This window comes from Phodopus roborovskii, unplaced genomic scaffold, assembly GCF_943737965.1.
Source record: "Phodopus roborovskii unplaced genomic scaffold, PHOROB, whole genome shotgun sequence".
NCBI lineage: Eukaryota > Metazoa > Chordata > Mammalia > Rodentia > Cricetidae > Phodopus > Phodopus roborovskii.
This window is the reverse complement of record NW_026126448.1, coordinates 8,968,467-9,040,555: the sequence shown is the minus strand read 5'-3', so window position 1 is coordinate 9,040,555 and position 72,089 is coordinate 8,968,467. Positions and strand designations below refer to the sequence as shown.

At 41.7% G+C, this 72,089-nt stretch overlaps 3 protein-coding genes and 4 pseudogenes across 3 annotated transcripts; 6 read left to right on the top strand and 1 right to left on the bottom strand.

The window, feature by feature from the left end:
* Positions 1-810, bottom strand: part of LOC127225076 (60S ribosomal protein L7-like) — a 987-nt pseudogene extending 177 nt beyond the window's left edge.
* A 7,644-nt stretch (positions 811-8,454) lies between these two features.
* LOC127225041 (olfactory receptor 2A12-like) lies at positions 8,455-9,718 on the top strand (annotated as a pseudogene).
* A 4,351-nt stretch (positions 9,719-14,069) lies between these two features.
* Positions 14,070-15,016, top strand: LOC127225075 (cysteine-rich protein 2-like; annotated as a pseudogene).
* A 15,005-nt stretch (positions 15,017-30,021) lies between these two features.
* LOC127225074 (olfactory receptor 2A12-like) lies at positions 30,022-30,886 on the top strand. The gene is given in 2 exon segments (XM_051188336.1): positions 30,022-30,677; positions 30,679-30,886. Coding segments are annotated over 2 exon segments (864 nt in total).
* A 12,550-nt stretch (positions 30,887-43,436) lies between these two features.
* LOC127225073 (olfactory receptor 2D2-like) lies at positions 43,437-44,450 on the top strand. Its single transcript, XM_051188335.1, has one exon. The coding sequence runs from the start codon at positions 43,515-43,517 to the stop codon at positions 44,448-44,450; it is 936 nt and encodes a 311-aa protein (XP_051044292.1). The 5' UTR covers positions 43,437-43,514.
* Positions 44,451-53,944: 9,494 nt separating this feature from the next.
* On the top strand, positions 53,945-54,421 carry LOC127225072 (probable ribosome biogenesis protein RLP24; annotated as a pseudogene).
* A 13,749-nt stretch (positions 54,422-68,170) lies between these two features.
* On the top strand, positions 68,171-69,119 carry LOC127225071 (olfactory receptor 2A12-like). Its single transcript, XM_051188333.1, is given in 2 exon segments — positions 68,171-68,352; positions 68,354-69,119. Coding segments are annotated over 2 exon segments (948 nt in total).
* Positions 69,120-72,089: the final 2,970 nt, after the last annotated feature.

The following is a 72,089-nucleotide window of genomic DNA, read 5'->3' as shown; positions in this document are numbered from 1 at the left end:
GTAGATCTCATGGATCAGATCCTCAATGCAGATTAATGCTGTATTTTTCAAGAGATCGAGCAATCAAGGAATTGTCCGTCAAGGCAATTCTCTTCTTAATCGATTTTGCCATAACCACGCCTGTAGATGAGCTCGATTACTGACTTCATGTTGGGGTACCCCCATGCAATGTATGGTTCCACGATCCTCAGCATGTTAATCGAAGCCTTGTTGAGCTTAACAAAGGTGCCATTGAAGATCTGACAAAGAAGGAGCAGCTGCAACGCCTTGTGGACCTTTGGGCTCACACCATTGATACCTCGGATTCGGATGACGAATGCCATCTTGGGTTCTGCAGGCACGTAGATTCTGGCTTTCCTTGCCATCCTAGCCATGCGAATCTCTGTCCGGTTCATCTGCCTGTATTCCTTGTGATAATGCTTTGCCTTTTCATAGACGAGCTTCCTCTGTGCCTTCCGGTAGGCCGCACCGGAGAAGAAAAAGAAGATTCCTGCTGTGCCAGAAACCCTTAAGAAAAAGCAAAGAGGAATTTCGCGGAGCTGAAGGTGAAGCACTTTTGGAAAAAGTTGGACTCACATTCTTATCTGCATCTAAGAGATCTGAACCATGTTAGTGTTTTCTCATTCCACTGGTATGGAGATGTCACTGCTGAGTAAATGTTGGTATTTAATGTGTGGGATATTTGTACAATGTGAGGAGATATTGATGTGAAAAGCTGAATGGCCAATAGCTAGGCGGGAGCAATAGGTGGGTATCCCAGGCAAAGAGAGGAAGAGAACAATTGAGGTACCCAGGAAACGCCATAGACATGTTTCATTCAGACATGTAGAATGAAAGAAAGGTAAAACGCCACATGGCAAAATGTAGACAATAAGAGGAGGCTAATTTAAGTTAAGAGCACTAGTGAGACAAACCTAAGCTAAGGCTGAGCTCTCATAATTAATAATAAGTCCCTGTGTCATTATTTGTAGGCTAGTGGGTCAAAGATATGATGTTTGATGTGGGGTCATGTATTTCCACGTAGGGCCTGAGGAAAAAAAAGTTACAAACACACAAACACAGAGTCAAACATGTCCTCCCAGTCCCAGACATTGCCTGTGGGCTTTAAGCCAATTAGCACCAAGTGGAGCTGTGCGAGGGTCTTAAGGCTTGGCTCACATGGTCAGAGAAGACTGCAGGTGTGCAGTAAGGCAGCTGAGACTGAGAAAACCTTTAAACAGATGCAGTAAAATCATGGATACAGGCATTAATAGAAAAACTAAACACTTTAAAAATAAGGAGGAGCTAATGGGCCCCCAGACTGATAGCTGGGAATCCAGCATGGGACTGACTCAGACCCCCTGCACATGGGTCTCAGCTAGAAGGCCTGGGCAGTCTAAGGGACCTCGGACAATGGAACCAGGGTGTATCCCTGGTGCACAAAAGGACTTTGGGAGCACATTCCCCATGGAGGGGTACTCCCTCAACCTAGAGACAGGAGAGAAGGCCTAGTCCCTACTCCAAAAGACTTGACAGATTTAGATGACACCTCCTGGAAGGCATCACCCTACATGTGGAATGGAGGGGGGAAGGGAGGGGAGAGTGGTTGGGGATTATGGGAGGGTGGGAGAGAGGGAAAGAGGGAGGGAGAGGTAACTGGGATCGATATGTAAAATAAAAATAATAACTGCCAAACTTTGCCAAGACAGGGTAGGATAGTCCTTAAAAATTCCTGCTTCACAGAAAAGTCTTTCAGATATTCTAGGCCTGTAGGCCAAAGATGGATGCCCCAGCATTGCAGAGGAACCTTGGGGGATTGTCTAGGCAGCCAGCTGCTTCTGTCATTTTTATAGTTAGGAAGTTGTTTGTTCTGCTGTTTCTTATATTTTTGGTTGTGAGCCTAGCCTTTAACGGCTGAGCTATCTCTCCAGCCCTGTTCTGCTCTTTCTGTTTGCTCAGATATTATTATATCCTTCTTGGTCTCTGATGAAGTTGAAGATGACATAGTTACAGTTACATTTTTCCTTGTTAGAAAAAAACTTACAAAAAAGATGTAAAGTTTACAACGTTGAGAAACATAAAACTTAAGTTGTTTATCTAAGATGTTTTAAGATTTAAAGAGATATTTCTTAGGTTTGTAATAAAAGTTATGATAGAAAGTGGTTTAGGTATAAAACTTTGGAGTCACTAAGATAGGATAGATAATATAGCACTTTCTCTGAATTTCCTAAATACAAATGAACTGGATATTGTTATTAGTATTCAGGCATCTGTAATGCCCTGCCCTTGGGGTTCTGACAGGATATGCCCTCAGCTGAAGCTACTAAGAGCACCTCCTGGGCACATTCACTAAGTTCCCCTTTTAAAGGGCTCTGACCTCCTCCCATCTCTATCTCTCTTCCTCTCTTCTTCTCTCCCTTTCTTTCTTTCTCTTCCACCACTCTTGTCCCCAGGGACCGGCCTCTGACTCTCTACCTGCCCCCTTTTCTGCCCCTTCTCTCGATTTTCCAATAAACCTTCTATGTGAGTCCTGTTGTATGGTATGATTTCTCTTTGTAGTATTTTTTGAATTACAATTGTGAATATAATTCTTACCTGATAATTGTTCTTATTGTATAGTTTTACTATGTTATAGTTAAACACTTTCTTTTTATTTAGACAAAAAGGAGAAATGGTATAAGATATTTATACATCATAAAGAGATATTACTGTGATTAGTGTAATAAAAGCTAAATGGCCAACAACTAGGCAGGAGAGATAGGCAGCACATCCAGGTAGAGAAAGGAAGAAGAAAATTGAGGCACTCAGGAGACGCCATAAAAGGCATGGTGAGTTGAACATACAGAATGAGAGAAAAGTAAAAAGCCACATGGTAAACATAGGTTAATATAAGTAGGTTAATTTAAATTAAAAGAGCTAGTGGGATAAGCTTAACTGAAGGCTGGGCTTTCATAGTTAATAATAAGCCTCTGTGTCTTTATTTGTGAGCTGGTGGCTAAAGAGAGACCTACCTACAATGTCATGATTGACACTTCTTTGTTTTTTTGTTTATGCATGTGAATGTTTTGCCTGCACCTATGTGTATATTCCACATGCATGTCTGGTTCCTGGAAAAATCAGAAGAGAGTACTAGATCATTCAGAACTGGAGATATAGATGTTTGTGTGCTGCCATGTTAGTGCTGAGAATCAAACTAGGTCTTCGGCAAGCCCAGCAAGTACTCTTTCTTCATAGTCACCCTCCAGCCCCCGTTGTTGATGACTTTCTATCACCAGAGTGGCTGAGTGACTTGCTCAGATATTACACAGCAGAGAAGGGAGGATTAAGATTGCCCCAAGGTAGTTGAGGAAGAAAGAAGCATGTGACTCAAACATGGTCTCCTTGAGTGTCAGGGCTCAGGGTTTGGGCAGTAAAAGAGGAGTCAGAATGAGAACTTAAGTCCTTGACTGTATCAGGTGACCAGGTCCCACCTCTTCTTCTCTGAGCTGCTCTTACCCCCATTTAGTCTAGGAAAGGGAACACCTGTGGGTTGTTTCCTCCTGCTCTGACCCAAGGGTCTCACTTCAGTGCTCTTGTTGACAGCATCCAGGATTCATCTCAGCATCCCTACTGGGAACAGAACTGGTCCCTTCCCAGCTCTCCTGGGGAGGCTCATAGAGGAGGCAGGATCATAAAATCTCAGTATCTGGTCCCATTGGGAAGAGGTGAAGATGTGTGAGTTTGCTTTTGTTAAGCAGGATTGTATAGGCACCATCTTCAGGATTCAGAGCTGCAGAGAAAGTGAGAGATTTAAATCTACAGCACCTTGGAATTTTTCTGGAGATTGAGCTACCTAAAATCCCATCACTTTAAACTACGTTGCTATAGGGGGTTTTCCTTTAGTCTCTTTCTCATTAGAGAAAGAAACAGCCAGTCAGTGAGACAGTCCTTGGATTTACAAGTGGTAAGAAAGTCAAGGGTGCTTGGCTTGTGGTTGGGGTTCAGTCATCTGTGTGTCTAGAGATAATTAGTTAAGCCATCATCTCCAGGTCCTCTGTGCAAATATCTCAAACTCCCTAGACCTCTTCCTTCATTGCCTGATCTTTTTTTCTTTCTTTCTCAACCCTGTGTCCTCACTTCGTTCCTCCTTCCTCCTTCCTCCTATTACTAATTCAACAAATATTTATAGAATGTTTGTCCATTTCAAATCATTTTCAGAAACAAAGGATATAGAATTCTGAGCTCAAAGATCTCAAGTGAAACAGAAAGCTATATCCATGAAAGAGCAGTGGTGGTCAGTGCCTTTGAAGGAGTGTCCCCACACAGGGAGACACAGCTTGCTACTTGTGGGCAGAGCACTCATGATTGTTTTTTGAGGGGTACGGGTTTTGTGAGTTTGCTGTAGCCTAGCCTGGCATTAAACTCTCTACATAATTGAAATATTCATGGACTCCTCATTCCAAACCTTACAGATGTTGGATTTGTAGGTTGGAGCTACCATGTGTAGCTCTTTCCTGCCTGAAAATCAGCCATGATGATTTCAGCTGTGAGTGTTGGGCTCACAGACTTGGGCCAGCTGTCCTGTTGGGACACTGTAGGCCAAGTCAGAGGCCACTAAGCTAGGAAACCACAAAAGGCAGGGGTTCACTGAATGGTGTCCCCATGCCTTGGAAATCACACATCAAATCCCCTTCCCTTGGATTCTTCTATTTTGAATACATCCCAGGGTCTCCCACATTCAGACAGGAGGGAAATATCAGGAGAGCTGGTCTGTGTCTAGCCATCCATCTCTGTCCTGGGATAACTCTGGATGTGCTGAGTCTCCATAAGCTCAACTAGATGGACAACGTGAAGACTTTGTCTTCCTCACCTCCTTACTTCAGAGCCTGTGAGCCAGAAGCAGGGAAGGTGACTGAGAGCCAAGGTCTGATGTCACATCACCTAAATCTCCTCTTGTCACATGTCCTTAGGTTTTCACCTATAACACACAAGTGAGATTACTTCCCTCAGGGAACTGTTGTCATTTTAAGGTATAGTTAGTGCAACAGCAGCTGGAATGAATAATTTACTCAATAAATGTTAGGTTTTTTTGTTGTTGTTGTTGTTTTTGTTTTTGTTGTTGCAAAGGTTAGGGAATCACTCACACAGACACACTCTATCAGAGACACTTCTTTCTTAGTTGTGTGGGGTTTCAGTTAACAAGAGAGTAACAAAGGGTTTGTCCAAGTTGTTTGGTGTCAAAATTGACCTCTAGAATTCTTCAGATTGTAACAGGCCAATAGCAAGAAATGCAGGATGTCACCAACTGGGTCAGGGTTGGGAGGTGGTAACACAACAGGGATGGCTTCCAGCAGAGCTGAGTACTGTTGTAGCTACAGTGTGGGCAACATGGTGAAGGAGATGGGCCCCCTCCATGATGAGAACACTTGCCTTAAGGAGTGAGAGAGACAGAGGCATGCAGGAGACCGGCAGTGCTTGCGTGGAGATTTGTTCACGGAGAGATTGTAGACAGAGGAGACAGGTGTGCAATGAGTCTGGGTCTTCAGGCAGGCAGGGTAGGAATGATGACCTGTGCATCTGACTCAAATGCCAGGGCTTGGGAGCTCTTGAAAGGATTTTAACGGGGCCCTCATAAGAGCAGTGTGATTTCTTTAAAAACTGTTGTAGCAACCACATGAAGGACTTTTTGATGAAGACAAATTGCAAACAATGAGAATGGGATGTGAACTCAGAAGTCCTGCCCTAAATAAGAAGGTATTTACAGTTGATACCTGCTATGGAAGCTAAAATCTGTTTTGTTTTGTTTTGTTTCCAATAGTGTCACTGTTTGTATCTGTTATACTCCAGGGCATGGCTCATGTCCAGGATTAGCTGGCCAGTAAGAAAGTGACTCCATGGTTTGTTTTTCATTTGGTTTCATTTTGATTTTCTTTCTTTAATTTTTAAAAGATTTTCATTGTTTTGTTTTGAAAGAGAGAGCAGGGGAAAGAACATGAAGGTGGGTGGTGAGGATCTGGGATGAGATCGGAGGGGGAAGAATATGATCTAAGAACATTGACAACATTTAAATTTTTAAAATTGTATAACTATGTTTTTTTTTTTTTTTTTTTTTTTTTTTTTTACATACCAATCCCAGTTTCCCCTCCTACTCTGCTTCCCTTCTTCTGCTCCCCGACCTCTCCCCCACTGCAACTCCCATCCACTCCTTAGACAGGGTGAGGCCTCCCATGGGGAGTCAACAAAGGATTGCACATAATTTTTAATATTAAAATATAAAGACCGTGTTGAAGGAGGAAAATTAAGAAGCAAGGGGCACATGGAGATGCTGATGCAGAAATGCCAGGAGAGATGATGGGCTCCTCAAAAGGGTTAAGACCACACCAGGGAAACCCACAGAAACAGCTGCTTGGAGCAAGTGGGAGCTCACGGATCCCAGGCTGACAGCCGGGGCACCATCATAAGACTGAATCAGGCCCCCTGAATGTGGGTGTTAGTTGTGGGGCTAGGGAAGTCGATGGGGCCTCTGGCAGTGGAACCAGTATTTATCCATAGTGCATGAATGGACTTTGGGAGCCTATTCCCTATGGAGGGATACCCTCTCAGCCTAGATACATGGGGAAGGGCCTAGGTCCTGCCCCAAAATGATGTGACAGAGTTTGATGACCTCCATGGGAGGTCTCACTTCCCTTGGCATCTATGGGGGATGGGATGGGGGGGTTGGTGGGAAAAATGGGAGGACGGGAGGGAGAGGAACTGGGATTGGTGTGTAAAATAAGATTGTTTTTAATTTAAACAAGAATTGATAATAAAGATGATGGGCTCCTGACCTGGGTTGAAAGGAAGGACAGCTGTGAGGATTATGAGCAGTAGACTGGTCAGGAGAGGGAATAGGGACAGGGGAAGTGAAGATTAGGATGTCTAGAAGTCTCTTTCATATTCTACTCCTATCATTAGCAATTCCTACCTTAGCCATTGTCTTGCTGGTTAGCATATGAGTAGTGCCCTAATTCACACTATTTCCAGCAATGTTTAGAAATGTTTTTACATATCTTTCCTGGAGCATGCATTTGTATGTTCCTTTGTGATTATATTGTTTCAGAGATATTGTTGATATTTGTATTGCTGGGAAATGCATTAAATAAGTTCAACTCTGGGGAACACAGCCAGGCACACACTAAAGGGATCATTTTAATTTGCTCTCCCATTGGATCCAGTCGCTCTTGTCAATCCTAGCTATCTGTTATTGCTGTCATGTGGGTAGGTATGTGTTAGTGTGAGATTGAGAAGAGGAGAGGAGCGTGGGCATTGGCACTGTGGGTTCTCCTGCAATGTCCAGATGAGCAATGATGCTGAGAACCTTAGCCTCATCAGTGCTCACAGCTGCCTTGTGAAATGTCCTGTGAATGTTGTTTTATTCTATTGGAGCATTCGTGGTTATGGTATGCTTATTCTAAATTACCATTATATTACCATTATCTTTTTCCTTCCATGGAAAGTGCGGAAGTGCTTTTTTTTTTGCTTCCCCTAAAATTATAGATGTTATCAGGCTTGAATCTAAAAAAATTGGTTGCTTTAGATTCATCACTCAAACCTGCAGGACACCTGGAATTGATTGGATTGTGTGCAGTTGGATCTAGGAGTAAAACAGGAAGAAATAACTTTCCTGCTCCCATATCCACACAATTCATCAGCATTCCCTGGGAAGACTACAGTGTCCCCAGTGCACTGGACACATAACCCATAGGACCCATAAAGTCATCACCCATAGGACTTTATGTGTCTAGGCCCATGTTTCATCTACTTGTTTACTCTTTATCTTGCGTATGTCTCTCTCTCTCTCTCTCTCTCTCTCTCTCTCTCTCTCTCTCTCTGTGTGTGTGTGTGTGTGTGTGTTTGGCTTAGGCAGAGACTGACGTGCGGTTCTTCTTAGTTTTTCCTCCATCTAATTCACTGAGGCAGGGTTTCCCAGGTGAACCCAGTGTTCATCACTTCAAGTAGTGTACCTAGCCATCTTATTCTGGGGAATCCCCTGTCTCTGCCATCTCAGAGCAGGAATGTGTGAGACTGAAAATAACACATCATGTGTTACATGGTGTTTCCAGGAGTTCTGTGAGATGCTTTAGATATTCATCATAATCCTGAGATATGCGTGTCATCAACCTCTTTTGATAGATGAGGAGACTGAGGCGTTGGGAGGTTCAGTAACTTGAGAAGAGCTCACAGAAACTGAACAGTGCTCAGAACCACACCCAGCCTTTCTTTTTTATTTAAAAAGCATTATTTTTTATTTGTGTGTGTGTGTGTATGGGCTTTTGCCTGCATGCATGCTTGTATACCATGTGAGTCTCTGGCCTATGGAGGTGAGAAGAAGGAATCTGGTCTCCTGGAACTGGAGTCACAGACAGCTCTGAGCTGTGTGGTTTCCCGGAACAGCAGTCAGTGCTCTCTGAGCCATCTCACCACCCTGTCTCTGCCCTTTCTGCCTCTATAGCTGCCATGTGACAGGTGACTCATAGATAAATGTGATTCTCTTACAGCCTGCACCATGTGGATGATTCCAGAGCAAAACCAAAGCTGGGTTTCTGAGTTTATCCTGCTTGGCTTCTCCAGTGACCCCACAACCAACAGCATCCTCTTCACCGTGTTCCTTCTCATCTACCTGAGCGCAGTCATGGGCAATGGGCTCATCATCATGCTGGTCTGCATGGACACACAGCTGCACACGCCCATGTACTTCTTCCTCTGCATCCTCTCCCTGTTGGATATGTGCTATGTCACCACTACCATGCCCCAGATGTTGGTGCATCTTCTTGCTCACTCTCAGACCATCCCCTTTGCTGGCTGCTGGCTGCAGATGTATGTGTTTGGAGCCCTGGGTATAACTGAGTGTACCTTCTTTGTTGTCATGGCTTATGACAGATATGTGGCCATTTGCCACCCACTTCGTTATACTGTCATCCTCAACTGGGAACTGTGTATATGGTTGGCAGCCGGGACTTGGATCTGTGGTTTCTTCTTCTCTCTGATACATACTTTCTTTACCATGAGTCTGCCATATTGTGGACCTAACAGGGTTAACCACTACTTCTGTGAAGGACCTTCAGTGCGTAGCCTGGCTTGCATGGATACCCACATCATTGAGATGGTGGACCTGGTCTTGAGTGTTTTTGTGGTTGTTACTCCCATTTCCCTCATAGTGGCCTCCTATGTTCACATTGCAAAGGCAATTCTCAAGATCAAGTCCACCCAGGCCCGCTGCAAGGCTTTCTCTACCTGTGCCTCCCACCTGACTGTGGTCACATTCTTCTATGGTCCAGCCTCTTACATCTACATGAGGCCCAACTCCAGCTACTCCCCTGAGAGAGACAAGCAGATCTCACTCTTTTACAATGCCTTCACTGCCTTGCTCAACCCAATGGTCTACAGTCTAAGGAACAAAGACATCAAGAGGGCATTTCTCAAGGTGATGGGGCATGGTAGGGTGGACTAGTGAACCAGGATCCAGGAGAAGCTGGAGTAGAGTATCCAATGTTTAAGGAATGGGCAGTGTTTTCATTGTATGTAACAGACCTGTGTGTTTGAACTAGGATAGTAATTGATAATTGGGACAAACCACTGTGAAACCATCATGCCCGTTCTGATTGACAGACTACTCTAAGGTATAATTCAAAACACCTAAGTAATCTTACTGTTTAATGCCCGCAGAGAGTTATTCTTTTTAAACATTTTTAAATTAGTTCTTTGGGAATTTCACTTCATGTACCCCAATCCCATGCATTTTCCAGTACCTCCATATATGCCCTCCACCCTTGTATTCCAAAATAAAAAAATTAAAATCAGGAAGATCAACATCTTGCTGACCCCTCTGTGTAACAACCTGCTTCTCTATCAATCACAGCCTCCTCTCATACCTGTCTAAAAAGAGGTTGATATGTGTTTTGTAGTCATGGTCTGATATGTTGGTAACAAGCAATGTGTAACCTAATGTACTTACAATAAAGCAGCAGCATACCTATAAACCACACAAGACATGCCAACTGTGGATAGCATGATAGCAGAGACAGCAGAAGGTTGAGGCACTATATGCCTAGCAGCACAGCATGTATTGCCAAGAGAGAAGTAAGTTGAAAGTCTACAGAAAAGAATCAATACAGCTCAGATAACAAACTTTACACATAATTTAAGTGTGGTCTGTAGGGAAACATGACAATCTCTTCTGTCAAATGATGCAATGTTGGAAGTGAAGGGAGCTAGGGTCTCACCAGAACCTTCCAACATCTGCTCCAATTATTAGACAGCAGCCAAGTGCATATGTAACCCTTGACTGCTAACTACTGGCTCCCTTTCTACCCTTGGATGGTGATTGGCATGGAGTGCCTCTTGTGCTATTATATTGTTTATGGTTTATTAAAGCTTGCCTGAGAATTCAGAAAGCAAAGCCAGCCACAAGCTATAGAGGTGAGGCATTGTTGATACATTCCTTTAACCCTAATAGCCATACTAGCTAGCTAGGCACCTTTAACCCAGGACTCAAAAGGCAGGCAGATGGATCTCGAATTCAAGGCCACCCTGACCTCCACAAGAGTGAAGAGTAACACAGCTCACACCTTTGATCTCAGCACTTGGGATCACATGCCTTTAATCCCAGCGCTAGGGAGATGGAGACAGGAGGATATGGCTGAACAGAGAAAGTAATATAAGGAGGAGGAGACAGGATCAGAGAGCTTTTGTTTCTGAAGATTCATGGATACAGGATTGCCATTTCAGTTTGGTAGAGGTAAGATCTATTGTCTTGGCTGCTTTGCTTTTCTGATCTTCAGCTTGAAGCTTGAACCCCAATAACTGTCTCTGGATTTTTATTTTTCATGTTACATATTGGCACCCAACATTAAGGTACAAATTCATGAAAAAGCCATTTGCCTGTGGGTTTGAGGTCAATAGTCCAGGCCAGAACTACACACAAGGCTCCCCCAGGAGTCCCTGTCCAGTTGGCTAGGTTTACTTTGTTTTACCTCAAATCTTTGAAAGACTGTAGGATATTTTGGTTGTAGCTTTTCTAAACAGTCTTCAGCTGCTACTCAAACTTCGGAAACTTTCAAACTTTTCCTAGAGCTCCCCTCCTCAGGCTGACAGCTTACAGCCACAAGCTAGTTCTTGGATCAAATGAGCTACGCCTCATAGTTCACTGACACTGTCTACAAATTTGTTAAGTCTATCGGGAATTCTTAAAGGAAGGAATTAGTTAAAAAAGAGTTTTTTTTCCCCATGTTAAAAATGGGAAACATAATTGTAATGGTGAGAGTTAGGTCTCTGTTTGATTATGGAATGCATGATTTAAAATGGAACAATTAAATGAATGGATAATCAACTTAACTGGGATTGACATGATGTTAACTATCAAAATGATAATTGTTGATTTATATCTAAAAAGTTGGTTGATATGACTGTCTGGCTAGACTATTGAACAATGGGATAAAGCCAAATGTATGAATATCTCCCAAGATCAAATTCTTGGAGAAGGAAATTATGCTACTTTAGAAAGGCAGTGTCTATATGATCATCTCTTGGGTTTGTGCCATGTAGCAGCTTTGAATGCTTGGGACAGAATTGGAGAAGTAGGAAAGAAAATGGAATCATTTACAAAAATTATACAAGGCCCAAAGGAAGCGTTCACAGATTTCTTACAAAGATTGCCATTAGCAGTAAAATACCAGAATCATAAGCTAGACAGATAATAATTTAAACAATAACTTTTGAAAAATGCTAATGCTCAATGCAAAAAGATAACTAGGCCTTTAAAGAAAAGGTCAGCACCTTTGGAGGATTGGATCCTAGATACAATTAATATTGAAGCTCACATCCATGATAATGATTTATGGATAAGATAGATAATTTTAAGAGGTTTGAAAAAAATGAAGTGTCAAATGTTTTCATTGTGGTAGATAAGGTCATCTTAAAAGGGACTGTAACCAAGGCACTCCTAGAAACAATGCATTTTATAAATAGAATCAAAATAGAACATCCCTCCCTTCTGAATTATGCAAAAGGTGTGGCAAAGCAGGCATTGGACAAAGGAATGTAGGTCAACAAGAGATTATCAAGGCAATACTTTGCCCTTGGGAAATGCCTTGAGGGGACTCTCAAAGACCCCCCCCAATGTCAAATTTGGTTTAGTTATTTCTTGACACCATGGAGGAAACCCCTTCCTTTAAAAAATCTAATTGCATTGGAAGAAAACATACTGCTCTGGATGACAGAAGAGCTTTAGAAGTCAAAACAAAAATTTCAGGAGAAATCATAAATCAAAACTGATAAGGATTAGATTAGGAACCTCCCCATAGGGTTGGGAAAGGATTTTGTTTTTGACTTTCAGGAAAATAAGAACAAACACCTTGAAGAATTTAAAGATCCTTGGACAAATAAACATTCAAAGAAGAAAGGAGAACTGCCTGGGAAAAAATTACCAAGAAATGAAATAATTTTACTTAATGTGGATCTCTGAAATCTTCAAAAAGAAGATTGAATCCAAGGCAGGAAGAGGTCATACATGTGTTTAATCCCACAACTGGGAGGCAAAGGCAGGAGGATCACAAGTTTAAGGCCAGTCTGGTATACAAAATGAGTATCAGGACAGCCAGGACTGTTAACACAAGTTGTCTTGAAAAACAAGACAAAACAAACAAACAAACAAATAAAACAAACAAACAAACAAACTAGATGGGAACTGACAGATGACAATTCCACCAGGATTACAATAACACCATTAAGCTTAAAGATCAGCTTTCGACTACAAAATACTCAGAACAATTTTAAAGAGGCCAGCTGAGATGATCTAGCTTCAGAGACTGCTCAGCACAATTTTGAGGTGGCTAGCTGAGGTGATCTAGCCTTACAGACTACTCTAGCCAAGACAACAAATGATGTAGCTTGAAAATTAACCCATTTTTTTTCTTTTCAGGATCTCCTAAAGATGTCATGTTCCCCCACCCCCCCAGACAGCAGGCAGTAAATTTAAGAACATGATACTCACATTCTCAAAAGGTGAGGTGTGTAGTTTTTAGTCATTCAATGGGTTAGGTATATTTGCTATTGTTTAGGTTGGTTACAAGATATTGTCAATGATCAAAAAAAGGAGGGGGATAGATATGATAAGGAAAAAAGGTAGATCATGAATCTACTTTTAAAAAGCAAAAGCACCTACTACTTTTAAATATTTTACATTGTATTAGAGTTTTGTATATTGTATACAAATTCTATATATTGATACAAATTTGAGATTAACTTTGCTTGTTAAAACATATTGTACATAGTTTGTAATCTTGTTCAAGGTATTGTATTTATATAGCCCATTGAACAATGTAATACAAATTTCTAGTCCTTGAAAGTAATTATTGCTAACTATATAGGATAGTAAGGATATGCAAGTTAGTAATTAGTTACCTATTACAATTGAACTTGTAGTCACATTAGGTAATGTTTACAAGATCAAGCAGAGATATATTTTGGAAAGATAGGTTGTCTTCAATCACTTCAGAGATCTACAGAATATGGCATTTAAGATATTTTCATAGGTTCTGTTTTTATGACAATGAGGCATGCATGCTCCTGACAGTACCAATCTACATCAGAGAAGATGATGGGCATTGAATTTACTTTTTGGTGGCAAAAGTAGACACTGGGTAAGAAAGTGCTCTTGCCTCAATTGCTGGCAGTATTCTGTCCAAATTGGACAAGCAGGGCACAAAATGGGGTGACTGCAAATCTTATCAAGACAAGATAGGACAGTCCTTCAAAAATTGTGCTTTATAGAAGGGTCTGTCAGATCTGCTAGGCCTATAGATGGAAGATGTATGCCTCAACATTGCAGAGGAACTTGGGTGACTGTCCAGGCAGTCAGCTACTTTTGTCATTTCTCACATTTTTGGCAGTCCCTTGCTCATACTTCCTGCTTATACAGTTAATATTATTTCCTTCTTGGGTCTCTGAGGGAGCTGAAGACTAGATAGTATAGTTATAGTTTTCCTTGTGTACCAGACACAGAAAAGAAGCTCACTAAAGAAACACAAAGTATATAAGGTTGAGAGACATAAAAAGATAATTTTGATTTGATAATGCAAATTATAATAGAAAGTAAGAACGGGGTGGAGGGTGTGGACCAACTGAGTGCTCCAACCGTAGCCTCCAAGTGTCCCAAGCATGACAAGACCGTGTACTTCTCTGAGAACGTGAGCTCCCAGGGCAAGGGCTGGCACAAGTTGTCTCAAGTGTGAGAGCTGTAACAAGATGATGATACCCGAGGGCCATGCTGAGCATGATGGGAATCCTTTCTGCCACCAGCTGTTTGGACCCAAAGGCGTGGATATAGGGGGCGCTGGTTCTACTGGCCCCATCGAGGTCCCTGTAGTAGAACCTAGGATCAGAAGACCAGCAAACCCCCAAGGGTCTCAGCAAAGTTTCTAGTGTCACCACATTCACTGGGGAACCCAACATGTGTCCTCCATGCAACAAGAGGGTGGGTGTACTTTGCTGAGAAGGTGACTTCTCTGGGTAAGGACTGGCATTGACCCTGCCTTTGCTATGAGCACTGCTCCACGACACTGACCCCTGGCGGGCATGCTGAGCATGACGGATAACCCTAATGCTTCAAGCCTTGCTATGCAATTCTCTACAAGGACCCTGAAGGCACAGTTCAGCCTTCGGTCTGTAGATGCTGTTTTCAGGGTCTCCTATTTGACTCTGAGGGAAAATGACCTGCTGCCCAGCCCTGCCTCAGTGTCTCTTGCCTGTAAACCCTGGCGCCTGAGTGGTTGAGGAGGAAGCCTGCTGGGTAGTGTCCAGAATAGCCCAGAATTCTAACCCTATTTCATTGTCACCTCGGCATGTCCTGTGTTACTCACTGCCCCCTTTGTATCCGTGCCTCAGTAGCCTCATGTGTCCTGTGTCCCTGTGCCCAGCATTCTGTCTCTGTCCCTGTGTCCCCATGTCCCCATAGCTCTCCGAGGTGGCTGTCCTACAATATCCCTGTTGCCCACAGCAGCAAACCAGTGATGGCCGGTGATGACCATGAGCTTACAGCATGCCCAGGGTGGCAGCACCCCTGCAAACAACTCTTTGCTGATTCCCATACTTCCCCCTACCTGCCCCTCATGTGGTTCACAGCTATGGAGACTTTTGCTGTCAATAAATGGTTTGAGGATTGGGGAAAAAAAAGAATGGAAAGTAAATTAGGTAAAGACTTTGAACTCACCAAGATAGGACAGAAATAGAGTATTTTCTCCGATTTTGTCAAATACAAATGGACTACACCATTTTGGGGGTTCTTTCCTATTCTGCCAGGTCCTACAGTCACTTCAGTCCCAAATAAACACACATTTATATTAATTATAAGCTATTAGCTGATGGCCAGGGCTTCTTATTGGCTAGCTGTCTTAATTATTAACCCATTTCTATTAATCTATGTATTTCCACGTGGTCTTGGCTTATCCAAGAATGTCCAGACCTGTTACTCCTTTGACAACTACATGGAGTCTGTCCCATCTCCTTCCACCTACCTTTCCTAGAATTCTCCTCGTCTCCTAAACCTGTCTATCTTCCTGCATCCATTGGCCAAACAGTGTTTTAACCAATAAGAGAAACATATATACAGAAGGACATCCCCTATCATCTCCTCTTTTCTGTCTAAATAAAAGAAAGATTTTAACTTTAGCATAGTAAAATTATACATAACAAAACAGTTATTGAGTAAGAACTATGGTTAACAATATTTAGTCCATTAACACTTGGCAAACTTTAAAGAAAATATTCTATAATCTACCCTATCGTTGTGAGTCTAAAATCTTATATGTAACTTATCTTTTATCATAACTATGGAAAACAATAACCATAACTGTCTTCAACTCCATCAAAGCCCTAAGAAGGATAATGTATAAACTCTAGAGGTGACAGAGACATTTCACTGCCTAGACAGTCACCCAAATTTCCTCTGTAACGTCGGAGCATCCATCTTCAGTCCATAGGTCATAGTGAATCTGGCAGACTTCTCAGTAAAGTGGGAAATTTGAAACTGTCCCACCTGTAGCAGTTTGTCAGTCATTTTTCTCTGTGACATGCAGAATGTCTGGCAGACTCTTCCATGAATCAGGAACTCTGTAGGACTGTCCCATCTTGTTTTAGTAAGTTCATTAGTCACCTTCCTGTGGGTCCTACATATACTGTTTATACAACATACAGTCAAACAGTCCAAGCAAGAGCAGTTTCTTGCCCAAATGGTTATGTCTGCCATGTTGAAAGCAACTCCATATTGAGTTTCTACAATGCCCATCCTCCTTTCTTATGTAATTGGTGTTGCCAGGAGCAGTTGGGTCTCATAGTCATGAAAAACCCTAAACCATTTTAAGGCTGGGAGTTGATGGCACATGCCTTTAATCCCAGCACTCAGGAGGCAGAGGCAGGCACATTTCTGAGTTTGAGGCCAGCCTTGTCTACAGAGCTAGTTCCAGGACAGGCTCCAAAGCAGTACAGTGAAACCCTGTCTCGAAAAACCAAACCAAACCAAACCAAACCAAACCAAACCAAACCAAACTAAACCAAAACAAAAAACCTCAGAAAACAACAACAACAACAAACCCTAAACAATTTTAAATGCCATATTCTATAGGTCTTTGAAAGGTTTAAAGAATATCTATCCATCTCAAGTATGTTTCTGTATTTCTAGAAAACCTAACTAACATAACTATAAATTTTGACTATTATAGGTGACTATATTTAATTGTCTGTATTTAATTGTACAGATAATTTAATATATCTGTATTTAATTGTACATTACATGTTTAAATGAGCCATATAAACAGAATACCTAAACAGGAGTAGAAATATGCATATAACAAAATTGACCTTGAATTTATATCAATAAACCAAAATCCATACCAATACAAAGTGTACATTTCTATATTATTACAGTGTTGATGTATTTATTGCTTGTATATACTGTACATAGTTACTGTATTTATTGTACATAGTTTTTCTTATGTTAGTTGTAGCCTTCTTTTTGTATTAGATAAAAAAGACAAATTGTGGTGATATATTATTTGTGATTTAGTAAGACTTGCCTTAGAGTTCAGAATGCAAAGCTAGCCACAAGCCATAGAGGTCAGGCAGTGGTGATACACACCTTTAATCCCAGCAGTCATAGTAGCTAGCCATAGAGTCAGTCTATGGTGGCATACACCTTTAATCCCGGAACTTGGGAGACAGAGGCAGATGGATCTCTGTTAGTTCAAGGTCACACAGAGCTACTTAAAAGTGATCCAGTCTAAAAGAGAAGCAGCTCACACAAAGGTGATACCAGCTGTTGGGATCACACACCTTTAATCCCAGAACTCGGGAGATGGAGACGAGAGTGATATGGCTGGTCATAGAAAGGTATATAAAGACGAAATAAGTCAGTCTTGGGCAATGAGTCTTCAGCAATGTTGGGTAGAGGCAGCAGCCTATGATTCTGAGGAGAGCAGTGCAGTTTGGAGATGTAATCAGAGAACACAATCTCCCCTTTGGTCTGAACATTGGTCTGAAATGTCTAATGGCTGGCTGCTTTGCTTTTCTGATTTTCAGCTTGAACCCCAATATCTGTCTGTTGGTTTTTATTTATTCATGTTACACCTTGTTTCTGTTTTAATGGAGACTTATTGTTGAGCATTCATCATCCCACAACCAATTGTAACATCTAAATATGGGAAGTTCTGTCTGTAGATGCTGGTATGTTACGAACTCTACAGTTCAGTTTCCTGAGTTGGAAATCAAGGCTAGCACTACATTTCATATGAATGTTATGGCCATGAGAAATGAGTTGTTTTAAGGTGCCACTTACAAGACTAAGAAACAACATTAGATATTGTTGTAGCTTGAATGTAATTGGCCCCTATAGGCTGTGACACTATTTGGGGTGTGGCCTTGTTGGAGTAGATGTGGTCTTGGAGGTGTTATGCCACTGTAGAGGTGGGTTTGAGGTCTCATACATGCTCAAGATACTGTCCAGTGCTTTAGTCCACTTCCTGTTGCCTTCTGATGAAGATGTAGGGAGCACCATATCTGCTGGCATGCCACCATGATCCATGCCATGATGATAATGGACTGAACCTCTGAATTGTAAGTAAGTTACCACAATTAAATGTTTTCTTTGTAATAGTTGCTGTGTCATGGTGTCTCTTCACAGGAATAGAAACCCTAACTAAGACAGAAGTTGGTACCAGGTACTGGGGTATTGCTGTGTTTGATAGGCCTGACCAAACTTTTTTTTTAAAGGACTATGGATCTTGGGAATGTGGATTAGAAAAGTCGTTGAATACTTTTAAGTGCTGCATAATGGTCCATAGTAGTAGAAGCATGGGAGACAGTGGTGCTGAGTGTGATTTGATGAGCTGTTGGAGCCTGGCTCAAGAGGTTTCAGAGGAGAAGAATTTTAGAATATTGCTTAGAGGTCATTCTTCTGATATTTTGTCGAAGAACGTGGTTGCTTTTTGCCCTTGTCTGAATAGTCTGTCTGGGGCTAAAGTGAAGAGTTTTGAATTGATTCTGTTGGCAGAGGAAATCTCAAAACAGCCTAATATAGACGCTGTCGTGTGGTTATTAGTGTCAACTCTAAAGAAGACTTATGATGAAAAGGAGCGAGCTTATCAAATAGAAATACAAAATGTAGAACAATTTGAGGAGGAAAGGATCACCTGGAAGTGGAATGGAGCTAAGCTCTATGTTCAAGGAGACAGATTAAGAAATGGAATAAGGGGAGTGGTGATCATAGGGCAAGATCCCACCCAGCTAAGTTTCCAACTTGTGTAAAGGAATTAAAGAAAAGCTTAGAGCCAGCTGTAGTGGTGAAGGCCTTTTATCCCAGTACTGGGAAAGCAGAGGCTGGTAGGTCTCTGAGTTTGAGGTCAGTCTGGTCTATAGAGTAAGTTGCAGACAGCCAAGCTTAGGCACTGATGGTAACAAACAAAGCTGGTGAAGATGTAATTGAACAAGGAGGCTGTTTCAGCCTCAGCAAACAGCAGAATTGGCAGCTTTGGCCATTTGGTTCTAGAGTCAAGAATAGAAGTAAGGACTTATGGAATTTCAATCTATGCCCAAAGAAAGTTTCTGAGGCCAGGCATGTGTTGGTGGGTTGTCCCTGAATGGAGGCCTAGAGAGGCGATTGTGTGAAGCTGTGAATTGCCTTGGAGTTGAAGCCTTGATTGCATCGGAGAAGCCTAGATGTTAGAGATACCATAGCTTCCGAGAAAAACTAGTAGCAAGAAGTAGAATCAGCCAAAGAGAAAGAAGTATGTTGCATTCAGCAAAGCTGAAAGGAGTTGGGTATCTGAAGAACCTTTTGATATGAGAAACTGAGATGCTGAGTTTGGATTTTGCCCAATTGGTATTCGGTTTTGTTTGGCCCAGTATTTCCTCACCATGCTCTCTTCTGTACTTTTTGTAATGGGAATTTATATGTAGTTGTAGTTTGGTAGTGACCTTCTAACCTTTCACATCTATCCTGAAGGAGGAACTGTAGCAAGAATTCTAATTGGTCTTAATAAGAAAAGCCTGGAATCAGATATTGGGGTAAATACTGAAAAATCAAAGAGACAAAGAAGCAAGCCACTAGTTCTTACCTCCACCAAATCCTCAGATTGTCCTATGAATCCTCAGACTGAATGCACAATCCTGTTTCTAGGAATCCTCAGGATGAATGCTCAGATTGGATGCTGTTTCTATGAAACATCAGACTGAATGCTCTGAGGTCCTGTCTCCTCCCGCCTTATATTTCTCTCTTGCCTAGCCATTATCACTCCTGTGTGCACCTCCCTAGTGCTGGGATTAAAGGTGTGAGTCATTGCCACTTGCCTCTGTTTCTCTTTTAGACTGGATGAATCTCATGTAGCTCAGGTTGGCCTTGAACTCACAGAGATCCATCTGCCTCTAACTTCCAAGTGCTGGGATTAAAGGTGTGTACACCACTGCATGACATTTATGGCTAACACTCTGATCTTCAGGCAAGCTTTATTTGTTATATCATAAACAAAAATCACCACATCCCCCCTTTTTGTCTAAAATAAAAAGGTTATAACTAATATAAGAAAAAAATATATGCAGTAAGTACAATAACTATATACAATATATAAGGCAATAAATACATCAGCAGTGTCTAGTCAATTTGTATTTGAGAAATTCAGAGAAAATACTCCATTATCTATCTTATCTTGCTGAGTACAAAGTCTTATAACTCATTTACTTTCTTTTTTAATTTTCATTACCATTCTTTTCTGAGCCTGGTATACAAGGAAAACTTTAACTTTTTAGTCTTCAACTCCCTCAGAGACCTGAGAAGGAAATAATATAAACTGAATAAGCAGAAAGTGCAACCGACTTCCAAAATAAAATGTGAGAAATGACAGAAACAGCTGGCTGCCTGGAGAGTCACCTAAAGTCCTTTGCAATGTTGGGGCATCCATCTCTAGCCTAAAGGCCTAGAATATTTGACAGAATTTTCTATGAAGCAGGGTTTTTCAAGGATGATCACACCTTGTCTTTCCTGATTTGTTTGTATCACTATTGAATAGAAGGGTTCCAGATATTTGTGTATCCTGTAAAATGTGAGGAAGGGTCCAATTAGTTCTCATTATAAGTTGAATTATATTGCTTTTGGGATATTTGTTGTTACTCTCTCCCCAAAAAATTACTGTAAGCTCTTTGTCAAGGTTCACTTTCTGCCCATAATTTGTCAGTTTCATCATTAGTAAAAGATACTACAATTTCTGCTGGGTCTATTCTTGATAATTGACAAGCTCTCAATTTTCCCTTTAGAATCAAGTCAGAGATATTTTCTATATAAGTTTTTAATTTTTTCACTGTTTATGTGGTAAAGGGATAATTTCTAAGATAATATCTTCCATATGAATTAATATTCCTTTATGATAATTGTTAAAGTGTAAAAATAACTAGAATGCAATCAAACTGTGGGCCCAATTGATCCACATGTGCATCCTGTAATTTCTTTTACACCAAAGCCAATTCTCCCTCAGCTTCAGCTGATAATTCTCTTGGACTATATATGACCTTGCCACTGTCTACTGCTTTGAACAAATTACTCAGTTCATGATTTTTTTTTATTCCAATAGTGGGCCATAGATTAGAAATGTTTCCTATCAATCTTTGAAAGTCACTAACAGTTTGTAATTAGATCTTTCCTAATAAGCACATTTTGGGGTTTAATTTTTTTTTTGTATACCTATTTTACATCCTAAATAATTAATAGAATTTTCTCTTTGTATTTTTTCAGGAGAAATTTATAATCCCCCACAAGGCAAAATTTTCTTTACTTCTTCAAACATTCTTTTAAAATTATCTATATTTGAATCAGCTAATGAGATGTCATTCATGTAATGGTAGACTATAGATTGAGTAAATTTCTTACGTATCATTTCCAATGGCTGACTTACAAAATATTGTCACAGGATGGAGCTATTTAATATTCCTGGTGGGAGAACCTTCCATTGATATCTCTTAGTAGGCTGAGAATTAGTATAAGTATGCACCTGAAGCCAAATTTTCTCTGTATTTTCTTGTAAAGGTATAGTGAAGAAACAATCTTTTAAAACAATAACTATAAGAGGCCATCCTTTAAGTAACAGAGAAGGCAAATTCCAGACTGCAGAGAACCCATTGGCTGAATCACCTTGTTAACAGCTCTTAGATCTATTACCATTCTCCATTTTCCAGATTTCTTTTTAAAAACAAATACAGGAGAATTCTAAGAACTGGTTGACTCTTCAATATGCTGACCATTTAACTGCTCCTGTACCAACTGTTCTAAGGCCTCCAGTTTCTCTGTTGTTAAAGGCCATTGCTTAACCCATATAGGTTTGTCCATCAACCATTTTAATAGTAGTGCTTTTGATGCCTTTGAAATATCAGCAGCTACTGTGTCCTGTTTTTGTACAATGTGAATGATTGGTGACTGTTCTTTATAATACCTTCTAATATTTTCCCCAGAAACATATGTTAACTTATGGTTTGTTTCTGAGATTGGAGGAATGATAATATGAGTATTCCATTGCTGTAACAAATCATGTCCCCATATGGCTTTAATTTTCCTCTCTGTCCTTCAACCCATTTCTTGATGATTTTTTTTTTTTTTTTTTTTTTTTTTTTACCGATACAATATTTCAATCGCTGGAAGATGAACATTTACCTCCTGAAGAAGCCAATTTGGATGCTAATATTTTGATGCAATTATTGTTACTTCCTCACCTGTGTTTACAAGACCTTCAATTAATATCACTTATTTGTATTTTTAATTTTGTCTTTGTTCAGTTATAGAAGTTTGACAAACTATTTGCTTTAAAGTTTTGCTAATTTTTTTGTTCTCGCTTCTAAAGCTCTTCTATCATCCATAGCTGTAAGTTTCTTACAATAGACATTGGGTTCTTTAATTTCTCTGGGAAGGAGTTTCCTCCACAATGACAGGAAAGGACTGAACTGAATTTGACTTGGGGGCCTCCAAGAGACCTCCAAGGAGTTTCCAGACTGCAAAGGGTTACCTTGACTATCTCTTATTGATCTACATTCATTAGTCCAATGTGTACCTTTGCCACACCTTCTGCATAATTCAGAAGGGAGAGGCATTCTCTTTGGATTATGTTTAGAAAAAACATTGTTTATAGGGGGATTGTTTATATAGGGATTGTTAACAATCCCTTTTTAGGTTATCTTGTTTACAACAATTGAAACATTTAACATTTTAATTTTTCTTCAAACCTCTGGAAATCACCTCTCCTATCCAAAGCATCACACATGATTGTGTGGGAAGCTTTGTTCTCCTTTAAATTACTCTGTATGGGTCTGAATATCTCTATGATCTGTTTTAATAAGTTTTTCTAAGGCCTCTATCTTGGCACTCATGTTAACTAACATTTTCAGAGATAAACCAAGAATTACAAGATGATAATGAAATTATGTCAATCCCCGTTAAGTTGATTATCCCTTCATTAATTGATTTAATTGTTCAAATTTTAAATCATGCATTGCATAATCATACAGATACCTAATTCTGTCCATTGTAATTGTGCTTCCATTTTTTAATGTGGGGGAAAACTCTCTTTTTAACTAATTCTTCCCTTTAAGAATTTCCAATTGTCTCACCAAATCTGCTGCTGAAGATGTGAGGCTCACTGCTACTGAGTAGAACATTAGAAGCCAGAGCAGGTTTCAAGGCAGCTACCTAGTTTGGCAGGATCCTGAGAAGGGGGTCCATTGAAAGCCCCCAACTCACTAGGAGACAAGAAAGAAAAACCTAGCCAGTGGGTGGTGGCTCCAGCCACATGTAGCTATGCCTGTGGTTGCAAAACCACAGGCAAATAGCTTTTTTTTTTTTTTGTGAATTCATGCCCCAAAAGTTGGATTCCAGATGTAGCAGGAATTCTAACTGGTCTTAATAATGAAAACCCAGAGCCAGATATTGGGGTAAATGCTGAAAGATCAGTGAGACAAAGAGGAAAATCACTAGTTCTTACCTCTACTGAATCCTCAGACCAAAGGAGTGATCCTGCTCCTAAGAATCCTCAGACTGAGTGCTATCTCTATTAGATCTCAGGTCTAAATGCTGTGAGCTTCAGTCTCCTTCTGCCTTATATTACCCATCTCCATCAATCTATATCACTCCTGTCTCCACCTCCCTAGTGCTTCGATTAAAGGAGTATGATCCCAAGTGCTGTGATCTAAGGTGTGAGCTTAGATCCTTTTAGACAGGATCAGTCAAGGGTGGCCTTGAATTCACAGAGATCCACCTGCCTCTGTCTCCCAAGTTCTGGGATTAAAGGTGTGTGCCACCACTGCCTGGCCTCTATGGCTAACTAGTGTGGTTAGCTCCACACTCTGATCTTCAGGCAAGCTTTATTTGTTAGGGCACACACAAAATATCTCCACAAGGAATCAACATGTCATCCTATAACAGAAGGAGAGATACAGAAGACAGACTCAGCTTCTCAAGAGTGACCGGTTTCTCTTTCCACACATTTTTTTTTTTTTTTGTCAAAGCAAGTAGTATGGTCCACCCTGAGAGCAGGAGGTGGGAAGATTTTGTCTATAGAGAAGTAATACAAGTTCTTTGATCATGGACTGATATGGTGTTGCCTCTACCTAGAAGGCAGCAAGTAATACACACTGTATAACCTGGTATAGTTCCCAGAACACAATAGTATACCTCTAAACCAACACAAAACTTGCTTGTATGGATTTCATGATAGTAAAGACAGCAGAAGACTGAGAGTCAGAGGCACTACATAGCACAGCATGTGTTTTTGTGACAGAAGTAAGCTGATAGATTGTGGAATAGAACAAATACAGCTCAGAAAACGAACTTCACACATAATTCAGTGTGGTCCATGGGGAAACATGATGAGGTCTTCTGTCAAATGATGCAACTCTGGAAGTGAAGGGAGCTGATTTCTCATCAGAACTTTCTAACTTCTGTTTCAATTTCAAGTAGCATTCAAGGGTACATCCCACCCTTGACTGCTGTTTTCCTATTGAACCTAGAAGAGGAAAGGGTCCCAAAAGCAGGTAACAGAGTTCAGACACAGCACCTGACATCCTAAGTACATAGTCTTCTGATACATAAACCACAAGTCTTCAAATGACCATATGAACTCTGTCTTCCAGTTCTTTCTTTTTATCATCTATCATCTATCTTCCTATCTATCTAGCTGTTACAGATATTATATATTTAAATACACATATAAATATCTTCCCTTTTTGGTTTTTTGATACAGAGTTTAGCTGTGTAACAACCCTAGCTATCCTGGAATTCCCTTTGTAGACCAGGCAAGTCTTGAACTTACAGAGATCTACCTGCCTCTGCCTCCTATTGCTCAGATTAAAGGCATGTGCCATCATGCCTAGCTGTTTTGTTTCCTTTTTCATTGTTTTTGTTTCATTGATGCCCATAATTAACTGGGCACCCATGTACTGGGTCACAAAGATGACATCATCAAATATCTGTTTGCACACACAGATATCTCTAGCAGTCTATGAAAGGGCAAGTAGCCAACATGAGAAAGTGACCCAGGTGATCTACTCTTCCTACTCCACAGCCTGATCCTGTGGTCTCCATAGACAGTTTCCTATGGTAAGTTAAGCAGCAAAATGCCCCACACCAGCATCACTGACTCTTTCATGTTTGGCTATGGCAAAGACTTAATGTCTGTCATCAACCTTCACATCTGTGAAATGGGGACCCTACAGATTAGTCACAAGCCTTCTGTGAGGTCCTAGTAAGGAAACATTTGTGAAAATGCTTTGTAAGCTGTGACTTTTAATGTGATGTCCCAAGGGACCATTTCAAAGCCCTCAGTGATTTACAATAGCACAAGCTCATTATTCCCTTCCTTCTCCAGACAGTAGCTCAGAAACTTCCTGAAGTACTTATCTTACCAAATGAGTCAATTTGCACATGGTCCCTCAACGAGGCATTGTCACCTGGAGGCCAATTAAGGATTCCCTGGTTTGTTAGGACTGGGGAAGCTGCTAACTCCCTCTTCAGATCCCACCGTATTCACTTTGAGTCCTATGAGCCCAGCTGGGTCAAAATGAAACTAGAGTTTTCCATCTCCCTCTTGACCTCTGAGATGGTCCCTTGACCTCCAGAGCAGGAGTAGCTATCATCACCAGCAGAGAACTTGGTTAGAATTCAGGTGCAGCTATGAGCTTAAACAGATGATTAAACATGTGATAGCCATGGCAGAGTCAGCCTCCAACCAGGAGACATGGTGAAGTTCTGGTGCTGGCTATACCATTGACTAGCTGCATGACCCAAATTTGCCAAGTACTTCACATCTCTGAGGTCACTGTTCATTCAACTGTGAAATAGGCAGGTAGGATCATGATTGGCAGGATCTGCTTAGTTCTTCTGCCATATGCCATGTCTGGGTCTGTGGCCTTACCCAGCTAGGATCTGTGTCACTGTTCACAGCTCCTGTTATCACTGAAGGCTAAGTGAATGCCTGGGGTATGGGCTGCCACATGGGGATATGTTAGCATTTGGGGGCCACATAGTCACTGGGATCATGCTGATCTGGGCAATCGGCAATGCCAACAAGGGCCATGAGGAAATCTGGGCCTGGGCTATTGCTAATGACTATGTCAAGGTTTATGGTCCTACCACAGCCTGAGTCAGTCTGTACTGATCCGTCCGTGACCTGTGTTGCCACCAAAGGCCACACTGATAACCAGGATCTGGGCCTCCACCTGTGGCCTTCCTGGTGCCCAAGGAAGTACTGTTGCAGGGCCCATACAGACATGAGTGGCATGTGTTACTTCCCAGGGCTGTGGTATCATCCAGGTCTGGGCTGCTGCCAGGGGTCATGTCTAGGTCCATAGGCCTAGAATGCTGCCAGGGGCTGTCTCTGGGTCTGTGGCCTGACGTCCATGGTCCCTGTTATCACTGAAACAGTGAGGATAAGGCTGTGCAGAGTTGGCCCCACCCTTCGCTCACTGCAGCACAGGCAGAACCAGCCCTGCACTTCACCAACTGAAGCACCAGGAGAGCAGGCCCTGACACACCCCATCCCACCCCCGCCCCGGGCAGCACAGCAACGTTTTCCCTGTTGGCAGAGGTGCAAGTGACCCAGCCCTAAAAATGCAATGGTCTGCTACACGGTGGCATGGGTGAGGAAGAGATACCCTCTTACTTCTTGCCCTTGCCCCTCACCACCTAGCGCAGGCAGGAAAAGCTGATTCTGGCATCATGAGAATGTGAGAGCTGATCCTGCCCCTCATTGGCTGCAGCATTCCAGACAGTGGGCCCAACACCTAGCCTGGGAAGCACATAGAGCTGAGCCCATTGTTGGGGGTGCAGGTGAACTGGCCCCACCCTTCCCCCTCCCCTGCCCTTCATTGCCTGTGTTGGGTGGGAGAGCTGGCCCTGAAGTCATGGGAGTGGGTGAATTGGCATTGCCTCCCACTGGCAGCAGCACTGGGGAGAGCAGGCCCTGCACTTGGCCTGGGCAGCACAACAGAGCTGACAAGTCTGGGGGTGGGGATGAGTTGGCTGAGATGGAATGAGAGCAGGAGCACTGACTCCACCCCCTCATCCCTCATGTGGTGGTCATGACAGGTAGGAGCATGACAACGGAAGAACTGGTCCTACCCCTCACCAGCTGTAGCACATGGGAGAGTGGGCATGGCACCTTGCCTGGGCAGAAAACTAGAGCCACCCAGACCGAGGGACTATAACGTAGCCCATCCCCATATCCTCATCCGTGAACTGCTGGTCTTCATGAAGGGGCCAGGCCTGCAGATCCAAAGCTACAGGATCACCATGACACAAGGCAACAGGAGTCACAGTGAGGGCAATGCCATCCAGGTGGGGTCATGAAAATCTGTCAAGTCATGAAGTAGGGACTAGGGCTTCTCTCCTGTCTCTAGATTAAGGCAGTATCCCTCCATGGGGGATGTATTTGCAAGGTCCTTTTGTGCTTCAGGAATACATCCTGGATCCACTGTCTGAAGTCCCTTAGACTGCTGAGTCCTTCTAGCTGAGACCCATATTCAGGGGGTCTGAGTCAGTCCCATGCTGGATTCCCAGCTATCAGTCTAGGGGCATGTTAGCTCCTCCTTGTGCAGGTCAGCTATCTATGTGTTTCTGTGACCTGGTCTTGTCCTCTCCGTCTGCATCTGGATTCTAGTTTGACTCAGTGTGCCCTACATGTGGAATTGGGGTGGGGGGATGGGAGGGAGGGTGGTCAGGGTGCATATGAGGTGGGAGAGAGGGTAAGAGGAAGGGATGAAGGGAGGGAGAGGGAACTGGGATCGACATATAAAATAATAATAATAATAATAATAATAATAATAATGATGATGATGATGATGATGATGATGATGATGTAACTAATAAAAAACCCCAAAATTTTTCAAAAAGAAAAAGATTTACAATTATGTTGTTGTTACCTACTGAGTGCTAGGATTTCATGTCTGAGCAGTGAAGCGTGGAAGGACACTGTCCACGAAGACAGAGGCTATTTGGTGTGATAAAGCATAAAATACTTCAGTTAGTCAATGTTGTCAAACCTATTGCCATGGGAACAGTATTTGAAAGAGGAGAAAGAGAGGTATGGGGGGATTTTTAAAAAGTTTATTATGTTCCAGAATGTTCAAAATTTCTAATTTCTCCTTCATTTGGTTCCCTTTGAATGCAAGTACAGCCTGTGGCCTCCCACATTCGGACAGGAGGGGAATCTCATCAGGAGTGCCAGTCTGTGTCTAGCCATCCACCTCTGGATGTGCTGAGTCTCCATAAGATCAACTACATGGACAATATGAAGACTTTTCTTCTTCACCTCCTCCCTTCAGAGCCTGTGTGCCAGAAGTAGGGAAGGTGACTAAGCATGGAGTGGCTCACATGAATGCAGGTAGAAATGATGGGCTCTGACCTGGGATGCTGGCACTCAACGTTATGAGGTGGTAGAATGGCCATGTGAGAGGATGGCAACAGGAAAATGAAGACAGAGGAACACTTGAAGTCTCTTTGGTATTTCTGTCCTGTCTCAAGAATAAAACCCTGCTTTATCCATTGTACTGGTGATTGGCATTTGACTGGTCCCCTATTTCAATAGGCCATTTTGAGCAGTGTTTTGTAATCTCTGTTGTGTATCCCTTTTGGAGCATCTGCATGGACATGCATGAGTATATTGGTGGAAATCCACCAGTTCATAACTGACTTCTTGGGTAACGAACTCTGTTCAGTTGCAGGGGATATGTATCTGATGCAACACTTATCGAAAGGATCATTTGAGTTTACTCTTTTCTCATTGGTCCCAGATGCTATCATCACCAGTAAGCATATTTTATTGTAGTCATTCTGGTGGGTGTGAGGTGATGAGAGCTTTAGCAATTAGGGGAGTAGGGGTGGGCATTTACACTGTGAGTAACAGTGATGAGTGCTTTGATGCTTAATCAGTGCTCATGTAGATAGACTCCTTTGTGAAATGTTCTAACTCTCTTTTCCATTATTCTGTTGAGGAGGCTGCTTTCATGTTTATGTACAGACTTTATTTTTCTAATTTGCATAAAGAGTTTGAGTACTTGCTTTTAATTCATTCTGATCTACCATTCTTTTCTCTGTGGTAAGTATTTTTCCATATATATATATATATATATATATTTTAATTTTTAAAAATACTTTTTATTTTACATATTAATCCCAGTTCCCTCTCCCTCCCATCCTCCTATTCCCCCTCCAACCACCCCCACTGTCCCATTCCTCCACCCATTCCCCAGGGAGGGTGAGGCCTTCCAGGAGGGGTCATCAAAATCTGTCAAGTCATTTGGAGTAGGGCCTAGGCCCCCCCCCCACGTCTCTAGGCTAAGGGAGTATCCCTCCATGGGGAATATGCTCCTGAAGTCCTTTTGCACACCAGGGCACCAAGGATACATCCTGGTTCCACTGTCAGAGGTTCCATAACTGAGGCCCTCTAACTGAGACCCATGTTCGGGGAGTCTGGGTTGGTCCTATGCTGGTTTCCCAGATATCATTCTGGAGGTTCATGAGCTCCCCCTTGTTCAGGTCAGCTGTCTCTGTGGGTTTCTGTAGCCTGGTCTTGATCCCTTTGCTCATCACTCCTCCCTCTCTGCAACTGGATTCAAGGAGTTTGGCTCAGTGTTTAGCCATACAGAAGGACATCCCCCATCAGTAGCTAGCCTTCTTGTTCTGGGGTCCCCTGTCTCTGCCTTCTCAGAGCTGAAATGAAAGAGTGAGATTTCATACAGCATGTGATGTTGCGTGATATTTCTAGGAGTGTTGTGGATATTAACGATGATACCAAGATATGAGTGCCATTAGCCTTGTTTTATAGATGAAGACACCGAAGCATTGGAATACATAACTTGGGTAACTTGGGAAGAGTGCACAGAAACTGAGTAGTATGCTCAGAACCAACACTTCAGCCTTCTTGCCTCTGTAGATGCCATCTTGCTGGGTTACCATGTATCATATGACAAACATTTGAATGCGATTCTCTTACAGGTCCAGTGATTTGGATGATTCCAAGGCAGAACCAAAGTTGGGTTTCTGAGTTTATTCTGCTTGGCTTCTCCAGTGACCCCATGACCAACAGCGCTCTCTTCATTGTGTTCCTTCTTACCTACCTGAGCACAGTCATGGGTAATGGGCTCATCATCATGCTGATCTGCATGGACACACAGCTGCACATGCCCATGTACTTCTTCCTGTGTATACTCACCATGCTGGATGTTGCCTATGTCACTACCACCATGCCCCAGCTGTTGGTGCATCTTCTTACTAAATTTCAGACCATCTCCTTTGCTGGCTGCTGGCTCCAGATGTGTGTGTTTGGTGCATTGGTCCTCACTGAGTGCATCCTCTTTGTTGTCATGGCTTATGACCGGTATGTGGCAATTTGTTATCCACTAAGTTATACTGTTATTCTCAACTGGGACTTGTGCATACAGTTGGCAGCTGGGACCTGGATCTGTGGATTCTTCTTCTCTCTGATACACACCTTCTTAACCATGAGGCTTCCATACTGTGGCCTTAACAAGGTTAACCATTACTTCTGTGAAGGACCCTCAGTACATAGCTTGGCTAGCATGGACACTCATCTCATTGAAATCGTGGATCTAGTCATGAGTGTCTTCCTAATTGTTGCCCCAATCTCCCTCATTGTGGCCTCCTATTGCCATGGTAATTCTCAAAATAAAGTCTACACAGGCCCGCTGTAAGGCTTTCTCTACCTGTGCCTCCCACCTAACTGTGGCCACATTCTTCTCTGGTTCAGCCTCTTACATCTACAACATACCTCCTGTTACTTACTTCTCTATACTGGAACTATACATGCTTTCATTGACAAAAGCATGTGTGCAAAGAGGCCCATCATTATCCTGATAGTTGCTGGAAGCTACTGCTAGAAACTGCTGCTGTCATTTCACCTGGCTATCACTCCTTGCTCCTGGACCTGAGGCTGAGAGCTCCCTCTGACACTGCTCCCAGGTCTGGGGCTTGGGTCTCCCTTAATGCTGCTCAGAGCCTGAAGCTTGAACCTCCCTCTGACGCTGCTTCTGGGCTGGGATTCAGGCCTCTCACTGACACTGCTGCTTGGGACCTGAAGCTCAAACCTCCCTCTGATGCTGCTACTCTGGGCCTGAAGCCCTGGCCTTCCTCTGACACTGCTTCCCATCACTATTGAGAAGCTGAGTCATCATGACTTTTATCCACTATGCCTTACTTTCTGATATAAAACGCACTGGATACTGAACTCCACCTTTAGGATTGATCTGAGACTAACTACACAAAGTCACTCACAATCTAAAACTAACAAATATGAGCAAGAAGTGAGTCTTTGCACTTATAATCACAAAGATTACAAAGGTGCTTTCAGTTGAACTGTAGTGTAATCTATTTATAAGAGAGCCATCTCTGTTTCAAGAATATTATCACTAGTTGTTAAGTAGTTACACTGGATCAAATGCTCAATGTTATTTATATACTATAAAGACATTGTCTCTGTCTTCAACAGTGAGCATTTTTCTTACCCAAGGTTTCATCATCCTGATTCATTAATCCACCTACCATGCCCCATCACCCTGAGAAATGCCTTCCTGATGTCTTTTTTCCTCAGACTGTAGACCACGGGGTCAAGAAAGGCAGTGAAGGCATTGTAAAAGAGAGAGATCTGCTTGTCTCTCTCGGGGGAGTAGCTGGAGTTGTAAATCAGCAAGAAACATACTGTTAGTGACCTTATAATAGAAAGAGTAGAGGCTGAAGTGCTATAGGGTGAGTCGTACAACACAGATTGTCGTTATTAAAGTTAAAGCAACAGTGTGTGGAACAGAAGCAGTACAGGCCAGAGACCAAACTTAATACATAAATTCAATGTGCTCTATGGGTACACATGAACTATGCATTGTGTGGTCAAATAACACAAAATTAGAAATCAAGTGTTCTGGATTTCATTGCAACATTTCCAACCCCTGCTGCAAATGGCATTCAGTGTCTGAGGACATGTACTGTCTTTACCTGCAGACTGCCAGCCCCTTTTGTATACTTAGGTCATCATTTGCCTGTCAGCTCCAGAGTACTGCTTGCCTGGCTGATTGGCAAATTCCTCTGTGATTCACGGTCTTCCAATAATGTCTTGTCCATTTTCTCCCTAGTAATGCTCATCTAATTTTCTTCAGCCATTTTTTTTGGGGGGGACACTAAATAAATCCATTCATAGTTAGGACTTATTATTATTGTTTATTTGGGGGTTTATTTTAAGAGAAGGTTTTATATATCCTATTCTGGCTTGGAATTTTTAATGTACCTAAAAGCAATCTTGAACTTCTGATCTTCCTGTCTCTACCTCCCAAGTACTATGATTATAGGCTTGTGACATAACATCTGGCTGATGTTTCTGGATGATATCCTTTGTATCATAAAAATTTCACTTTGGTAAAATCCAACTCATCTACTTTTATCTGATTTTCTTGGATATATCCAAAAATCATTTCCTGATGTAAGATCATGAAAATTTCTCCTAGGTTTTAAAAGATTCATTTACATTTTGATCTATTTTGCAGTAATTTTGTGAATGGTATGTGGCAAGGGTCCAATTTTACTCTTTTGTGTGTAGATATCTATTGTCTCATCCTTATCTTTGGTATTTATGTCCTTGGCTGATATTGGTTGAGAATACACTTTAGTGCTAATGTTGAAATGACTAAGGTAACACTATCTGTTCTGACTCCGTGTACTTGCCTAGACAATTTTCACTCCTCCAACTCTCTCCCCTGCAACAATCACATTTTCTTCACCAACACATTTGAGATCTCATAGCCTTCAAATGACCATGTGAACTCAATCACCTCCCACAAATATATGGGATATATATTTAGATACATACATAAATTATATTTTTAGGGATATGTTTTATCATTCTTTTATCCTATTGGTGCCCATAATTAAATTAGCATCCATGTAGTGGGTCCAAAGCTGGCATCATCAGATATCAGTGTGCACCCACAGATATCTCTAGTAGTCAATGAAGGCAGAAGTAGCTACATGAGCAAGTGGCCCAACTGCTATATTCCTGATACATCCCTTCCCCAGGATGTAGGGCCTGTGTTCCCCTGGGAAGTTCCCTATAGTGAATTGAGAAGAACTTATTCTAGTTACACATGGTTTTAAATGACTTGCTTGCCCCACCTGAAAGTGGACATCAGAGCACCGTGTTCTGTTTCTGGATATCTCTGAAGACAGTGTCAGGAGAAACCCTTCCAGGGGACAGAATGATGTCCATGGAATTTGGTTGTTCCTTTGGTTTGGAAGAAGAAATGGCTTCCAGGGAAGAGTCTATATTGATAGTGCATTGTGGTCCATGGGTTGGTTACATGGTCATGAATATCCATGGAATATAATTGTAAAACTGGATAGAGTGAGTGTGGAGAGATCTGTGGGTAGCCTTCTTAGAAGTAGGAAAGAGTGTTAAGATGTTTCTGTCTCAGGCAAATCCCCATCAAAGGTATTCTCAACAGTGGTAAAGAATGTTAAGATGTTTCTGTCTCATGTGAGCTCCCATCAAATGTATCCTCAAGAGGACAAGATGTGAAGAATTAAGTGCATAGGATAAAATTCTCTGCAGACACCTGTCTGCCCCTTTCCCTGGCCATCCTCTCACTGATTGTCATGGTCACCTTCACTTCCTTCTCCAGATACAAAACCAGAAAACTTTTTTAAGTACTCACCTTACCAAATGAGCCAATTCTCACATGGTCCATTAATGACACACTGTCAGCTGGGGGCCAATTAAGGAGTCCCTGGTTGTAGGAGCTGTAGATGCTGCCTTCTTTCTCCAATCTCAACATCTCCTCAGAACTGTGGGTCCTCCTAGTACAGAATGAAAGCTCTAGAATTTGACTTTACTTCATGCTGACCTCTGAAGTGGTCACATGCCACTATGGAGTAGGCCAGGCTCTGAGCAGCAGGGGCGTTTTTGATAGACCCCAGATACAGCCATTAGCTTGAACCCATACAATTAAGCATGCGATAGACATGGCAGATTCAGCCTCACCCATGAGGCAAGTGACCAGGCCCTGGAGTTGGTTCTACCATTCCCTAGCTGGGTGACTTTGCCAAATCACTCATGTCTTCTGTGTCATTGTTCAATATCCATGCAATGGACCTTTAGGACCATGGTTGATCTCTTGGGCCTGCAGTCATTTAGAATGCCAGGGTGTGCATTCCCTAGGAGCAGCCATGAAGATCTGTTATATCTGCCTACCTCTTTGAGTCCTCACCCAGAAAGTTATAACAATTTCCCTATCAGAAACTTTGAAAGTCCAGCTTTTAAAATTTCTGCTCAGGGTTAAAAAAAAAAAGAACTACAAATAAGTGAGGGATCTACAATCTGAGGGAAAAAAAGAATTCACACATACACACTTGCTCCTCGCATGTCCTTTCTTCTTCTCTCTTTGCTTCTCTATATCTTGTCTTCCTCTCCCTAACTCTCTTTTCTGTTTCTTTTATCTTTCAAGTTCTTGTCTTCCCCCAGTTCTTGGGGGGTACATTTATATATACATTTGCAACAGTAATTCTTTTTACAACACAATGTGAGGCTTGAGTTTCTCAGGGTCAGTAAGGCAGATAAGATTTGCACACAGAGCAATAAACTAAAACTGCTAGGAGAAACTTTTAGCATGAATTACTTAGGACTGTAGATCAAAGAGAGCATCTAAGTTTGATTTTCACAAGAAACAAAACCTCAGACAATGGAACCAGAATGTATCCCTGGTGCACAAAAGGACCTTGCAAACACATCCCCCATGGAAGGATACTGCCTTAATTTAGAGACAGGAGAGAAGTCCTAGTCCCTACTTCAAATGACTGGACAGATCTACATGACTCTACCTGGTTGGCATTGCCCTACATGTGGAATTGGGGTGGGGGGATGGGAGGGGAGGGTGGTCAGGGTGCATGTGAGGGGGCAGAGAGGGTAAAAGGGAGGGAGAGAGGGAGAGAGGGAGAGGGAACTGGGATCGACATGTAAAATAATAAATTAAAAAAGGAAGGAAGAAAGAAAGAAAGGAAGGAAGAAAGAAAACCTGGCACCTTCCAGTGCTTTGGCCTCAGTGGCAGCACAGGCCTTCAGGAAAGTTTGCTTTTCCCTGAGGATGAGCAAATGGGCTGATTCCCTATGTCTTTATCTTCTCAGGGGAAACAGGAGGGAGCAGTAAATCTCTGAGTTAAAATCTTGGCTTAGTAAAACAAGCCGTTTGGGAATCTTTTAGTGCAGAGTTAGTTTAGGTTATCACTTTATCTGTCAGTGAGGTAAAGGTAAGGATATGCTTATATTTTCTATCCATCTATGCAGCTATGAACCAACAATTTTGGAAGTGTAGTAATTCTATGTTCTTGGATATCTGGGAATGTCTTAGATGGAATGCTTTTGCCTGGGCCCTAAACACTGACAAAATGCCTGTCAATAAAGATAATTGCAATAAAGGCAGATCTCTGCAATTGCAATGGAGAGGGAAACAAGGACCTGATAGTGGGAAACAGGTCTTATACATAGCTGAGGAATATAATCAGTAAACTAGGACCTGTTAATGAAGAACAGGAATTTACACACAGCTAGCAAATGTAATCAATAAAACTCCAAATGCATGAGAGAAATTTGTTCCCAGTAAATTATCAGATGGTGCTGAACTGTGGGAAGTAAATCCTAGGTTTGTTACAGAAAGGAATAAGCTATAGGAAGAATCCACAGCAAGACACAGCCAATCCGTATTAATGCCAGGTACAGCTTTTGTAACTGGTTTCATCCTTCAGAAAATTCCTTAATTCTTCTAAGTTATTCATGATGCTGATGAGGACCAACAACAGGAGTGAGAAGAGTTGGGGTCAGAGCTGTGGACAAGATTTAACAACAGTACTACAGGGACCAAGGTGCTTCTGATTAGTGCTGATGGCCAATTACTAAGATGTAAACACACCCATCATGGCCAATGCCATGGTGGCAACACATGCCACTGAACAGCAGTTGAAATTTCATGCCATTATATAGTGTTTCATCCAGCAAATTTACCACACTACACAACTGCTAAACACAGAGCCCAGGAAAATGGAGTTGTTCATCAGGATGTGCAGAGTTCAGAGCTTTGTTGCCTTCACTTGTTTTTAAATCTGTGATTCAAACCCTGCCTCTAGCATTCTATTTACTCAGGTGCTATACAGCTGAGCCACATTCCTGGGCATTCTGTTTTTGTTTCCAATATAATGTCATTTTATGATTAACCTTTACTATTGGCTATGTTTAAGGAGCAGCTTACAGGAATTCTAATACCTTATCAATTGATCACTCTAACTAGAAAGATTTTATAGTCCAATTTTCTCCTCCTGAATCCTTAGGAAACAGAACTCAGGCGTGCAGATTGGAGGTCAGGGAAGGACTAGAACTTGCGGCAGGGTGCTGATGTGATCACATTTTATTCTTCTAGACCATCTAGAAGGGAAGTGGTTGCTATTAGAATTCTATAGAGAAGGCACCTGAGGCAAAATGACTGCAAACTCAAGAGAACATGTTCCAGGGCTTGATATATTTGGATCCGAATTCTAATTTGCATCCAAGAGACAGGAGCCCCATGAAGAGTTTTCTCACTCCACTGTCATGGGGATGTCACTGCTGACTTCCATGTTGCTATGTAGGGGTTGACTTGTTTTGTTTGTTTATATGTATCAGTATTTTGCATATTCATTATATATACACACACATATGTATGTACACCACATGCATGCCTGATCCCTGGGGAAGGGGGAACCATATCTTCCAGAACTGGATATACAGATGGTTGTGAGCTACCCTGTATGTACTAGGAACCTAACTTTCTGTTCTGCAAGAGCAGCAAATCCTTTTTTGTCATAGCCACCCTCCAGATGCCATCAGTGTTATCTCTTCATTAACACCAGAGTGGCTGGTGAACTTGTTCAGATATTACATAGCAGAGAAGGGAAGACAGTGATTTGCCCCAAGGTAGTTGAGGAAGGAAGAGGGGTATGGCTCAAACATGGTCTCATCAGTGTCAGGGATCAGAATTAGGGCAGTAAAAGAGAAATAAGAAGGAGACGTTAATTCCTTGACTGTGTATCAGGTGACCAGGCCCCACCTCCTCTTCTCTGAGCTGCTCTTACCCCCAATTAGTCTAGAAAAGGGAACAGGTCACCATTCCTCCCCCTGTGGGTTATTTCCTCCTGCTCTGCCCCCAAGGGTCTCACTTCAGTGCTCATGTTGACAGCATCCAGGGATCATCTCAGCATCCTACTGGGAACAGAACTGGTCCTTTCCCAGCTCTCCTGGGAGGTTCAGAGAGGAGACAGGGTCATTAAACAGTATCTGGTCCCACTGGCAAGAAGTGAAGATGTGTAAGCTTGCCTTTGTTAAGGAGGATTTTGTAGGGGCCACCTTCAGGATCCGGGGCTGGTCCACTTGCAGGGGAAGTGAAAGGTTCAGCCCCTCTAACTCTACAGCACCTTGGAATTTTTCTGAAGATTGAGCTGCCTAGAATCCCCTCTCTCAGGACTCAGTTGCCTTAGGAGGCTTCTTCATAAAAGTCATTCAGTGAGCCATTCCCTTTATTTACCATGGTGAGAAGGTCTTTGGGTGTTTGACTTGTGGGAGTGGTTCAGGCATCTGTGTGTCTAGAGATAATAATTAGTCAGGCCATCCATCTCCAGGTCCTCTGTGCAAACATCTCAAACTCCCCAGATCTCTTCCCTCCTTGTCTGTTCTTCTTTCTTCTTTTATCAATGTTTTGTCCTTATTTCCTTCTCCTTTCCTCAAATTATTAATTTAGTAAATACTTACAGATTTTCTGTTTCAAATCATGTTGATAGATAAAGAATATGGAGTCTAAAGCCTCAAAGATCCCAAGTGAAGCAGAAAGCCTTATCCTTGAGAGGTTAGTGATGGTCAATGTTATCGCGGTAAATAAGGATCAGGATAAACAAATAGGCCGAATAGATGTTTATTCAGGGAGAAATAACTTACAACCTAGACAGATGAACACCAGGAAATTCAACCCGATCCTCTCCTGTCCGAGTCACGCCAGAGAGAGCCTTTCCTCTTTGTCTATTTAAAACCATTTTATTTTTCTCTCCCAAGCCTATGTATTTTTTTTTTTAAAACACACTGTAAACTTTTAGCACCTTTTCTTAATGTGAATCTGTCTCTACTATAAATCTTTATCTTTTTCTGTTAAACAACAACATTGTTAAAATGAAAGTCTTTGTTTCTGCCGCGGTTTACTAAAGATGGTGGCGGGTACTTTTACCGCCAGCACTGAGAGCTGTGCTCACCGCCTTGGTCTGCGCTGCCACCCAGAAAGCATGCTGCCGGCTTGGAGATGTGGTCACTGCCATTGCCACTGCCATCTCTCATACACACCAATAAATTGTTAGCATTGTTTTTTTAAAGCCATGCGGTTTTTTGCCGCTGATGCTGAGTCAGGAATCCTCCCTTTAAGGAGCCGCGCAAATATCTGCTTGTCTCTCACAAAACAGAGTCCAACCGAGAAAAATGCTGTTACCAAGAAACCTTGCTTATCTCTGTTCTTTTGTTTCTAAAACCCATTTTTAACCTTTTGTTAAATTTTAAGTGGAAGTTCTTACTAGCCACGTGGGTGCCATTTGTAAGGCGTATCAAAAAAAAAAAATACATAGGCATATTAAAAAAAAAAAAGATGAAAAGCTCAGAGACAATCTGGTTACTGTATGCTATTGTGTTGTCTCTACATTGTTTGACTGCTGAGAAAATAACAACAACTGATAAAGGAAATGCTGCTGGATTAATTCAATTTATATATTTTAAAAATGCTTTGACTCCAACATTTAAGTTCAAGGACAAGTTACTGGGGAAAAGGATTTCTATTTTTGTTTCCACAGAAAATGAAAAGCTGTGGATTCCTTGCAGACTAATGTGGTTTGAGCAAGCCAGACCCCCTGAAACAGAGTTCCTGATGATCCAACATTCAAAACAGCTTGAACAAGGCAGACTTGCAGACTACAGCCAGGATTTCTGCATCTTCTTAGGATCCCCATGACAGCGCCCCCTATCAGCAGGAAGTAGTTTGGAAAGAACGACGCCCAAATTCCCAAATATTGTTTATAAATGTTTGGTTTCATTTAAATGGACTTGGTTATAAATGGGTAATGATCGCAGCCAATTATTTTTAAAGGTAAAAAGGGAATTATGGTATTGATATGATTACTTTGTTTTGGAATGGATTTTCATTTATTGATACAATTTAAAGTCAATTTGGTGAAATGTATATTTCTCCTCTTGTTTATGTATTGTGTTTCAGTTAGAAATGTAATGTATAAGGTAGTACAGATTATAGATAGTTACCTATGATAGTCAGAACTTATAGTTAAGTTAGTTAGGATTTCTAGATATACAGACATGTATTTAAGATAGATAGGAATTCTTCAAACCTTTCAAAGACCTACAGAATATGGCATTTAAAATAATTTAGGGTTTTACTTGACAATGAGACATAAATGCTCCTGGTAACACCACCTGCGTCAAAAAGGAAGATGGACATTAAAGAAACACGTTTTGGAGTTTACTTCCAATATGGCAAGACTAGCCATTTGGACAAGATACTCCTCTTGTCTGGACTGTTTGACTTTGTGATGTATAAACTGGACATGCAGGACCCACAGGAAAGTGACTTCTGAGTCAAGATGGAGAGTCTGAAGAAAGCAGTATGCCGCCGGCTCCCTGGTAAGAGAAATACATAGATCAGCAGAAATGGGTTAATAATTAAAGGCAGAGCTAGCCGATAAGAAACTAGTACCTGGCCAATAGTATAATATCTAATATAGAGTCTCTGTGTGTTAATTGGGGCTGGCGCGACAGCAGGACAAGACCAGGCGGCGGCAGGCGGAAAAACCCGTACTCGTTACACAATGTCTTTGAAGGAGCCTTTCTACACCACACAGACAGCTGGAAACTTTGTGTGCAGAGCAATCATGATTTTTTTTTTGAGGGTGGGGGTTGTGACTTTGCTGTACCCTAGCCTCAAACTGTCTATAGAGTCAAGTATTTCCTTGTAATTCTGACTCTAAATCTTGGAAATGCTGGCTCTGTATGTTGGGACTGCACACACAGCTTTTTCCTACCTGGAACTTAATTCTGATGTCTTCATTTGTGACTGTTGGGCTCATAAACTTGGGCCAGCAATCCTGGTGGAACACCGTAAGCAAAGTCATAGACCACTGGCCTAGGAAAACATAACAGACCATGGATCACTAACTGGTGTCCTGATTCCATAGAAACCACACCCAGATGCTCTTTCCTTGGACTCTTCTACTTTCAGTACATCCCAGGGTCTCCCATATTCAGACAGGAGGGAAATCTCATCAGGAGAGCTGGTCTGTGTCTAGCGATCCAACTCTGTCCTAGGAGGGCTCTAGATGTGCTGAGTCTCCGTAAGCTCAACTAGATGGATGATGTGGAGATTTTGTTTTCCTCATCCCTCCACTTCAAAGCCTGTGTGCCAGAAGCAGGGAAGGTGAATGAGAGCCAGGCCCTCATCTCCTGTGCTGAGCTTGCAATCTTAAAGTCAGGCCTCCAGGCCTTACGTTTTCACCTGTAACACAAGGTGCAATCACTTCCTTCAGTGAGCTGTTGTGATGCTAAACTAAAGTTAGTGGGATATTGGCTGGCATATACAAATATCCAAAATAAGTATTAGTTGGTTGTATTAGAAAGGCTAGGAAATCACACATACTACCATATTCTGTCATAGATAATTCTTTCTTAGATATCTGTGGATTTAGTGACAGCAGAGGAAGAAAAGTTTGTCCAAATTATTTGTTGTCAAAATGGATTAGCAGATCCCTCTAGGAGACTTCAGTTTGTAATTGGCCAATGAATGAAAGAATTCAGGATATATTGTACCTGAGCTAGGGGTGAGAGGTGGTAACAACTGAGAAATGCTTTCCTGGCCAAGCTGTGACCTGCTGTGGCTACAGCGTGGGCAATACAGTGCAGGTGGTGGTCTGTGCTCCACGATGAGAAGCTGGGCATCTTAAGGTATGAGAGAGGCAGAGGATGCAGAGTACCACGAGTGTTTTCATGGGGGTTTGTGAATGGAGGGACAGGAGGTAGAGGAGTCAGTTGTGTGCTGAGGTTTAGTCTTCACAAAGAAGGAAGTTTAGGAAAGACCAGCGCACGTGCTAAAATGACAGGGCACTGGAGCTTGTAAAGGCTCTCAACAGGGGCCAAATAGGAGCAACATGAAGACTTTGAAACACCACTTCAGCAGTCACACAAAGAACATGCAGAGGAAGGCCAATGCCCAGCACTGAGAAAGGGAAGTGGACACAAAGTTGTGCCCCAAACAAGAACTTACTTGCAACAGGTACCTATTGGAAAGGGGAAAGTCCGTTTTCTTCATTAGAGTCTTTGTGCTTATCAGTTACTCTGTGGTTGGCCACTAGGAGACTGACTTCATGGTTTTGTTTTTTGTTTGGTGTTCTTTTGTTTTTGGTTCTCTTTCTTCTAGGTTTTCTTTTAATATCTGTAGTTTTTGTTTTGTTTTGTTTTGTTTTGTCTTGTCTTGTCTTGAAAGGAGAAATGGGAGGAAAATGAACGTGAAGTTGGGTGAACATGGTCTGGGAGAAGTTGGGGGAGATGAGAGACATGATCAAAGTATATTATATGAAAAAAATTTAAAAATTAAAGACAAAGGTAAGACTGTATTGAGGAGGAAATGTAGAGGCAAGGGTCTCATGGAAACACTGACACAGAAATGCCAGGAGAGATGCTAGGCTCCTGACCTGGGCTGAAGAAGGACAGCTGTGAGGGTTATGAGCAGTAGATTGGTCAGGAGAGGGGATGGGAACAGGGAAAGTGAAGACAGGACTTTTAGAAGTCTCATATTTCTGCTCCCATGAAAAACAATTCCCAGCTTAACCTTTGTATTGCAGGTTAGCATATGAGTAGTGTCCAAGTTAAGACTACTGGAGCAGTGTTTGGAAATTTTCTTTACATGTCTTTGTTTGAGCATATGTTTGTATGTGCCTATGTGTTTACATATTATTTCAGAAAAATAGTTGGTATTTGTATTGCCGGGCAATGGAATAAATGTGTATAAATGTGTTCAACTTTAGAGAACACAGCCAGACACACACTAAAGAGATCAATTCAATTTACTCTCCCATTGGATTCGGTTACTCTTCTCTCTCTCTCTCTCTCTCTCTCTTTCTCGCTCACACACACACTATTATTATTATTATTATAACCATGCTGGTAGGTGTGTGGTGGTGTGAATTGAGAAAAGGAAGGTGAGTGTTGGCACTGTGGTGTTCTCCAGCAATGTCCAGATGAGCAATGGTGCTGAGAACCTTAGCCTCATCAGTGCTCACAGCTGCCTTTGTGAAATGTCCTGTGAATATGGTTCACTGTTCTATTGGAGTGTCTGTTGCTATGTGTGTGCTCTTCTAGATCTTTCTATAAGTATGTTGAGTACTCTCTTTTCTTATTCTAGCTTACCATTATTTTTTCCTTCAAAGAAATCTTACCTTTGCTTCCCCTAAAAGGATAATATATTTATTGGGTTTGATTCTAAAAAATTGGTTGCTTTAGATTTACCACTTAAACCTGTGGCACACTTGGACTTGATTGTGTACAGAGGGAGACATGAGTAAAAAAGGAAGAAAGAACTTTTCTCCTCACATGACCCATCAACATTCCGTGCACACATGACCCTCTGTCATTACTCATAGGACTTCATGTGGGTGGGGGTGGGCCTGTGCTGAACTGGTGTTTTCTGTCTTCTTCATCTACATTTTTACCCTCTTTTTTTTTTTTGCATATGTCTGTGGTATGTGTGTGTGTGTGTGTGTGTGTGTGTGTGTGTGTGTGTGTGTGTGTGTGTGTGTTTCATTGGGGCAGAGTCTCCCAGGTGAACTCAGTGTTTATCATTTCAAGTAGTGCAGCTAGCCCTCTTATACTGGGGCTCGTCTGTGTCTGCCTTCCCAGCGCTAGCATGAGAGTGTGAGACTGCAAATGGCATGTCATGTGTTACATGGTGCGTCCAGGAGTTATATGAGACCCTTTAGACAGTCATCAGAATCCTGAGACATGCGTGTCATCAACCTCACTTGATAGATGAGGAGACTGAGACATTGGGAGGTTCAGTAACTTGAGAAGAGCTCACAGAAACTGACCAGTGCTCAGAACCGCACTTCAACCTTTCTTTTATAATTAGTTTTGCTTTTTATTTTTTGTGTATGGGCTTTTGCCTGCATGCATGCTTGTACACCATGTGAGTCTCTGGCCTATGGAGGTGAGAAGAAGGAATCTGGTCTCCTGGAACTGGAGTCACAGACAACTCTGAGCTGTGTGGTTTCCCGGAACAGCAGTCAGTGCTCTCTGAGCCATCTCACCACCCTGTCTCTGCCCTTTCTGCCTCTATAGCTGCCATGTGACAGGTGACTCATAGATAAATGTGATTCTCTTACAGCCTGCACCATGTGGATGATTCCAGGACAGAACCAAAGCTGGGTTTCTGAGTTTATCCTGCTTGGCTTCTCCAGTGACCCCACAACCAACAGCATCCTCTTCACCGTGTTCCTTCTCATCTACCTGAGCGCAGTCATGGGCAATGGGCTCATCATCATGCTGGTCTGCATGGACACACAGCTGCACATGCCCATGTACTTCTTCCTCTGCATCCTCTCCCTGTTGGATATGTGCTATGTCACCACCACCATGCCCCAGATGTTGGTGCATCTTCTTGCTGACTCTCAGACCATCCCCTTTGCTGGCTGCTGGCTGCAGATGTATGTGTTTGAAGCCCTGGGTATAACTGAGTGTACCTTCTTTGTTGTCATGGCTTATGACAGATATGTGGCCATTTGCCACCCACTTCATTATACTGTCATCCTCAACTGGGAACTGTGTATATGGTTGGCATCTGGGTCTTGTGTCTGTGGCTTCCTCTCTGCTTTGTTAAATACTTTCTTTACCATGAGACTGCCATATTGTGGACCTAACAAGGTCAACCACCACTTCTGTGAAGGCCCTGCAGTGCGTAGCCTGGCTTGCATGGATACCCACCTCATCGAGATGGTGGACCAGATCTTGAGTGTGCTTATGGTTCTTACTCCAATTTCTCTCATTGTGGCCTCCTATGTTCACATTGCAAAGGCAATTCTCAAGATCAAGTCCACCCAGGCCCGCTGCAAGGCTTTCTCTACCTGTGCCTCCCACCTGACTGTGGTCACATTCTTCTATGGTCCAGCCTCTTACATCTACATGAGGCCCAACTCCAGCTACTCCCCTGAGAGAGACAAGAAGATCTCACTCTTCACTGCCTTGCTCAACCCCATGGTCTACAGTCTGAGGAACAAAGACATCAAGAGAGCATTTCTCAAGGTGATAGGGCAGGGCAAGGTGGATTGCTGAACCCGGATTTAGCAGAACCTGGAGTGAATCATTCACTAATTAAGAAAGGGACAGTGTCTTTATTATATGTAACTGACCAGTGCATTTGAACCAACATTATATTTGGTAACAAGGACAAACCACTCTGAAACCTGGGTGGCTGTCTTGATTGAGAGGCTACACTAGGGTATAATTATAAACACCTTAGTAAATTTACCAGATTATAGCTTTGAAGATTCATCTGTTACTCATGTTTGCAGCTGTAGGCGTATAGTGACCTTCTGTCCTCTCACATCTAATCTGAAGGAGGAACCTTATATCCAACATGTCACCCTAGAAGGAAAGGAATGGTGGACAAACTCACAATGGCTCAGCTTCTCAAGAATGATCTGCTTCTCTTTCCACAGGATTTTTTGACAAAAGTAATTAGCATGTTATTGTGGAATATTATTTTAACTATGTAAAGGTATGTTACATTTGTTTATGCTGCATTTGTAATGGTGTAAGGATGTGATACATTTGTTTGTGCTGCATTTGTTTAATTATGTAATGATGTGTTGCATTTGTTTCTACTTGCCTGCCTAAGGTACTTGATTGCTCTCTTAAAAAGCTGAAAGGCCAATAGCACGTGGGAGAAGGATAGATAGCAAGGATGGCAGGCAGAGAGAATAAGTGGGAGGGAAAATGTAAGAATGAGAGATACAAGCAAGCAGAGGTGTGTCTCCTTTAAGAGATGGCTTCCTGTTCCTGACTCAGTGCTAGCAGCAAAACCCATGAGGCTCTCCTAAAAGGCTCTGCTACCAACCACTTAAATGGGGGTTTATGAGCAGCAAGTGGCATGCTACTAGGAGGCAGCATAGACTCAGGAACTTCCCAGAGTTGGGGTGGTAAACATGGCTCTAGTCAGGACCTTGGCCATGAGAGTAGGCTCCCAGGGAACAAAGGAGTGAAGCAGAGACAGCTGCCAAAGCCGTGGCTTTAGTCCTGGCCACACAATTTAAAGGCTCATGAGGTCAGAAAAAGATGGAGATCTGCAGTAAAGACAGATTCAGATGGAAGAAATTTCTAAATGGTTTACAGTCTGTTAAAAAAAAATATGAATGATTGGGAGAGAAAAGAAAAAGGATTGGGAGGATGGGAGGGAGAGGGAAGTGGGACAGATATGTAAAATAAGAAAAAAAATAAAAATGAAAAGAAAAAAAAGAAAGAAAAATCAGGTTGATTGAGGAAGACTTCCCCTGAAAAATCTCCAGTGGGAACCAATGGCCCAAGTGACCCAGCATCCAGAACAGCTTCCAGGCTTCTGACTGAGATGATGCAGCCTCACAAAAATACTCCAATTAGGACTTGACCATTCTAAACTTCCTCAGGGTCCCACAAAGATTACCAGTTCCCCCCAATCATCAGGAAGTAGTCCTGAGAACTACACCCACATTCCCAAAATATTGATTATAAATGTTTGCTATTAGGAAGTAGTTTGGAAAGAATGACGCCCAAATTCCCAAATATTGTGTATAAATGTTTGTTTTCATTTAATTGGACTTTGTTATATAAAATTAAATAAAAAAATATAAAAAAAATAAATGTTTGCTATTATTTAAGGGGTGGTTGGTTAAAAATAAATGAGTTAAATTCAGAGACCTCTTTCTAAAGGGGGATATGATATAGAAATGATGGTGGGAAAGGGTAAATTATTGAATCTACCTTAATCCAAAAACAACTGTTAATCTAAAAATATTTTATATTGGTATGAATTTTAACTTATTGATACAAGATTTAAGTTATTTCTGTTTATTGTATGTATATGTCTACTCTTGTTTATGGTATTATGTTTATGCAGCTCATTTAAAATGTAAATATAATGAGAAATAGAGATTAATAATAATCCCAGTGGGGGGAAAAAACAATGGAATCTTGAAATTCATAGGCAAATGGATGGAACTTGAGGAAACCATCCTGAATGAGGTAACCCAGTCACAAAAAGAGGACCATGGTATGTACTCACTCATATATGGATTTTAGACATAGAACAAAGGGTCACCAGCCTATAATTAATTAGGATACAAGGAGGAACCTAAGAGATTCATACAAGGTCCCTCACAGAAGGGGAAAGGAACAAGCATATTGGGAGTGGGGGGGCAGTGAGTGGACAGAGAGCTAGGAGAAAGAGAAGGGGAGGAGAGAAAAACATGTGGGACTAGGAAGATTGAGTCAGGGGAGGAATAGATGAGAGAGAGAGATACCATAAAAGAAAGAGCCATTATAGGTTAAAGAGAAAACTGACTCTAGAGAAATATCCAGAGACCTACAAGGCTGACCCCAACTAACAATCTGAGCAGAATTGGAAAGGCTACCTTAAATGCCCTTCCCTGATAGTGAGATTGATGAATAGATGTAGGGAGCCGTCCCTACATTCTCCATTACAAGATGGCACTGGCATCCGGCTGACGGTTGGCATAAATAAGCCTGTGCGCGCGTGCAAGGGGATTTCTCCCGCGCCTCTCCCGTGGCGTCATTCGGCCTGATGAGTGAGCAACCAGTCAGGGAGTGACACGTCCTAAGCGAGGCTGAGTTTCTATATAAGGGTGTGGATTTTTGCTCTCGGGGTCTTCGCTCTACAGTTGGTGTAAGCTTATGCTCTGCCTCTCAAGAAGCATTAAAGCTATTATCGCAGAAGGATCCTATCTGTGTGCCGCGTCGTTCTTGCTGGCGAGACGGTAGCGCGGGACAAATAACTTATCCACCATCTTAGAGTCCTCATCTAGTAGTTGATGGAAACAGAAGCAGACACCCACAGCTAAACACTGAGCCAAACTCTTGGAATCCAGATGCAGAGAGGGAGGAATGATAAGAAAACGGGGACAAGGTCAGGCCACAGAAACCCACAAAGACAGCTGACCTGAACAAGGGGGAGCTAATGAACCCCCAGACCAATAGCAGGGAAACCAGCATTGGACCGACTCAGACCCCCTGAACATGGGTCTCAGAAGGCCTGGAGAGTCTATGGGACCTTTGACAGTGGAATCAGGATGTATCCCTGGTGCATAAAAGGACTCTAGGAACACATTCCTCATGGAGGGATACTCCCTTAACCTAAAGGCAGGAGGGAGGGCCTAGTTTCTACTCCAAATGACTTGACAGATTTTGTTGATACCTCCTGGAAGGCATCATCCTCCCAGTGGAGTGGGGGGGAGGAATGGGATAGGAGAGTGGTCAGGGGGTATGGGAGGGAGGGAGAGACAGAGGGAGGAATGGAGGGAAAGGGAACTGGGATCAATATGTAAAATAAGGAAAAGATAAAAAAACAAAAATAAAAATAATAAAAAACAAAAATAATAAAACATAATAATCTATAATAGCAAACTCACAGTCATGTTAGTGAGGGCTTCAAGGTCATATAGAGATGTAGTTCAGATAGGCAACCTTCAAACACTTCAAAGACCTACAGAATATGGCATTTAAAATGTTTTAATAACTTATGCTTTTTACGATAGTGATACATGTCTGCTCCTGACAGCACCAATCTACTTCAGAGACGATGATGGGCATTGAAGAAACTCCACATGGCATTAATTTTTTTAAGCAAAAGCTAGCCAAATGGGCAAAGAAACTGCCCTTGCCTCATTGCTGACAGTTACTGTCCAAACTGGACCAGTAGGATACAAAAAGCAACTGACAAACTTTGCCAAGACAAGGTAGGACAGTTCTTTAAAATTCCCTGCTTCACAGGAAAGTCTGTCAGATATGCTAGGCTGTTATGAGTATGTTCACAACCCCCCCACGGGTCTGGTCCCAGTGCTGTGCCAGTCCCAATTAACACAGAGAGACACTGTATTTGATATAATTCTGCTGGCCTGTTACTGGTTTCTTATCAGCTAGCTCTGTCTTAAATATTAACCCATTTCTATTAATCTAAGTATTTCCACGTGGTCTCATCTTATCGGAGAGAGGGTCCGGCGTTCTGCTCTTTCCAGTCTCTCCATGCTGACTCCTCCCTACTCTTCCTCGAATCCTCCTTGTTTCCTAGTTCTGCCTATCTTGCTTTCCTATTGGCCAACAGTGCTTTATTCATTAACCAATAAGAGAAACATTTACATTATGACATCTCCAGTCACTAGGCCAGAGTTGGATGCCCGAATGTTACAGAGAACGTTGGGTAAATGTCTAGGCAGCCTGGTATCCCCGTCATTAGGTAACATTTCACCCTTCTTAGTTCTTTTTTTTTTTTCACTTTAGAAAAGGTTTTATTTATGTACAAATAAAAGGCAACATTCTGTCCATAAATTCTACTTTCCAAAACCGAAGAGTTTTTAGTTGGCTTTTTGTTTTGTTTTTTTTTCCTTTTTTTTTAAAATTTATTTTATTTTATATAACAAAGTCCATTTGGATGAAAACAAACATTTATAGACAATATTTGGGAATTTGGGCATCGTTCTTTCCAAACTACTTCCTGCTGGTAAGGGGCGCTGTCATGGGGGAATTCTAAGAAGATGCAGAAATCCTGGCTGTAGTCTATAAGGCTGCTTTGTCCAGCTGTTTTGAATGTAGGATCACCTTGTACTCTGTTTCAGGCGGTCTGGCGTGATCAAACCACATTAGTCTGGAAGGAATCCACATCTTTTCATTTTCTGTGGAAACAAAAATAGAAATCCCTTTCCCCAGTTGCCCTCCAACTTAAATTTTGGAGTCAAAGCATTTTTTTTTTAATTGATCCCAGTTCCTTCTTCCTCCCTCCCTCCCTTCTTCCATCCCTCCCTCCCTCCTTCCCTCCCTTTTACCCTCTCTGCCCTCTCACATGCACTCTAACCACCCTCCCATCCCATCCCCCCACCCCAATTCCATATGTAGGGGAATGCCATCCAGTTGGGGTCATGTAGAACTGACAGGTCATGTGAAGTAGGGACTAGGGCTTCTCTCCTGTCTCTAGATTAAGGCAGTTATCCCTCCATGGGGGATATGTTCGCAAAGTCCTTTTGTGCACCAGGGATACAGCCTGGCTCCACTGTCTGAGGTCTCTTAGACTGCTCAGTCCTTCTGGCGGAGACCCATTTTCAGGGGGGCCTGAGTCAGTCCCATGCTGGCTTCCCAGCTATCAGTCTAGTGCCCTTAGCTCCTCCTTGTTCAGGTAAGCTGTCTGTATATGTTTCTGCCTGATGGTCTTGTCCTCTCCATCTGCATCTGGGTTCTAGTTCGACTCAGTGTTTATGTATGGGTGTTTGATCCTGTTTTCAACAGGCATTAGTTGAGGGCTCCATGGAGAAGTTAGTAGTTGATCTCACTCTCCAGGAAGGGCATTTATGATAGCCTTTCCATGGAAGCTCAAATTGTTAGTTGGGAGCAGTCTTGTAGTTCTCTCGACCTTTCTTTGTGTTCAATTTTATCTTCAAACCAATATTGGCTCCCTCTTTTATGTTCTCTCTCTCTGTCTCTCTCTCTCTCTCTGTCTCTCTGTCTCTCTCTCTCTCTCTCTCTCTCTCTCTCTCTCTCTCTCTCTCTCTCTCTCTCTTTCCTATCTTCTATTCCTAACCAGGCTCAATCTTCCTGGTTGCACATGTTTTCCTTTCCTCCCCTTCATTTTCTCCTACTTCTCTCTCCATTTGCTGCCCCCCCCACTTCACCTGAGCTCTGGGGGACTTGTCCCTTCCCAGTTCTGTGAGGGACTTTATATGAATCTCTTAGAATACACCTTGTATCCTAGTTCCTCTGGTGATGTGAATTATAGGCTGGTGATCCTTTGCTCTAGGTCTAAAATCCATATATGAGTGAGTACACACTGTGTTCCTCTTTTTGTGACTGGGTTACCTCATTCAGGATGGTTTCTTCAAGTGCCATCCACTTGCCTGCAAATTTCAAGATACCATTATTTTTTTCTGCAGAGTAGTATTCCATTGTGTAGATGTGCCACATCTTCATTAACCATTCTTCAATTGAGGGGCATCTAGGTTGCTTCCAGGTTCTTGCTATTACAAATAGTGCTGCTATGAACATAGTTGAACAGATGTCTTTGTTGCATGGATGTGAATCCTTTGGGTATATGCCTAAGAGGGGGATTGCCGGGTCCTGTGGTAAACTAATTCCCATTTTCCTGAGGAACCGCCATACTGATCTCCAAAATGGCTGTATGAGTTTGCACTCCCACCAGCAGTGGAGGAGTGTTCCACTTTCTCCACATCCTCTCCAACATAAGTCATCACTGGTGTTTCTAATTTTAGCCATTCTGGCAGGAGTAAGATGGTATCTCAAAGTTGTTTTGATTTGCATTTCCCTGATAGCTAAGGATGTAGAACATTTTCTTAAGTGTCTTTCAGCCTTTTTGATTTCCTCTATTGAGAATTCTTTCTTCAGTTCTATACCCCATTTTTAAATAGGGTTATTTGGTGTTTTGTTGACTAGTTTCCCGAGTTCTTTGTATATTTTGGAGATCAGCCCTTTGTCGGATATAGGATTGGTGAAAATCTTTTCCCAGTCTGTGGGCTGCCGTTTGGTCTTGTCCACTGTGTCCTTTGCCTTACAGAAGCTTCTAAGTTTGAAGAGGTCCCATTTATTAATTGTTTCTTTCAGTGTCTGTGCCCCTGGAGTTATGTTCAAGAAGCGGTCTCCTATACCAATTTGTTCAAGGGTACCTCCTACTTTCTCTTCTAAGAGGTTCAATGTGGCTGGATTGATGTGAGTCTTCTACACACTCTCATCCAATTGTGCCAGCACCATTTGTTGAAGATGCTGTCTTTGCCCCATTGTATAATTTTAGCTGTTTTGTCGAAAATCAGGTGTTCATAGGTGCGTGGATTAATATCAGGATTTTCAATTCGATTCCATTGGTCTACCTGTCTATTTTTATGCCAATACCAGGCTGTTTTCAGAACTATAGCTCTGTAGTAGAGCTTAAAGTCAGGAATGGTGATGCCTCCTGAAGTTCTTTTATTGTATAGGGTTGTTTTGGCTATCCTGGGTCTTTTGTTTTTCCATATAAAGTTGATTATTATCCTTTCAAGGTCGGTGAAGAATTGTGGTGGGATTTTAATGGGGATTGCATTGAGTCTGTAGATTGCTTTTGGCAAGATTGCCATTTTTACTATGTTTATCCTACCTATCCAAGAGCATGGGCGATCTTTCCATTTTCTGGTATCTTCTTTAATTTCTTTCTTTAGAGTCACAAAGTTCTTATTATATAGGTCTTTTACTTATTTGGTAAGTGTTACACCAAGGTACTTTATGTTGCTTGTGGCTATTGTAAAGGGTGATGTTTCTCTGATTTCTTTCTCTGTCTCTTTGTCGTCTGAAAAAAGTAGGGCTACTGATTTTTTTTGAGTTTATCTTGTATCCTGCTAGTTTGCTGAAGGTGTTTATCAGCTGTAGGAGTTCCCTGGTAGAGTTTATTGGGTCGCTTAATAGAAAAACTTCTGAGAGACACTGGATTATAGAAAAAACCGCTAAATTAAGCCCACTTATATATTTTAAGGATGTCTTAACTTTATAATGTAAGTCAGAAAATGTTTTGCACTGGGAGAGAGGTTATGCTTTGTTTCTACTGGAAATAAAAAATAAACCTATGGATTCCTTAAAAAATATTAAAGAACAGACTTGATTGGGGGACATGTCCTGGAAATGTTGGCTGCAGACAAGAAGTAAGGAACAAAGAAAAACAATAACACCAGTAATGTATAGCTGATCCCTTGACATGGGAACACCTCCAAATGGATGAGACATGATAACGCTTGTTGGCAGAAGAGTCCACATGACTTATTATTACATGGCATTCTTTCAAATGATGTGGATAGAGATTTATATTACAGTTTTGCTATACAGTCCAAACAGACATTTAAAGTTGACAGATGTCTTTTACCTGCTCAAACATAGAACAAAATAATTACCTTTACCCAGGTCGAGGTAGCTCACACCTTTAATCCCAGGACTTGGGAGGCAGAGGCTGGCAAATCTCTGTGAGTTCAAAGCCATCATGGTCTACATAGCATATTCTAGGACAGGCTCCAAAGCTACACAGAGAAATCCTGTCTTGAAAAACCAAACCCCCCCACCAAAAAAAAAAAAAAACACATCATCTGTAAATGGAGTTCTTAAATGGAGTCAGATATAGAGGAAAATGCTGAGATATCAGAGAGAAGGAGCAAGCCACTGCCACACATTACCTCCTCCGCATCTCAGCAGACAAGAGAGGGAATTCCTGTTCCTCCCTGCTTATATCCTGTTTCTACCCAGCTAGTTCACTTCCTATCTGCCTGTACAGACCTCCAGACCTCTATGGTTAGCTAGTGGCAAGTTTCATTCTCTGACCTTCAGACAGGCTTTATTTGTACAAGCAAGATATCAGCACAATAATCTTTAGCTGATTTGTGCACACCATACTTTCCATTCTTGTGTTAATGCAGATATATATGTTACCTTTAAAAGATTCTGTGTTTTCAGAACAAAAGGACTAGACACCAATGAAGAAGACAAGTAGCTCAGGTGATCCAACTTCTCACAATGCCTCTATTGCAGTTATTTCAAGAATCTGCACCCAGAATAACTTCAAAGCTGCTAACTGAGATGGTCCAGCCTCACAGAATACTCCAGCCAGGACTTCAGCTCACCTCTACACTTTCCCATCACACAGAGACTGAACAACAAATAATACAGCTAGCACTACCAGGATTTGACAATTATCTTAAATTTTCAGAGTCCCCTAAAGAAGTTGTGACCCCCCAGACAACAGGAAGCAGTCTAGAGAATATGTTGTCCACATTCCCAAGAGTGAGGTTGGTAATTTTTGGTAATTTTATTGGGTTATGGATATATAAGATTGCTTGGGGGGGTTGTTTGCAAGTTGTTATTGGTTATAGTCAGGGTAAAAACTACTCTTATTATTTAAAGGATTTGTAAGGAACATTTCCTGTCCTGCAGCCACTCTCAAATAATCACTCAGAGGCTTAATATGAATTGTAAATGCTCAGCCAATAGCTCAGGCTTATGACTAACTAGCTCTTATATTTTAAGTTAGCCCATGTTCGTTGTTTTCGTTCTGCCATGTTGCAGTACATTTATTAGCATGGCACATGCATCTCCTGCTCCCTCTGTGTCTGGCTGCTGGCTCCTCACTCCTTATTCTTCTCATCATCCTTTGCTTGGTTGCCCCACCTGTACTTCCTGATTGGCTACTGACCAATCAGCATTTTATTAAGTCAATTCAAATTAGAAATCTTTACAGTATAAAAGAGGGTTATTCCACAGAATTTCCTCTCTTCTGTCTAATTAAAAAGGAAGGTTTTAACTTTAATATAGTAAGATTATATACAAAACAAAAACAAAAACAGTTGTCAAGTATGAATTACAATCACAATATCCAGATTATTTGTATTTGGCAAAATTAGATTAAATATTCAATCATCTATTCTGTCTGGTGAATCTAAAGTTTCACATCTAATTTATCTTTTATCATAACTAAGAAAAACTATCACTATGATTTTCTAATCTTCAACTCTATCAAAGAACTAAGAAGGGCCCACGTGGAGTCAAACATGAGGATTGAGAAGTGTTATTTCTGTTCCGGGCCGATCTACCCTGGCCACAGCATGATGTTCATCTGCAACGACTGCGAGATGTTCTGATTCTGCAAATCCAAGTGTCATAAAAACTTTAAGAAGAAGAGGAACCCACACAAGGTCAGGTGGACTAAAGCCTTCCAGAAAGCAACTGGCAAGGAGCTCATGGTGGACAACTCATTTGAATTTGAAAAACGAAGAAATGAACCTGTGAAATACCAGCGAGAGTTATGGAGTAAAACTATTGATGCAATGAAGAGAGTTTAAGAGATCAAACAGAAACGCCAGGCTAAGTTTATAATGAACAGGTTGAAGAAAAACAAAGAGCTGCAGAAGGTCCAGGACATCAAAGAAGTCAAGCAGAACATCCATCTTATCCGGGCTCCTCTTGCAGGCAAGGGAAAGCAGCTGGAGGAAAAAATGGTACAGCAGTTACAGAAGGATGCTTCCTAATGGTGCCGCCTGGAACCAGCCCTGTGCCCACTGGAAACTGGAGGAGGCTGTTGGTTCCTAAGATATTGATTGGTTACATAATGTCCTTCAGACAAAGGTGATGCACATGTTCCCCTCTTACACTGTAGCCTGTAAAAGCATCCATCCTGGGAGTTAGGTCTCAGCTCAGTGTTTGCTTCACAGTGTTATGCTCATAAAATATGAAAGTTTGTGTGTAGATGAAGGCATGAACTCTGGGCATAACATGGTTGAGCCATTGCTTAATGGCACCAAGCAACATTACTGTACTGACTGTCTTGCTAGTGTGAAATTTGTAATAGTGTGATATTTTCCTTGTACTAGGATTGTCTATTTATTAGGGTTGTTGAAGCAGAGGTCACATCAAGGAACTAACCATTCTCATGACAACCTCAGTCTGTTTTGTTTTGGTTTAGTCTGTTTAGTAGCTCCTTCCTTGAAGTCGCACGCATACTGGCTGCATACGATGTTACAGTGCAGCTGAATTATGCTGGGCTGTTTGTCCTGCCTCACCATTTTAATGTGCAGCTTGTGGATATTGGGGGGTGGAGCGGGTTGAATAAACTTTGCCGGAATGGTACTTTATTACTGCTTTGGAGAATGCTCAATTCCAAGTTGTGTCTTCTGGCCCAAAAACAACCCCCCCCCAGCCCAGCAGTGGTCTAGAAGCAGAAGAATCTTGGTGCCTTTTAAATTTTTTTATGTGGTTTTATTTTTTTGGATGTTTGAGGCAATGTCTATTATGTAGCAGCTCTAGCTGTCCTGGAAGTCTGTGGACCAGGCTGCCTTGAACTCACAGACATCTACCTGCATCTGTCTCCCAAGTGCTGGGATTAAAGGTGTGTGCCATCACACCAGCATTTTTTTTTTATTTTATATAACCAAGTCCATTTGGATGAAAGCAAACATTTATAGACAATATTTGGGAATTTGGGCATCGTTCTTTCCAAACTACTTCCTGCTGGTAAGGGGCGCTGTCATGGGGGAATTCTAAGAAGATGCAGAAATCCTGGCTGTAGTCTATAAGGCTGCTTTGTCCAGCTGTTTTGAATGTAGGATCACCTTGTACTCTGTTTCAGGCGGTCTGGCGTGATCAAACCACATTAGTCTGGAAGGAATCCACGTCTTTTCATTTTCTGTAGAAACAAAAAATAGAAATCCTTTTCTCCAGTAACTTGCCCTCCAATTTAAATTTTGGAGTCAAAGCATTTTTTTAAATTTAATTTATTATTTTACATGTCGATCCCAGTTCCCTCTCCCTCCCTCCTTCCCTCCTTCCCTGCTTCTCTCCCTCCCTCCTTTCCTCCCTTTTACCCTCTCTGCCCTCTCACATGCACTCTAACCACCCTCCCCTCCCATCCCCGCACCCCAGTTCCATATGTAGGGGAATGCCATCCAGTTGGGGTCATGTAGATCTGACAGGTCATGTGGAAGGAAGAAGTCAAACTGTCTCTATTTGCAGATGATACGATAGTTTACATAAGCAACCCAATAAACTCTACCAGGGAACTCCTACAGCTGATAAACACCTTCAGCAAACTAGCAGGATACAAGATAAACTCAAAAAAAATCAGTAGCCCTACTTTTTTCAGACGACAAAGAGACAGAGAAAGAAATCAGAGAAACATCACCCTTTACAATAGCCACAAGCAACATAAAGTACCTTGGTGTAACACTTACCAAATAAGTAAAAGACCTATATAATAAGAACTTTGTGACTCTAAAGAAAGAAATTAAAGAAGATACCAGAAAATGGAAAGATCGCCCATGCTCTTGGATAGGTAGGATAAACATAGTAAAAATGGCAATCTTGCCAAAAGCAATCTACAGACTCAATGCAATCCCCATTAAAATCCCACCACAATTCTTCACCGACCTTGAAAGGATAATAATCAACTTTATATGGAAAAACAAAAGACCCAGGATAGCCAAAACAACCCTATACAATAAAAGAACTTCAGGAGGCATCACCATTCCTGACTTTAAGCTCTACTACAGAGCTATAGTTCTGAAAACAGCCTGGTATTGGCATAAAAATAGACAGGTAGACCAATGGAATCGAATTGAAAATCCTGATATTAATCCACGCACCTATGAACACCTGATTTTCGACAAAACAGCTAAAATTATACAATGGGGCAAAGACAGCATCTTCAACAAATGGTGCTGGCACAATTGGATGAGAGTGTGTAGAAGACTCACATCAATCCAGCCACATTGAACCTCTTAGAAGAGAAAGTAGGAGGTACCCTTGAACAAATTGGTATAGGAGACCGCTTCTTGAACATAACTCCAGGGGCACAGACACTGAAAGAAACAATTAATAAATGGGACCTCTTCAAACTTAGAAGCTTCTGTAAGGCAAAGGACACAGTGGACAAGACCAAACGGCAGCCCACAGACTGGGAAAAGATTTTCACCAATCCTATATCCGACAAAGGGCTGATCTCCAAAATATACAAAGAACTCGGGAAACTAGTCAACAAAACACCAAATAACCCTATTTAAAAATGGGGTATAGAACTGAAGAAAGAATTCTCAATAGAGGAAATCAAAAAGGCTGAAAGACACTTAAGAAAATGTTCTACATCCTTAGCTATCAGGGAAATGCAAATCAAAACAACTTTGAGATACCATCTTACTCCTGCCAGAATGGCTAAAATTAGAAACACCAGTGATGACTTATGTTGGAGAGGATGTGGAGAAAGTGGAACACTCCTCCACTGCTGGTGGGAGTGCAAACTCATACAGCCATTTTGGAGATCAGTATGGCGGTTCCTCAGGAAAATGGGAATTAGTTTACCACAGGACCCGGCAATCCCCCTCTTAGGCATATACCCAAAGGATTCACATCCATGCAACAAAGACATCTGTTCAACTATGTTCATAGCAGCACTATTTGTAATAGCAAGAACCTGGAAGCAACCTAGATGCCCCTCAATTGAAGAATGGTTAATGAAGATGTGGCACATCTACACAATGGAATACTACTCTGCAGAAAAAAATAATGGTATCTTGAAATTTGCAGGCAAGTGGATGGCACTTGAAGAAACCATCCTGAATGAGGTAACCCAGTCACAAAAAGAGGAACACAGTGTGTACTCACTCATATATGGATTTTAGACCTAGAGCAAAGGATCACCAGCCTATAATTCACATCACCAGAGGAACTAGGATACAAGGTGTATTCTAAGAGATTCATATAAAGTCCCTCACAGAACTGGGAAGGGACAAGTCCCCCAGAGCTCAGGTGAAGTGGGGGAGGACAGCGAATGGAGAGAGAAGTAGGAGAAAATGAGGGGGAGGAGAGGAAGGCATGTGCGACCAGGAGGATTGAGCCTGGTTAGGAATAGAAGATAGGAAAGAGAGAGAGAGAGAGAGAGAGAGAGAGAGAGAGAGAGAGAGAGAGAGAGAGAGAGAGAGAGAGAGAGACAGAGAGAGACAGAGAGAGAACATAAAAGAGGGAGCCAATATTGGTTTGAAGATAAAATTGAACACAAAGAAAGGTCTAGAGAACTACAAGACTGCTCCCAACTAACAATCTCAGCTTCTGTGGAAAGGCTATCATAAATGCCCTTCCCGGAGAGTGAGATCAACAACTAACTTCTCCATGGAGCCCTCAACTAATGCCTGTTGAAAATAGGAGCAAACACCCATACATAAACACTGAGTCGAACTAGAACCCAGAAGCAGATGGAGAGGACAAGACCATGCGGCAGAAGCACATAGAGATAGCTTACCTGAACAAGGAGGAGCTAAGGGCCACTATACTGATAGCTGGGAAGCCAGCAGGGGACTGCCTCGGGCCCCCCTGAAAATGGGTCTCAGCCAGAAGGTCTGAGCAGTCTGAGAGACCTCAGACAGTGGAGCCAGGATGTATCCCTGGTGCACAAAAGGACTTTGCAAACATATCCCCCATGGAGGGATAACTGCCTTATTCTAGAGACAGGAGAGAAGCCCTAGTCCCTACTTCACAGGACCTGTCATATCTACATGACCCCAACTGGATGGCATTCCCCTACATATGGAATTGTGGTGGGGGATGGGATGGGAGGGTGGTTAGAGTGCATGTGAGAGGGCAGAGAGGGTAAAAGGGAGGGAAGGGGGGAGGGAGAGGGAACTGGGATTGACATGTAAAATAATAAATTTTTTAAAAAATGCTTTGACTCCAGAATTTAACTTGAAGAACAAGTTACTGGGGAAAAGGATTTCTATTTTTGTTTCCACAGAAAATGAAAAGATGTGGATTCCTACCAGACTAATGTGGTTTGATCACGCCAGACCACCTGAAACAGAGTACAAGCTGATCCTACATTCAAAACAGCTGGACAAAACAGCCCTACAGACTACAGCTAGGATATCTGAATCTTCTTCGAATCCCCCAAGACAGCGTCCCTTACCAGCAGGAAGTAGTTTGGAAAGAACGACACCCAAATTCCCAAATATTGTGTATAAATGTTTGTTTTCATTTAATTGGACTTTGTTATATAAAATTAAATTAAAAAAAAAGAAAATCCAAAACCAACAAAACACCAAACAGGATCCAGACATGTTGTGTATTCCCCCCTCCTTACATGGATTATTCTTTTTACACTATTTTACTCTCTCTTTAAAGACTTTATTATTTTCAAACTATTAGTTTCAATGTGGCAAGACTAACCATTTGGACAAGAAACTGCTCAAGCCTCAATTGCTCATAGTATGCTGACCAAATTGGATGAGCAGGACACAAAAGAACTTTGCCAAGACAAAGTAGGGCAGTTCTTCCAAAATTCCTGCTTCATAGAAAAGTCTGTCCAATATTCTGGGCCCATAGGCCAAACACAGATGCGCCAACAATGCAGGGGAACCTTGGGTGACTGTCCAGGCAGACAGGTCTCCCTGTCATTTTTGTAGTTTTGAAAGTTGCTTTCTCTGCACTTCTTGTTTACTCAGGTAATATTATGTCCTTCTTGGGTATCTGATGGGGCTGAAGAATTATAGATGTTACAATTTTACAGTTTTCCTTGTTATCAAATTCAGAAAAGAAACTTACATAAGAGATGTAAAGTTTATGAGGTTGAGAAACATAAAAGCTTAAATTGTTTACCTAAGAAAACATTTTAATGTCTACAAAGATATCCATTTGAATCACTCACATTTTCAGAAAATATTATTTCTCCCACTGAATGATCTTTATGTCTTTAATTTTCATCCAGTACATTTCAGTGCTTGTGTCTGGAGTGGCAATCCTAGTCTATTAAATTCTGTCAATCCCAGCCTGGTGTCATCTTTTTTTTTTTTTTTTTTTTTTTTTTTGCTTCCTGTGGCTTTGTGGATGGTTTCAAAAGTAGAAAACACGAGTTCTTGCATTTGTCCTTTTACACAATTGTTTGACATTGTCTTAGTCACTGGTTTATTGCTCTGATGAGACACCATGGCCACAGCAACTCTTATAAAGGAAAACAGATGACTGGGGTTGCTTATAGTTCAGAGGTTAAGTTCATTATCATCATGGCAGGGTATGGAAACACTCATGGCAATGGAGAAGTAGCTGAGAGCTAAATCCTGATCCACTGGACTTGGCATGGGTTTTTGAAACCTCAAAGCCCACCTTCAGTGACACACTTCCTCCTACTTTGTCTTACAAAGTTTGGCAGTCACTTTCTTTTGCATCCTATTGGTCCAGTTTGGACAGTACACTGTCAACAGTTGAGGCAAGGGCATTTTTTTTTCTCCAAATGACTAGCCTTTGTCATAAAGAAAGCAAATTCCATATGGAGGGTCATCAATGCTCATCATGTTATTTTGAAGTAAGGTGGTGCTGTCAAAGTCAGATGTGTCTCACTGCTATGAAGAGCCTTAGATTATTAAACACTTTAAATACCATAATCTATGGGTCTTTGAAGTGTTTGAAGACCGTCTACTTATCTAAATATGTCTGTTTAACCTTGAAAACATACCTAATATGACTATAAGTTTGATTATTATAGATGATTATTATAGATGATTATTATCCTGTATTTCTTAATTATATAGTACATATTTAAACGAGCTATATAGGCAAATACTCAAAATAAGAGTATACATACATATGCTATAAAAATTAAATCTGTATCAATAAGCCACAATCCATACCAACATAAAGTATTTTGTAATTAATAGTTGTTTTTTATTAAAGTAGATTCAATAATTTACTCTTTCTTTTTAAATTTAATTTTACATTCCAACCTCAGTTCTTTCTCACACACCTCTTCCCACTCCTCCTTGCCCCCTCCCACCCCTACCCCTGCCTCCCTGCTAAGCCCCCCCCTTAGTCCACTCCTCCTCATGAGTAAGGGCTCCCATGAGGAGTCAACATAATCTGGCACAGTATGTTGGGGCAGGGGCAGGTGCCTCTCCCATGCACTGAGGCTGAGCATGGCATCCCACCATAGGGAGTGGACTTCAACAAGCTAGCTCGTGCACCAGGTTTGCATCATCTTTACTGAGCATCTGTGTTGTTTTCCGATCAGGAGTCAAATCTTAAACTGCCATGTCAGACACTGGCACTGCTCACCTTAGTGCATGGTGGTAGTGCATGGCAGCTGGTAACTGGTTTCATCCCATAGACAGATGCCAGGTGACTTGTCTCTGCACTGTAGCTGGCATGAGACTGTGAGGGGAAGAATTCATATGTGGCTCTGTTCTTGAGTGTTGAAATGTTTTCTTAAGCTTTCTCAGGCTTTATGTGGATACGTGCGTTGCCCGACGGTATGCGCCATGTGTAGGCATACTTTTTCATCAGGACTGCCAGTCAGCTCTCTCCTGCCAGCCCACTCCCAAATAACCACACAAAGACTTATTATTAATTATAAACACTCAGCCAATATCATAGGCTTGTTACTAACTAGCTCTTACACCTTAAATTAACCCACATTTTTACTTATGTCCTACCATAGGTACATTATCTTGGTATATCTTGGTACAGCATGTTCACCTTGTGTTTCCTCTGCATCTCCAGGAGTTTGGCTCAGTGCTTAGGTGTGCATCTCTGCTTCTGCTTCTATCAGCTACTGGATTAAGGCTCTAGGATGGCATATAAGGTAGTCATCAATCTCATTATAGGGGAAGGGCATTTAAGGTAGCCTCTCCAGTATTGCTTAGATTGTTAGTTGGGGTCATCCTTGTGGATCTCCAAATATTTCCCTAGTGCCAGATTTCTCTGTAAATCTTTAATGTCTCCCTCTATTAGAGTATCTCTTTTCATGTTCTCCCTCTCCCCTCCTCCATGCTCCCTATTTGCTCAGAATATCCTATCCCTTTCCCGTTCTCCAGGGAACCATGTTTGTCTCTCTTAGGGTCTTCCTTGTTTCCAAGCTTCTCTAAGGTTGTGGATTGTAGACTGGTAATCCTTTGCTCTATGTCTAATATCCACCTATGAGTGAGTACATACCATGTTTGTCTTTCTGTGACTGGGTTACCTCACTCAGGATAGTTTCTTCTAGTTCCATCTATTTGCCTGTGAATTTCAAGATTTCATTGTTTTTTTTTTCCACTGAGTAGTACTCCATTGTGTAGATGTACCACATTTTCTTTATCTGTTTTTCAGTTGAGGGACATCTAGCTTGCTTCCATTTTCTGGCTATTACAAATAAAGATGCTATGAATATAGTTGAACAAATGTCCTTGTTGTATGAATGTGCATCCTTTGGGTATATGCCTAAGAGTGGAACTGCTGGATCTTGAGGTAGACTAATTCCCATTTTTCTGAGAAACTGCCATACTGATTTCCAAAGTGTCTGTACAAGTTTGCACTCCCACCAGCAGAGGAGGAATATTCCCCTTCCTCTACATCCTCTCCAGCATAAACTGTCCTTGGTGTTTTTGATTTTAGCCATTCTGATAGGTGTAAGATGGTATCTCAGAGTTATTTTGATTTGCATTTCCCTGATGGCTACGGATGTTGAGCAATTTCTTATGTGTCTTTCAGTCATTTTGGATTTCTCTATTGAGAATTCTCTATTTAGATCTGTACCTCACTTTTTAATTGAATTGTTTGATGTTTTGGTGATTAGGTTCTTTGTATATTTTGGAAATCAGTCCTCTGTCAGATGTGGGGTTGGTGAAGATCTTTTCCCATTCTGTGGGCTGCTGTTTTGTCTCATTGACTGTGTCCTTTGCCTTACAGAAGCTTCTCAGTTTCAGGAGGTCCTATTTATTAATTATCTATCTCAGTGTCTGTGCCACTGGCATTATGTTTAGGAACAGGTCTCCTGTACCATTTTGTCCAATGGTATCTCCCACTTTCTCCTCTAAGAGGTTCAATGTGAAAACCCTAAAATTAATCCACACAACTACGAACACTTGACTTTTGACAAAGAAGATAAAATTATACAATGGAAAAAAGAAAGCATCTTCAACAAATGATGCTGGCATAACTGGATGCTAACATGTAGAAAACTGCAGATAGATCCATATCTATGGCCATGCACAAAACTTAAGTTCTTATTGATTGGCATTTTATAATTAATTTTTACTATTAATTGTGTTCAAGGAGCAGCTCACAGGAATTATAACTCCTTATCAATAAATCACTCTAACCAGGAAGTCTTTATACTCCAGTCTTCTCCTTCTGAACTCTTAGGAAACCAAGACACAGACAGAAGGCAGGGGTGGAGATGCAAGGTCATGGAACACTAGCCAGGACTGTTGGCAGGGTGCTGACATCACATTTATAGTCTAACCAATCTAAAAGGGAAGAGGTTACTATTGGAATTCTATAGAAGAGGCAACTAAGTCAAAATAACAGCAAGTTCAAGGGAACATGCTCCAGGTTTATATATTTGGACCCAAATTCTAATTTGCATTTAAGAGACAGGAGTGCTGCAGAGTTTTTTCATTCCACTCTCATGAGGATGTCACTGCTGACTTCCATGTCAAGGTAGGTAGGTAGATGCATAGATAGATAGATAGATAGATAGATAGATAGATAGATAGATGTACAACTCATGCATTCCTGGTCCCTGGGGATAACAGATGAGGACACCAGATCCTCTAGAACTGGAAATATAAATGGTTGTGAGCTGCCCCATATGTTGTGGGAAACAAACTTAAGTTCTATAAATGCAAGCAAATCCTTTTTATCATAGCCACCCTCCAGCCCCCATTGTTGCTGACTCTTCCTTAGCACCAGAATGTCTGAGTAACTTGCTCAGATATTGCACAGCAGAGATGAGAAGATTTTAATTTACCCTAAGGTAGTTGAGGAAGGAAGAGGAATGTGTCTCAGCCATGCTCTCATTGACTGTCTGGGCTCAGGGTTTGGGCAGTAAACGAGGAATCAGAATGAGAACTTAATTCCTTGACTGTGTATCAGGTGACCAGGTCCCACTTCCTCTTCTCTGAGCTGCTCTTACCCCCAATTAGTTTAGAAAAGGGAACAGGTCACCACTCCTCCCCCTGTGGGTTGTTTCCTCTTGCTCTGACCCAAGGGTCTCACTTCAGTGCTCATGCTGACAGCATCCAGGGATCATCTCAGCATCCCTACTGGGAACATAAATGGTCCTTTCCCAGCTCCCCTGTGAGGCTCAGATAGGAAGCAGGGTCATAAAATCTCAGCATCTGGTTCCCCTAGGAAGAGCTGAAGATGTGTGAGTTTGCCTTTGTTAAGCAGGATCGTATAGGGGCCATCTTCAGGAGCCAGGGCTGGTCTACTTGCAGAGGAAGTAAGATACTCAACCCTCCAATTCTATAGCACCTTGGAATTTTTCTGGAGATTGAGCTGCCTAGAATCCCTTCTCTCTGGACTCACTTACTTTAGGAGGCTCAGAAGAAGAAACAGCTACTCAGTGACACAGTCCTTGGATTTACAAGTGGTAAGATGGATGGCTTGTGGGTGGGTCTAAGGCATCTTTGGTACTGGAAATGAGAAATAGCCAAGCCACCCATCTCCAGGATCTTGTGCATACATCTCAAAGTCCCCTGACATTTTCCCCTTGCCTGCTTGTCTTTGCTCTCATTCTCAAACTTGTGTCTTTACCTCCATTTTCATTCCTCCTTTTTATTAATTTAATACATACTTACAGAGACGTTTTCTGTTTCAAATCATGTTGACAGAGAAAGAATATCAGGTCCTAAGCTCAAAGATCCCAAATGAAGCAGAAAGCTACATCTCTGAGAGAGCAGTGGTGGCCAATGTCTTTGAAGCAGCCCCTTCCCACACAGAAACCCAGCTTGATGTGCCTCATGGGCAGAGCAATCATGATTTTTTTTTTTTTGGTTTTGGTTTGTTTTATGTTGGGAGATAGTCTGCTGAGTTAGTCTGCTGTAGTCTACTTTGGTGTCAAACTTTATATATAGTCAAGTATATCCTAGCACTCCTGATCCTAAACCCTCCAGATTCAGGTTCAGGCTTTGTAGGTTGATGCTAACATATGTGGCCTTTTTTGGCCTGGAAATTAATCCTGACATCTTTATCTGTGCTGGGCTCATAGAATTGGGCCACTGTCTTGCTGGGACACTGTAAGAGAATTCATATACCAATGACCTGGGAAGCCATAATAGGCTGTGGATCACTAAATGATGTCCCAATGCCATAGACATCACACCTTAAATATTGTTTCCTTGGATCCTTCTTCTTTGAATACATTCCAGGGTCTGTCACATTCAGACAGAAGGGGAATCTCATCAGGAGAGCTGGTCTGTGTCTAGCCATAAGCTTTGTCCTAGGATGGCTCTGGATGTGCTGAGTCTTCATAAGCTCAACTAGATGGACACCGTAAAGACTGTCTTCTTCACCTCCCCACTTCAGAGCCTGTGTGCCAGAAGCAGGAAAGGTGGCTGAGAGCCAGGATCTGATGTCACACCACATAAACTGAACAAAGTCCCATCTCCAGGCCTTAGGTTTTCACCTGTAACACAAGGGTAAAAATACTCCCTTTGATGACTTATTATATTATTAAGTTAAAGTTAGTGGAAATTGTCAGGGCTATATACATTATTCAAAATAAATACAGTGTTTTTATTATTTAAAAGGGTAGGAAGTCATCCATATAGGCACACACTATCAGAGATAATTCTTTCTTAGTTTTAGTTAACAAGAGAGTAACAAAGGGTTTGTCCAGGTTGTTTGGTGTCAAATTGAGATCAGACTCCACAAAGGATTCTTCAGATTGCACATTTCCAAAGAACAAGAAATGCAGGATGTGTCCTCCTGGGTTAGGGGTGGGAGGTGATAGCATAACAGGGAAGGCTTCCTTGGAAGAGCTGAGTCCTGCTCTTGCCACAGTATGGGCAACATGGTGCAGGTGGTGGTCCTCACTCCATGATGAGAATCTAAGCACATGCCTTAAGGTGTGAGAGAGGCAAGGCATGTAGGATACAGGGCACACTTGCTGGGGGGTTTGTGAATGGAGAGAGAGAAGAGGTAGAGGAGACAGTTGTGTGCTGAGGCTTAGTCTTCACAGAGCAGGAGGTTTTGGAATGTCCTGTGCATCCAGCTCAAATGTCAGCGCTTGGGAGCCTTTAAAATGCTTTCAACAGGAGCCAGATAGGAGCAATATGAAAACTTTGAAAAACCACTGCAACAGTCACAAGAAGAACATGTTGAGGAAGGCAAATGCCTAGCCCTGAAAAAGGGAAGTGGAAACTATGTTCTGCCCCTAAATGAGAACTTATTTGCAACTGGTGCCTATCAGAAAGGGAAAATTGGGTTTCTTCCATAGTGTCACTGCACATATCAGTGACTCTACTCCTGCCACATGCTCACGAGTAGTTGGCCAACAGGAGACTAACTCATGGATTCTGCGTGTTGTTTTGCTTGCTTTGATTTTCTTTACTTTTTTTTTCTAGTTTCTGTAGTTTTGTTGTGTCTTGAAAGAAAGTATGAGAGGGAAAAGAATGTGAAGTCAGGTGGAGAGAGTCTGGAAGTAGTTGGTGGAGGAGAAGGATATGATCAAAGTCTATTGTAAGAAAATAATTTTTAAAAATTAAAAAAGAAAAGATGGTACTGTAGGAGGAAAATTTGGAGGTAATGGGCACATGGAGAAGATGGTGTAGAAATGCAGGAGAGATGATGGATTCCTGACCTGGGTTGATAGGAAAGGCAGTTGTGAGGGTTATGAGCAGTAGAATGCTCAGGAGAGGGGATGGGACAGGAGGATTGGAGACTGACAGTGTCTAAAAGTCTCTTTCATATTCTGCTCCCATCAAAGCCAATTCCTACTTTAACCATTTGCTTGCTTATTAGCATGAGTGGTGCCCTAGTTCAGACTATTGTGAGTAGTGGCAGGAAATGAAATTTCATTTACATGTCTTTCCGTGTGTGTGTGTGTGTGTGTGTGTGTGTGTGTGTGTGTGTGTGTTCCTGTGTGTTTACATATTGTTTTAGAAATATAATTGATACTTGTATTGCTGAGCAGTGCAGTGTGTTCAACATTAGGGAACACAGCCAGGCACACACTAAAGGGATCAATTAATTTGCTCTCCCATTGGATCCAGTCACTCTTGTTAATATTAGCTATCTGTTATTGCTGCCATGCTGGTAGGTGTGTAGCGTTGTGAGATTGAGGAGAGTGGATGTTGGCACTTTTGGGTTCTCCTGCAATTTCCAGATGCACAATGGTGCTGAGAACCTTAGCCTCATCAGTGCTCACAGCTGCCTTGTGAAATGACATTTAAATATGGTTTACTGTTTTATTTGAACAGCTGTTGTTATGTTTGTGTTTCTCTAAATCATTGTCTAAGCACTTTGAGTACTTTTTTTTCTTATTCTAGGTTATCCTTATTTTTGCTTTCAAGGAAAAGGCTCTTTTAAAAGAAATCTTATCTTTGCTTCCCCTAAAATGATAGACGTATTTATCAGGTTTGAATTTAAAACATTGGTTGCTTTATATTTACTATTTAAAGCTCCATTGCACCTGGAATTGATTGTCTGCAAAAGGATGTAGGAGAAAAACAGGAAAAAGTAACTTTCCTGCTCTCATATACACATGATCCATCAGCATTCCCTGGGAAGGCTACAATGTCTCAAGTACATTGTACACATGACCTTCTGTCATTACTCAAATGTCTATGTGCGTCTAGACCTCTGTTTACTCTCTATTTTGCATATGTCTGTGATGTGTGGTCAGAGACTGACATGGGGTTCATCCTCAATCTCTTTGAGGATATTCCTTGAGGATATTCTCTTAGTTGAACACAGCATTCATCATTTCAGCTAGTGTAGCTAGCCCTCTTATTCCGGAGTTCCTCTGTGTCTGCCTTCCCAGAGTGGGAGTGACAGTGTAAGGCTGCATATGCTATGTGATGTGTTATCTGCTGTTTCGAGGAGTTATGTGCGATTAGATATTCATCATAATCCCGAGGTAGGAGTGTCACCAGCCTCATTTGATAAATGAACAGACTGAGGCACTGGGAGATTCAGCAACTTGAGAAGAGTGCAGAAAATGACCAGTGTGTTCAGAGCACACAATCCAGCCTTTCTTTTCTTAAGCAAAGAGTATTACGTTTATTTATTTTTTGTATATTGATTTTTGCCTACATGCATGGTTGTGCACCACATGTGTGTGTCTTCCCTGTGGAGGTCAGAGCAGGGAGTCAGTCATGCTGGACCTGGAATCTCTGACAGCTCTAAGTTGTATTCTCCCTGGAGCAAGTCAGGTATCTCAGCCTTTGAGACATGTCACCAGCCTGTATCTCCCCTTTCTGCCTGTACAGCTGCCATGTGCCAGGTGACTCATAGATGAATGTGATTCTCTTACAGCCTGCACCATGTGGATGATTCCAGGACAGAACCAAAGCTGGGTTTCTGAGTTTATCCTGCTTGGCTTCTCCAGTGACCCCACAACCAACAGCATCCTCTTCACTGTGTTCCTTCTCATCTACCTGAGCGCAGTCATGGGCAATGGGCTCATCATCGTCCTGATCTGCATGGACACACAGCTGCACACGCCCATGTAAACTTGCCATGTTGGATATGTGCTATGTCACCACCACCATGCCCCAGATGTTGGTGCATCTTCTTGCTCACTCTCAGACCATCTCCTTTGCTGGCTGCTGGCTACAAATGTATGTGTTTGGTGCCGTGGCTGCTACTGAGAGCACCTTATTTGTCATCATGGCTTATGACAGATATGTGGCCATTTGCTACCCATTGCATTATACTGTCATCCTCAACTGGGGACTGTGTAGACAGTTGACAGCTGGGTCTTGTGTCTGTAGTTTCCTCTCTGCTTTGTTACATACTTTCTTCACCATGAGTCTGCCATATTGTGGACCCAATAAAGTCAAGCACTACTTTTGTGAAGGTCCCTCAGTGCGTAGTCTGGCTTGCACAGATATTCACCTCATTGAGATGGTGGACCTGGTCTTGAGTGTTTTTATGTGTCTTATTCCAGTTTCTCTCATTGTGGTCTCATACATTCATATTGGGATGGCAATTTTCAAGATTAGGTCCACCCAAACTCACTGCAAGGCTTTCTCTACCTGTGCCTCCCATCTGACTGTGGTCACATTCTTCTATGGTCCAGCCTCTTACATCTATATGAGGCCCAACTCCAGCTACTCCTCTGAGAGAGACAAGCAGATCTCACTCTTTTACAATGCCTTCACTGCCTTGCTCAACCCCGTGGTCTACAGTCTGAGGAACAAAGACCTCAAGAGGGCATTTCTCAAGGTGATGGGGCATGGTAGGGTGGACTTGAGAATACTAGGATACTAGAGAAACTGCATTGAAGTATTCTCTTTTTTCGAAAGGTACAATGTCTTTGCATTTGAATCAACATATTACGTGGTAATTGGAACATACCACTGTGACACCAAGATGGCTGTCTTGATGAACAAAAGACACCAAGGTGCCATTCCTAAAAACTCAGTAATCGTGCTGGATTGTAGCAGGATTAATTTGTTGCTCAGGTTTAGAGCTGTAGGTTGAGAGTGATCTTCTGTTCTTTTCCATCTATCTTGGAAGAGGAAACCTTTATATCCAACATGTCACCCTTGAACAGAATCAAAGGGACAGTGGACAATCTCACAATGCATCAGCTTCTCAAGAATGACCTGCTTCTCTTTCCACACACTCTTTTTGCAAAAGCAAGCAGTATTGTCCATTCTGAGAGAAGGGGTGGGAAGATTTTTTGTCTAGAGAGAAGTAATACAAGTTCTGTGGCCATGGTCTGGTATGTAGGTTCCTCTACTTAGAAAGGATCAAGCAATGCACATTATGTAACTTGCTATGATTCCCAGAAAAAAATTATACCTATAACACAAAACATGATAACTGTGGATAGCATGATAGTAGCAACAGCAGAAGGCTGAGACACTATATGCCAAGTAGCACAGCATGTGTTATCAGAAGTAAGCTGATACCTTGTGGAACAGAACTATACAGCTCAGAGAACTAACTTCACACATAAATTCAACATGGTCTATAGGGAAACATGATTACCACTTCTGTCAAATGATGCAATTCTGGAAGCAAAGGGAGCTGGGGTCTCATCAGAACAGTCTTAACTTTTGCTCTTCATTGTAGGTCAAACCCAAGGCACACCCCACCCTTGACTGCTGATGCTAGATCCTCTTCTACTCTTGGATGGTTATGAGTATGGATTGCCTCTCGTCTTCAGAGTACTTACCTGATTAATCAGCAAATTCCTGTCTGATTCAATGCCTGAACTATTATTTTCTAAGTAGTCCTCATACCTTCCAGTTTTATTCAGTGGACACCTATTTTTGGACAATGTGCATGCTTCATTCATAGTTAATATTCATTACAATTCTTTACTTATATACTTATTTTTCAGAATTCCCACATGTCCTAGTCTAGACTTGGAACTTCTAACATTTCTGAAGATAACCTTGAACTTTTTGCTCTTTCAGCCTCCCCCCCCCCCCCTTTTGCTGGTATTATAGGAAGGAACGACACACTTGGGAGAATTTTGGCTTCTTTGACAGTGTCCTTTGTATAATAAAAATTTTATTTTAGAATAATACAATTCACATACTTTTTCTTAAAAGACAGATTCTCCCTATGTATCCCTGTCTGTTCTATAATTCACTAAATAGACCAGGCAGGCATCAAACTCAGAGATCCTCCAAACTCTGACCTAGTAGTGCTGACTTTAAAATTATACTCCACCATACCTGGCCAAGCACTTTTATCTCTTGATATTTTGCAGCATATCTATGAAATTGTTCTTACACCTGTGTTTTGTTTTGAAAGCCACTTTTAGGTTTTGACCCTTTCTGAATTACCGGCTTTGTATGGTATGTGGCAAGGGCACAGTTACATTCCTTTTCAGGTTGATATCCATGTGTGTGGTAGAACAATGACATGAAGCCTTTTTAATTATGAAAGCTTGGCCTTTAGCTTAAGCTTATTTCTAACTAGCTCTTGTAACCTGATTCTACAAATCTAAATTCTGCCACATAGCTTTTTACCTTTCTTCTGTTCTGTATATCTGACTTGCTCTACATCTAGCTGGCATCTCCCCTGTGCGCCCACATTCATCTCAAGTTCCTCTCTTCCCCCAGAAGCCCAGCCTATTCTCTTGTCTAACTGTTAGCCATTCAGATCTTTATTTAACCAATCAATAGACACCTTATACACAAGATGATCAAATACACCACAACATTTCACCCTTTTGTCTAAATAAAAAATAAAGGGTTTAACTCTAACATAATAAGAACAATTATCAAGAAAAAAATATATTCCAAATGTCCAGTCCATTAGTTTTGGCAAATTTGTAGAAATGGCTATCTATCCTATCTTGATGAGTCCAAAGTTTAATACCTAAACCACTTTCTATCATAACTTGTGTTACCAACCTAAAAATATCTTTTTAGACCTTAAAACATTTTCTGAGAAGAACACCTTGAACTTTTATGTCTCTAAACTTCATAAACTTTGCATCTGTTTTGTAAATTCCTTTTCTGAACTTGGTAACAAAGAAAACAGTATAACTATCTATTCTTCAATTCCCATCAGAGACCCAAGGAGACTAAAATATTACCCCAGTAAACAGGAAGTACAGAGCAAACAACTTCTACAACTATAAAAATAACATGGACAGATGGCTGCCTAACAGCCACCCAAGGTTCCTCTGCAACTTGGGGTTAACCATCTTTGGCCTATATGCCTAGACTATCTGATAGACATTTCTGTGAAGCAGTGCAGGCCCAACAGCTTCCAAGAACTAAGGCAGGTAAACATGGCTCCCAGAAATTACTCACAGGCATGAGTCTTGGCTCTGGTGGACCTGAAGAGGGAAGAGCCAGAATCCAGCATCATTTGCTAAGCAGTGCCAGGTAGCTAGTAGCCTAGATGCTAAGGTTTGGCTCAAACAGTCTGAGAGATGATGCAAATGAGAAAAAAAATCAGGTCCAGACGGAGAAAAATCTCTGAATAAGTTTGAATAAGCTCTGAATGAACTTAGGAACTGAAGAGAAGAAAATTTGTATAGAGAGTTATTAAAAAAAAAAAAAGTAAGTAGTTTGAATATAATGAAGTCTTTAAAGAAAGATAAAGGCAGTATAAAAAGAACAAGTCACATAAGTATGGAAAATATACAGGGTACCTGGATCCTGTCAGGGGTTTTGTTGACTTTGAATTTTTAAATGTTAATGAACAAAAATAACAACTACTGAGAGACATTGGGTCATAGAAAAAAACTGCTAAATTAAACCTGCCTAT

Excerpts from the sequence above, each read along its gene's own strand:
- LOC127225073 (XM_051188335.1), top strand. The coding sequence starts at position 43,515 with ATGTGGATGATTCCAGGACAGAACCAAAGCTGGGTTTCTGAGTTTATC.